Source organism: Melitaea cinxia, chromosome 21, assembly GCF_905220565.1.
Source record: "Melitaea cinxia chromosome 21, ilMelCinx1.1, whole genome shotgun sequence".
Lineage (NCBI taxonomy): Eukaryota > Metazoa > Arthropoda > Insecta > Lepidoptera > Nymphalidae > Melitaea > Melitaea cinxia.
Genome location: NC_059414.1, coordinates 8,986,654 through 9,058,742, shown reverse-complemented (window position 1 = coordinate 9,058,742; position 72,089 = coordinate 8,986,654). Strand labels below are relative to the sequence as shown.

Below are 72,089 nucleotides of genomic sequence, written 5' to 3'. Positions count from 1 at the left end.
CGTTGTTCAGTACAAAAATATAAATAAATAAAATGTTAAAATATATAATACTTATTAAATATCTATATCTATATCCATAAAATGTTGAAGTGAAGTAAAAGATCAGCGCTGAATATCCTTGCTGATGGCTGTATTAACTTTTAATTGAAGAATACTATTTGGGAACAGTATCATATTTTAACTATAAATAATATGTTTGATAATTGGTGGGTGTAGTGTTCGGGTGGTATGTATTGTGTGTTTCCAGACACTCGGGCCAGCATTTTTATCTTAACTGAGGGCCAATCTAAGATGCCCAGGATGCAAGTTAGATCGGATTGACACGTGTTATTGATTGACTCACTGAACGCATCAAGTGCCTCCGCAATGGCTACGTGTTCTGGCCTATAAGCTGTACCTAGAGCCAAGTCCTTTAGCTGTACTTCTAGCCACATTTGTTCAAGAGTCGAGACTAGATGTTACATCATCTTTGTTCTTAATCCTTTTCTGATATAAAAACCAACCACCCAGCATAAACCAACTTCCACCTGTTCTACCTTCTCAGGCCATATGAATAAAGTTATAGGGATTTTCGGATACAAGCATGAGCCTGGCTGTATTTATACATATCATTGATGTACAATCTGTTGTGGTTTAATTACAAAATAGTTTTGTAAATTTAATTTCTACTAAAAACTATTATTACACTTTTATTTTTAAATAAATAGGTTGTTATCGGTCTTTCAACTTTTTAAAATGTGATTTGGCTGGCTTTCTGCAAAGTTATTATGCCCTACTTGGTTTACTGCCAGGCCATGCACGTATGTAGTTTAAGTGTCCTTCAGTTGAAAGTGCAAGCTGGAGTGCTATTCGTTAAGCCAAACAGCAAATGTCAAATATAGTCTTAAAATATCTATAGTAAATTGCATAATGAGTACCTATATATAATTAACTATGACCGTAATATACGTAAAAGTAATTAATAATGTAGATATTTATTAGTAAAATTGAAAATTGCAGAATAGGAAGTTTGAACTTCAGTAGATATAAATAGTATTACAATCGATATTACAAGTACCCACTTGTAATATCCATTGGAATTTGTTTTCAACAAATTTGTTTCCAACAAATTATCATAAGAAGAAACAGTTATTTCATCTACAATTTTCCGATCCTGTTCATAATTGTGTGAAATCTATTTTTTACAGTAAATAAGTATATACTTAATACAGAATACGGAAAAAAGGAATATTTTCAAAATGAATTATAATAATAAAGTCCTTTTGTTACTATTGACTGAATATAAGTAAGCCGTTTGTTTTGTTTAATTTGACCTAACCTTTAGATGAGGCAAAAATTAATTACTAGGTCTTCCCTGAAAAGCCCTAGTGAGAGCAACACCGCTGAAGTATGCAGCCACTCAACTCTTAGAGGCCACAGATGGAGGACCAAATTGACAACGTCGCATTTTTTATTTTTTTTTTGCTTACAAATTTCAACAATAATAATTTTTATCTAAATTCTAATATAACAATACAGTCTATAAATGTGTTATAAGCAATATAATATAAGTCTATTATATATTGTGCTTGGAAATATAGTTACACCATACGTCTAAATAATTAAGAAATATTAATGGTTCAATTTATGTCCAGAATACGTTAATTAATTTTTTTTTATTTCTACAATCGACTACATCTAACCTGATTGTAAATAAAAATATTAAATAAGCATAAAGCCAATATGTAAATACATATGTCATATTTTAAATGACATATTGACTAGAGTCTAGTCAAATAGGGGTGTCGAACTCAATTTTGCAGAGGGCCATATATTAAATTTAGAATGTGTAGGTGGCCAGATTCAAATAAAAAAATAATAATAATGTAGTGTACGCATTTCTTCCAAACTTCCGTAGAGGAATCGAGTGAAGTCATGTTTCTTCTTTCTGTGACACATTACGATCGCGTGCCGTATTGATTTGACATTCCTGGCACTAGAAAATCTATACTCTAAAGTATGTACATAAGACAAATGTTACACAACCCCGTCTTAATGATAGAAATGAGTTTTAATAAGTTAACTTACGATGAGATTTAATAATATTATGTCTGCAAAATAAAAACGTTAAACATCATTGTATATAGTAACATTAGTTAAAGTACTACCATCTACTAGTTACTATTATCTAGAACAAATATCGGAAAGATAAGATCTAAAGCAAAGTTCAGAACCCGCATTTTAACGGTCTTTACCCTCAATATAGTCCAGATTTAATCAGTGATGTCCTCTTTACCCGTCAGCACAGTGTAATTTATATATATTTTTACTGTTCGTAAATTACATGTAATTTTGAAAGCTTTAATTATATGGTTGAACTTCATTTCTTTATACGAGTCGTATCGTGAACTTCTATAGCCTATGATATACAAACATACATGAAGCCATATATACTGTTAGTATTTTTTCTGAGTCACTATAGAAAAAGAACATAACTATATTGCTGTGAACAGCGAATTAAATATATTAATTATTTTGAAACCGTGATTTAAATAATTGAACTTATGTTTTACTGAGAAAAAAAAAACTTGCACTGTTGACTGTTTTATAGTTATTTGGTAAAAAGTAAAAGGTTACACAGTATACAAATGCATTTGCGTGCATTCAAATACTTTTCAGACTAATTGCATGTCGTAGAATTTTACGATCGAAAGTGGCCACATTAAGCAAAATTTAATTTTTTCGTCAAAAGAAAAGTCATAGCAACGTTTTCTTTGAAATTTAGCAGATACGTTTACACGTGTTCGTTTTAACATTACGTTCACTGTAATTTGTAATGGCTGGTCATCTGTGTCGCAGGACGATTGGCCGTTGGCAGACGGGGACTTGGAGTTGGAGACCGAGTCTTGGCAAATGCAGTGTGGGATGTTTTCCGGTCCGTTGGACCGACGATCTGCGTAAGATTGCCGGTATGGGCTGGAGAGGATTGCGGAAAACTGGGGTGTCTGGCGCGAACTTTCAGGAGGGGGGGGGGCTATGTCCAACAGTGGACTGCAATAGAACTGACTGACTGATATTGAGTCAGTCTCCCATTTAGTTAATTAGGAATTATTACAAATATAACTCAATACTACGAATAGAACAAAAGGTTAATAAAATTTCTCATAGCCCTATTGATCAAGCCATTGGTAATTTTATTCTTCTTTGGTGATTGTAGAGTTGGGATCAAGATCAAAATTTTTTTCTTTCAATTGAAGGTATTTGTTCTTTTACATCTCCATACTATACCTTAAGTACGCAAAGACATCAGTCCTGGTTTTATTATTTTGACTAACGTATTTTTCGTTTTTTCTTTTCTTTTGAGACTTTCTTTTTTATAGGGAAAGGTATCTTTACTCAGCAGTCGGGGAAAATGAAGGCTGTTTAGTACAAATATATAGTTCAAATATATAGCATAAAGCTTATTAACTATTCTAATACTAAATAATCAAATAGATACGTAATAAAATAATGTTTTCCTTTAAATGTGTGTGTAATGTAATTTAAGACGTAATGTGTTATCTTACAATGTGATTTAGGGGACACATCAGCTTAAGTTTCTTTGATTGCGATGGAAACGTAAGTAATCTCTTACAACGATAATGTTTACGAGTAGAAATACGGAACAATTATATAATTAGTCTCGTGTCTATTAATCATGTTGTTTAAATATGTATTAGTATCTTTATATAATACTATATTTCGATTATATTATACATAATAATATTGAGGTATAAAATGTGTACAATGTTAAGCATTTAGAATACATATTTTAATGAGTCCCTCAAACAAAAAACACTAAAATATGTATAACATTTTTACGGTTAATTAATTTTTTCTTGTTTAAAATCTTGGGTAATGACGATGAACTTAATTACAATAAAAATTTTGTAATGTAATGTTATTTCAAAACATTATTATTATAATTATTTTCTAACAAATGGGGCAATCGAGCAGACGAAGCCATCTGATGTTTAACAGCTACCGTTGCCCATTGACATCTGCAACATACGAGAAGTTGCGGGTGCGTTGCCGGCCTTTAGGGAAGAGATGTCCTACACATTCAACTGCAACGTTTGAAAACCCCCAGATTATAGCACTCAGAGAAAACCTCAGGAGGTCATTCCACAGTTTGCATGTACGCAGAAAGATTAATTCACGTTAAGTTCGCGTGATTTTTGTTTCAATTGTACTGTTTTCTTTTATCTATAAGAATAATTTAGATTTCAATGAAACTAAGCAGAAATATAACTTAAACATCAAGATACAATTTAGAATTAATCTAAGTAAAACATTATGCTGTGATTCAAAATACGAAAATTAACTACAACGATAAATTTCAAAGCGGGTATAAACCATTTAGGTAAGGTAAAGTTACAAGAAAATTTTAATAATTCAAATTCTTTTGTGCTCCGAACAAACGTAAAGTAACTTAAAAAGTTCAAAATAAGTCTTTTTATATCATGGCATACAAATCTCGAGTATCGTAAAGCGACTAGTGAAATGCTTTTTCGTTTCGACTTTGGCGTCGATTTTCAACAAGTTGTGTTTGTGTTGTCGTAGATTAAATGTTTTATTTGATATTCGTTGGAATTATTTATTTAGAAAGACATCTGTTCAGCTGTATGTAGAATACGACAGCAAATAAATTAATAAAAATTTTAATTATATTTGTTTTTGTTGTGCCTGATAAAAAAAATAAGTTACCAAATCTTATATATAAAAACTAAAACCAAATTACGATAAAAAAAAATATCAAGATATGAAAGCCTATTGTTTCTATGATTGTGACAATTATTTTTTACTTATCCATGGAATTCATACGGTTTCAACGACAAACAGTGCAAATACAAAGCTTCTTTTGATATTTTTCTTACCCATTTTTACCACTTGACAATTTCAGCATTAGTTGCGGCCTAAATAAAAGGAGCCTTTCTCTTGGTGAAGATACATAGTTACCTGTTTATATTCAATCTTTAAGGCATTCATTTTCAGGTCAAGGTATACTCTCTTTCGTCCGGTAAGTTCCCAGCTCAAAACTGATATTATATAAAATTTTGTTAGGGAATATATATCATTAGTCTTTCCCAGCTAAATTTTGAGTTATGTACTAAAAATAACTCGTATAATAGTATTTCAGTTTTGTGTAATTCTTTAGATATGTACGTCTGTTTGACGTCAGCCCACAAGAGTTTTGCTTACTTTGTCCACAAGGGACATTTCAATTATTATATTATATTGTCAAATATAACGCTGAAGAAATGTTACATTAGAATATTACAATCGTTGACAAATGTTAAAAAAATAATTAAGTACAAAATGTAATGTAAGCTGTGAATTAGTTCATTATTAAATTTGTCGAAATGAAAATAAAGGTCAAATTTTGTTATAAGATTAGAATTTCGTTATAGTAATATTAAATAAAAAATGTAGCTAAATTAAATCGTTCCACGGTGCTATTGAGACTAAAATGAAGATATTAATGAAGGATTTATTTATCATTTTTATCATTAATTGTATTTTAAAATAACGATTTTCAATAACGAAACCAGCAAAATGTGTATCAGAGTACACACCAGCAAAATGTTTGCAGTCGACTATTCATCATCATTTCAGCCTATCGCAGTCCACTGCTGGACGTAGGCCTCCAAAAGTTCGCGGCAAAAACAGCGTGAGCTCATGTGTGTTGCCCATAGTCACCACGTTGGGCGGGTTGGTGACCGCAGGGCCGGCTTTTTCGCACCGAATACGCTGCTGCCCGTCTCCGGCCTGTCTATTTCAAAGCCAGCAGTTGGATGGTTATTCCACCATCGGTCGGTTTTATAAGTTCCAAGGTGATAGTGGAACTGTGTTATCCCTTAGTCACCTCTAACGACACCTATGGGAAGAGAGGGGGCTATATTCTTTATTGCCGTAGCCACACAGTTACAGTTGCAGTTGATTATTACAATAAGCGAATTCGGAAAGAGACTAGACCTTTGTTTACCACCTACTCAATAAAAGTAAACCATTTAATTTTAATTGAACAAAAATTTCGGAATTTACCTATCCAACTACATTTTACTTTATTTCTATTATGAGGCTTAAATCCTACCTGACTATTAGTTTATTATTTTCCTTGGTTACGTACTCGTTCGTGTACAGTCTTCAAGAACTTTTAATATATGTATAATTGTAGACTAGAATTCACTCAAGAATATTTTAGCTTAAATTATACTAATATATTTCCAAATAAGGAGTTTTTCCCCACGCTCACATTACTTTTATGTGTCAGAAGTAATCAACGACACCAATGGAAAAACACCACGCGAAAAAATTTCAAAAAGTGTAGAAAATCCCTAATATTTTTTACATTATTTTATTTCATTACTATGTCGGATTTTTGTAGCATATGTATTTGTCTAATTAGCTATTTATTATAATGATTTTAAGAGTCTCTACGCCAAGTCATTAGTCAAATAGACACATACGATAAAACTCTTTAAGTGCTACTTGTTGATAAAGCAAGCCTAAAAAAGTAGGGAAAAAAATCTATAGCTACGTCATTTCTAGATTATACCGATGACCTAGAATCAGTACATATATGAACGTATCGTTTCACTTGTAAAATACAAAATAATATTTGGATTGAAATTCAGAAATTGGTAGTTGTTTAGAAGAAACGAAAAAAAAAAAAAACGTATTATATATTTTACGAAGTACGACATATTTTTTTTCAATTTTCGCAACTATTATCTATCGCATTATTTTAAAATCATTAAATAATAAAATAAGAAGTAATAAACGTTTACGCTATTCATTTTTTTGTCTAACATTTGCGTTTAAATTTAAATAGCGGACAACGCGACAAAGCTTTTTTTAAATACAGCTAGAGAAATACTTACATTTTTGATGATTTGTGTTCGGTGTAGATGAAAAATCCGAAAAATACAAAGAAGTTATTTTAATATTCTTCACAGATTATTTTCAAAGTCAATTCACTGATAATGTATCCCGACCTATGCACCTTCACTGCTCAGCGCGAAATGAATGTACTTTATGAATGGGATGCTTACTAGATTTTCCCAACAAGAATATCGGCCAACGATCTATTTTAGGAGAGGGTTTTTCGAACCAAGTTCTTTCTTTAACGGGTACTAATTAAATGTCGCACTTTTCAAATACAACACATCAACACAGTATACCGTACTGGCAGAACAGTTAATATCCTATATTTAAGAAAATAAAGATAGAAGTGAAAACCTTCCGTGACAAGGTTTCTCGATTTGCATGGGAGAGGGCGCGTCAGTATTTTCCTATTAGGAACGAATGGTCTAAAAATACCAAATATAATTTTAAGCGAAACTGAACTTTAATTTAAATGTATTTTAGTTTAGTTTCGTTTGGATGCAAATAAATGATTTCGCATGTAGTATGTGCGGTTAGGGTTGTGTGCGTAGCGGTTTTGACGCATGCGTAGCAGGGTGGGTGGACGCGAACAAAAATCAATTCGGTACGTGGCAGTTACGTAATATCATAGACAACATTTGCGTTGGCGACTATACCATTGTATTGGGGTTAATCTTGTTGAATATAGATAGATATATTTAAAACCATTCTAGAATGTTCTTGTACATGTCTCAAGAGAAAAAACGTTTAATGATTAGGTACTAGGCGTTCAATATTTTAGAGTAGTTGAAATAGAGCGTTTGTGTTATAAGAAAATGATTAAGCCTATTTCCGTTAGTATTTACCATAAAATCACCAAAACTTTTGAAATAAGTAATGTTAACAGAAGCGATGTATGGGATAGTTATTGTACAATATTTTTATAAGAAAAAATATTTATAATAAAATAGTCAAATAAAATTAAAATATCCGTTCGTTATAAACAGCCATTTTTTCGAAAAATAATCGTAAATAATGACTATATTCAACAACTGGCATTTCGTATCACCATTTTTATTATAACGTTAATACCATTCATATCACAATATTAAAAATTATATATTTGTAGTCGAGTGAAAAGCCAATAAGCTGAATTCTTGTTTGGGAATTTTTAATTTCACTGTAATTTTATTAAGTTTTGCTTATAGCCGACCAATTTGTAAAACCTTTAAGTTTTTATTTATAACGAATCAAAAGATTAGGTTATTTACGGCCGGAATAACAGACCTGACAACATAGCTACAACCTTCTTTATTTGTTTGTGAACCTTTTTTTTTCATTATACCACTATGTGTGATTAAAATGTTGTCAAAAGAAACGTAGAGATAACGCTTAGACACTGGTAAATAAACAGGACCAACATATCGGTTGTCCAATTTCAAAACACACTAAGGGATAAATTTTTCGAAATCGATTTTTTACATTTTTCGTTCCAATGGAGTCGTGTGAACATATATATAGGTGTATAAAAAAAAATTTGTAATTAGGCAGCCGATATATACAGTTCAAAACGTTGACCATTTTATGCCAGTGGGCTCTTCTAAATTGTTGCGAAGTTGGTGATAGGTTTCGATGTCAGCTAAATAGAGAAATTAACAGTCACTGAACGATTTGACTTCAAGTAAACCATTAATTAAACTAATTGTACTATCAAATTAATCCTGAAAATTGTCGGAGCTTTGATTTTTTCGCTTCAACTTAGACCTGTGGATTAGAAGCTGTTTCTTCTTGTAATTTGGTTATTATAATTCAAAAAATCTGTTTAGCTCGCAGTATCAAAGACATTAAAATATTATATTACTTTGCTAAGTGCTATCATTATCATGCTCGGTTAAATAATTAGCTATATTAGCCGAGTATCTAATAAAAATGTGAACATGAATTTTATAGTCTTAATTTATACCCGAGCTCAAAATTATGACGTAGTAATGTATAAAATACGTAGCCTTGTTAATTAAATGAGCATCTCTATATGTATTATAGAATATATTTGATGTTGTAGTTGAACGATATATAAATACTCCTCTCCATTACAATTTGGTTTCAATTGAATTTCTTCAGTAAATTCCGAGAAAATTGACTGTGACTGAAGGACTGATGAAATACACAATCAGATTCTATAAATATTTGTTTTAGTCTTTAAAACTCAACGCTCAATAGCTAGTACTTTTTCGTGATTGTTTTTTAAATTATATTATAAAGAAGAGAAAGAAGGATATTTTTAGAGAGAATTATTTGTATATAAATGTTGTGCCGAGCAAATAATAAGAGAAGTGGGAGTCCTGAATCATAAAAGTATATCGATTATGACTTAATTTTTGTAATTCGTTTTCCTATGAAAAATTAATTATGGTTTGACAGTTAGTTAGTTATTAAACCTTTTTATATACTTTTTATGTTATTGTTCTATATAAACTATGGCTCTATCAGGTTTCCACTGCTAATTTTGTCAATGACAAGTGTTACACTTTTCAATAAGATAGGCTTTAAGTGAATCGAGACGTTTTTTCTACACATGTAACGGTTGCCATAAGACAGATAGAAGAATAAAAATTGAAATTTCAAAAAAAAATCCAAAAATTCTTTACGAGGAAAACTATTTATATTTTAATTAATTAATTAATTTATTTATTTACACTTTCGCACACTAATACAAGGTTTTAACAGCATAGCCATAATTTTAGTGTAAGACAAAATAACAACAAGACATTTATAGGAAAAAACAGTACACGAGAACAGAATAGTAATTATAATACTTAGTACAAAGTGGGACACACAAAGTTGTGAAAATTAAAATGAAAAATAGATGTGCATACAATAATTATTACTTTAAAGAAGTTTTAAGGTAAATGAAAGTTAAAACGATTCTGTTTCAATGAAAATCCGTCCAACAATTTGTCCTCTCAGGCATTCTCAAGCCGTTGTGATTCCTTTGTGAAAAATATTGCCTGTTGGAACTTTTACTACCTGTATACGAGTGTAACTATACGATTATAGCGTAAATTATAACTAAATATAAAAAAAGAAAAATAAAACCCTTGTCATGTTGTAATCGAGTTTTTTTTATTTCGTCGGTTATACATTTATTTTGAGTAGGTACTTGCTAGTATTAAAGTTGTAAGTAAGGAACGAAACAATTTTTTTTCTCTTTGCTATTTTATTAATACTTTCTAGTTATTTATATTTTTATTAGGGCGTCGTTCCGATAGGAGACCGCTGAGTGAAAAAACATTATCATTATTGATCTTCTTCTCATTTGTATTTTTTTATCGACACGTTGAACCTTTACAGATATTATTATAACACGCTTTTATTTACCGATTTTGTAAAATATAACGTGAGTCGAAAGGTAGAGTATACAGTTTTATTAACTTTCACAAAATCTACTTAATCAAATGAAACATAAATGCACTAAAGAAGACACGTATCATATATTCATGTACACAACATATAATATAAACAGTAAATTAAGGAATACACGTGGCTTGACATGAGATTGTGTATTTATATACTTTCGTAAAAAGTTGAATATTCCTACCTTAATTGGCATCAGTAATAAATAGAACTGAAATGAGTTATAAATATAATTCAAACCACCAGTATTGAATTCACTTCTCACACTTCAGTTCAGCCTATCGCAGTCCACTGCTGGGCATAGGCCTCCATAAGTTCGCGCCAAAAATGGCGTGAGCTTATGTGTTTTGCCCATAGTCACCACGCTGCGCAGGCGGGTTGCTGACCGCAGGGCTGGATTGACGCACCGAAGACGCCGCTGCCCGTCTTCGGCCTGTGTATTTAAAAGCCAGCAGTTGGATTGGTTGGTTATCCCGCCATCGGTCGGCTTTTTAAGTTCCAAGGTGTGTAGTGGAACTGTGCTAACCCTTAGTCGCCTCGTACGACACCCACGGGAAGAAAGGGGCTAGTTATATTCTTTATGCCGTAACCACGCAGCAATTACAGCACGCATGAATTACATTACATGTTTACATTGGAATAATTCTTTGTTCGTTCTCTGAGTAGAATGAATATGTGGGCGATGTCCACAGTATTACATTTAAAAGGTACTGTTTTACTAGCTCTAATTCCTTTTCAACTCAAATATTGTACATTTTTTAAGTAAATTTAATTATAATATTTTCAAGACAAATATTAAAAAATATTTTAAATATAAATAGTACGTATAAAGATTTACAAGAAGGCCTTAATTATAAAAACATAAAAAATGCGTAATATTATTTATATGGGTGTATATGAGTTTGTATGTAAAGCTGTATTTTTAAATGAAAAAAGTAATATATAAGCTCTTTATATTCACCTAAAACGGGATGATGAGAAATAATATGTTACCTTTTTCAATAATCTTATTTGATTTTTATGTTTGTATCGATAACAGATCTTTCGAAATAAGTCAAATATTGAAAATATTTACGGCCTAAGTTGTAAGTCAATATTAATATTAATGTGACCTCTATCGAACTCGTGGGGTTAAGGTCATATACTGTTGAATGTGATTATTGCTGCTTTATATATATGTATTATTACAGCTCCGCGATTTCGTCTGCGTTGACATTCAAGGCTACGGTTTCGAGAATCTAACCTACAAGAGATATTTTTTATTTTATGTGGCAAATACAGTAATATGGCAATAATATGCAAAACAGTCCAGAAATACATTAAACTAAGTAAAATTGAGTTATTGATGCAATATTCTTTGTTTGGAACCTGAGTTTTTAAGTAAGTCAATTGTGTCTAATACGCTAACAATGGTGACGATGCAATTGGTAGGTTCGTCGCCTCAGCGATAGATTCCACGGCGGCAACCATTCTGGAGCATAGCTTGAAGGTGTCGATGGATACATAAATGCGAAACTACGGTCGCAAGAGCTGTGCTTGGAATGTTGAAGGTCGATGCGGGGTCAATGGAGAAGCAACGAACCACGATCTAATAGCGTATTTCTATATATATCGATAAAGAGTAGTATGGTATTTCATGTGTGTATATGATAATAACGTAGTGCATGCAAATGTTATATATATTTGAGATATATACGATTTATATATACGTCGATGAAAAAAAAAAACAAACAAACAAACAAACAAACATGTAATATGTATTGTATATATTATATATTTAATAATTTATAACAGCAACAAGCTGATAGTGTCGGACCATCCTAGCAATTCTAGACTGTTTTAGAACTGCTGGCCTGAAGTTAAACTATTGTAAAAAAATGCACGCCGATAATATAAGAAATATTTTATGTAGTACAAATGTAATGTACAAAATAACAAACATTGAGAATAAGACTCAAAGACTAAAAGTCTATGACGTTTGTATTTCCTAATAAGTATTAGAATTTAAAATATTCAACTTGTAGAAGCAATAAAGCGAACACACTTATATCAAAATGTTATGCTATAAGCATATATAGAAAAAATATTTTGTGGTAAAATAAAAATGTAACGTGTAGGTAAAAATGAAATTAACTGTAGAAAATGAAGCAACAAAGAAATGATTAGTGTTATTCTATGTATAGGTATAAGTATATGGTTTTTATAATATTTTAATTAATAGACCAATTTGGAGGTATTAAAAATAAACCAACTACGAATAAAATTTAGATGTGTTATAATATATCGTGACAAAAAATTGTTACAATTTTTAACCGACTTCAAAAAAGGAGGAGGTTACTGAATTCGACCGTATATACATATTATATATAATAAATTTATGTATGTTCGGGGATAACTTCGTCGTTTATGAACCGATTTTGATAATTCTTTTTTTGTTGGAAAGGAGATATCTTAACGGTGGTATCCATAAGGAAACCAGGATCTAATGACGACATCCCAAAGAAATCGAAGGAAATCCTCGAAAATCGTAGTGATGAGTAATGCGTTTGTTAATTTTTTTCGTCTACTATCGTTGTATTACTTATCGATGTAATTGAAGTCGGTTTTTTTTTGCATTTGCGAGCAAACACAATTATTATACAGAATTTTTATGTCAAGTAGGGTTTTCTAACTTTATTGCGACGAACGGCTTTCGAACCCTACTTTTCAATCGTACGTACTTAATGCTGACTTTCGGAGATCAAGAATTAAAAATAGGACATTCGTATGTTAAAGCTCAGGTTAAAATATAAAAAAAAAATTATCCTTTTCAGTTACCTTATTTATACCCTGCCCGACAGTACAACATTTTGTATGGGTAAGCATATATGTATATTTATTTAATGTTAATTTAGTTAAGTATCTAACACAAACATCTACAAGATTTTTTTTAATTAATGTTAAGTCGTATTGATTTATTACGAGTAGTACAGCACATGAAATAGGTGCGACGTCATAATATCTGTTGAATCTTAAGACCATTTTCATTTATTTGGATCAATTTCATCTAATGGTGCCAGATTAACACGGATTATTTCGTCAATGTCAAGTAGAATAGAAAAGAAGTGAAGTAAAATAATAGATGCTGTCGAGATTAAAATATTAAAATATTATTATCCATAATGTATATTCGTAGTTATTGAAATTATAAATACATTTAGGCACTATATTAGCTGGTTTTAAAAATAATGAATGTCGAAAAAGATCAATATACATTATTTACTAAAGATCAATTTACATTATTTACTATATATCAATATTTCATTTACAGACAGGGTTATCTATAAAAGATCACTAGTAGTAAAATAGTTTGAGTATTTTTTTTTTCTAGTCATTTTTCAATGTTGCAATAAATACACACTGTGCACATAGCTTATATCGAAATAACCATATATCAGACATTATAAATACTAAAACATTACCCTTTTTCGCTTTTATTTCTTAAAATAATCTGTCAAGATCATTTTACTCTCTGAAATATAAAGAAAAACAACAGTTCCTTTTTACTTGTAAATGGAATGTGTATTTTTTTATTAAAATGCTTCGCCCACTTCACGTAGTTCATAAGAAATGTCATGATGGTAATATTATGATGATAATTTATAGCGTAGGTGGTTAAGTGGATCACTTCTGTATGTTAAAGGTCAGGGTATTGACCGCTCATATTACATCAAATAAAGCTTATCTTTATCCTGTTAAAAAATAAATTATAACTTTAACTTAATTTTACGTAAAGGTTATAAAAATGTGAATTTATAAAAAAATGGTAGTAAAAAGAGTGAAAAATAAAACACGACTATTTATAACCAGGAGCATAAATATGATAAATTAGGTGACCTGCGTGACTTCATTCGCGCCGAGTTGTAATTCTTGTCATATTATTGACTTTTTGTTTTTTTCAGCTTTTGTTAGTTACTGTTAGTGTACTTAGTGTAGTGTACTGTAGTTTTTTTACGCTTTGTAACGTGAAAATGACTCCTGATTCCTGCAATTAAAGTATTAAAAAAAAATTGGGTGATATTTTTTTGTTTTCTTCTCTAAAGAATGCAAAAGTAATTATATAATCAGTCTTATAAAACAATATATTTCTTTAGAAGTGTTTTAAAAACGATTATTCAAAACCTTGATGATATGTCACTGACCACTTTTTGACATTGTACATTTATGCCATACAATATTGAAACAATAATATTAGCTTTAATTATTGATGCGACGAGAATTTAGATTTTTCCATATTAGAAGGTCAAACACAGTTGAACGAAATTTATGAGTAGACGAAACAAACTGAATTCTAAAACTATATACTTAGATATTTTGAAAGAGATGCATCAAAAGGCAAAATACATCAAAATTTTACTTTGTAACTAACAGTCCACAGACTTTAAAATAGAGTAGAGACAAGAGAGTATCGATGAAATAAAATCCAATTCAATGCTTTTGGATACGAAATCTAATAGACAGACTCGATTGAAGCACTTTATTTCATTCTTTGAAGCCGTTCTGATAAAATGTATTCCGAATTCAATAAAGTGAATGATTTCAGCCACTACATTGGTGTTTGCTTGCTGATATTTGCAATCATACATGGATACCAGAGTGTGGGACCGAAAATGAAGATGATGTTTACAGTCGAAGATTGTTTATCGATGAATGCGATATGTATGAATACAATTGTGATTATGAAAGTGGTCTGTATGACCGGTTTTTTAATAATATAATGCTTAACGTTAATTGAAATTTGATAGTCATTTTATTGATATAAAAGTAAAATTGTTGTATTAAATATCTCTATTTCTAGTTAGTAATTTAATATTTAACGGTATATTACGTCCGAAATCAGAGTCAATCTAAAATTAAATAAATCAATACAGATCTTAGTTGAAACGTTTTTGTGATTGTGAATTGATTTAAATTTTTTAATAATTTGTAGATTATTACGCCATAAATTATTCGGACTGCTTTAGAGTGCCGGCCACTCCTTGCCCTTCAAAACCTCCGTGTCCATCTAACCCTACATGTCCAGATCATAGATTTCATAGGATGGGACAAACATATCAATTTAGTCAGTTTAGGAGACTGGGCAAGAAATTAAGAAGTACGACCAAAGTGACGTTGCCTATGCATATGTTGAGGGGAAAGCGGCGATATACACCAATAGGAAGGAAGAAAAAAAGAAGGACAGCTAGGACAACTCCAAAAATGTCCACTGTAACTGAAAAAGGGAACAAAATGAGTCTAAAAATAATCAGAACTACAATTTTGAAGAAAAATGAAGTAATGAGAAATAGCAAGAAAGTAAAGATCGTTAAAAAGTTCATGAAAAAACCTAGTAAGCAAAAACGTGATTCGGATGACTTTCTCGAATAATTTTAGAGGCTGTACGCAAACAAAATATTTTATTTGAATATATCAATAAAGTTAAAATGAGTATTGGTTTTCTCAATTTATTTTTATTGTTCAAGAACCTAGTTTATATATAAATTTACTTGGAAGTCAATTTAAAACAATAAATGTCCAGATAATTTTTTAGAGATTTTATAAGAATAGCGCTGCAGTTTGGCACAATGCAAAAGTAACAATGAAATATTTTAATTTAACGATTTGTAAGATATATTGTTGTAATAAATTGAAAAAGTTTATTCTGTTATAACCTTACTAATATAAATTCTTTTCAGTTTATATATGTTTGTTAAAATCAACAAATCAGCACTATATACCGGTAAGGATATTTATTTAAGAAGAAGCGTATTTAATAAATAATATCTTATAAAATACACATAAGATTGTCTGTTCCTATGATAAGCAATTTAATGCTTGTATTATTGGTAACAACCGACTATTATAACTAAATATTTATTTCCATAAATATACTTAATATAAATAATATGTTTTGATCAGTAAATTATATAGACATACTTAATTATTTTTAACTAGCCGCTTGATTATTGCCTTTCCGCTAAAATTTGTAACCACACCGGAACACCAATGTGCGGAATTGAAAAAGACCAAATAAAGAAAAGAATATTCTTAGATGAATGCGACATGTTTGAATATAATTGTGACAACCAGAAAGGTGAACTACAAGCTAAATACGTAACTATTGAATACATAGCTAAAGACAAGTCTAATAATGATCATATTTCAGCGTATTTGAAAACAGAGTATGTACGTTGTACACAAAATGAAAATAACATTACACAAACGACGGATAAAACAACACAAACTATTGCAATTAATAATTATACTACAAAACTATTTTCCATCTCAGAAGCTCCTACGAAGATAAACATTACTAAAGTTAATGCTACAATCCCTTCAACAAATACTGTAACAAAATCTACAACACCTAAATCTACAGTATTGACAAGTAAAATTTCAGAAGTATCAAAAGTAACAGCAACTGAATCAAATACAAAGTGCTCTCGCACTTCAACTTTAAAACCTATAAATATTATTAAAAATTCTATAATGGCTATTAATATAACGTCATCAACGCTTTCCAGTAAAAACTCTCATCTTTCTTCAGAGACTAAAACTACTGTTTTAATTAGTTCGACAAAAACTGAACAAATTCAAATTCCATCCACTACTAACACAACTATTGCGTCAACTGATACTCAAAATAATAACAATACAAGAAATAGTTATTCAACTATAACAAATAATATTAATGTCACACATAGTTCATCTGCATCTCAAGGAGTCTGTGATGACTATCCTAAGCATTGTGACAGGCCAAATACCTGGGAAACCACAGTTAAAGGGGAAACAAGAGACTTTTTCCAAATTTTAAAAGCTCGATTCGGGAATAAAATTAAAATTTTAAGACATACAACTCACTGGCCACAGAATTTAAATATAACCTTACATAATATGAGGATGAATTTAATTGAAGACAATGAGTCGTTTCATTTCGGCACACATAATGAAGGTTGAGATTTTCTACAAAATAGACAGATAAGAATAATGAAAACAATACTAACATATCTTTTGTTTATTAGTGTCTACGTAACGTGTAATTTAATTTTAATATTATAGTTTTTAAAAATATGTTGCAATCTATTATGGAAACCTCGATACATTCTTGCTTTGACATCGTGAGAATTTATGTTGTGTCACCAAAATGCTATTAGATATTTGAGTAATCAGATATTTAGATCAGGAATTCATAGGAGTGGTGGGTGTTTGATGTCACTTACATTATCTTTAATATCTATTTTAAAAATATTTTTATGGATTTATATCTTTTTAATGACGTCTATATGTACTCCTATTTTTGTACTTGTTTAATTACGTAGCATAATTTGTATTTATTTAGCCTTATATTATAAAACATTTATGAAGTATCACAAGTTTAGACCTAGAAATTTAATTTATTGGTCCAAATACATAGAACAAGAGCACTATACATTGAAACAAAAAGTTAAGTATGTCATTAATTTAAGCTTTGTGAGTTTAAATGTGCTATCCAATTATGAACGAGATTCTTCATAGTAAAACAAGTAACCTTCCTTAAAATTGTAATCAGATGTCTGGCATCTTTTTGTATGTAATAGGCAGTATCCGCGCAGGCAACGAGCCATGTGGTCACATGTTGCGTAACCTCGTTAATATTGCATTGAACTTGGCCCCCATACTTGAGAAACCGTTCTGCTCGTACGAATAAACAATGAAGCTCTTAAGCTCTTAAACAATGAAGAATAACTAAGAAATCGTTAAAATGAAATCAACCTTTCTGACTTTATGTTGAATTTAATTTATTTTACAAATTTGAAAAAGCTTAATATTCAAAATAGTTGAAAGTTCAAAGGACCTACCTAAATACATAACAAAATCATAGTAAGACGATATATTTTCATGAGCGATATCCAGGAAACAATATAGGGGTCTTTATAATAGACGGGATAGACGGAAAATTATTTTAAGAGTTTCGTTTGTTTACATAATTTTTGTCACTACGGTGAATTTGCTTCACGAAATAGAATGACAAACAATTGCACCGTGAACACACAGTTTGCAATTCTGGAGGGTTTACTTAAAATCTGTTGATTTCATCATTTTTACACCGTCTAGAAGTGGAGCCATTACTCTGTAAATGTTGAAGAGAAATTATAACGAAGTCATTTGGTGGACTCCTCGGAAGCCAAATCCACAATAAAAAAATGTTTTTGTCTGTTTGCGTATATTCTATAGAATCTACATGAAGCTTAATGAAACTTTAGACATTACAGGTCAGGACAAATTTGACACTACTTTTCACCTCGATAGAGGTGAATGACTCCCGTTAATAGCTAAACTATATGCTGCCGAGTTACCACATGTGAAAATGCGGTGCACAACAATTAAAAAAAAAATATAAGTGATTATTAAAAATAATCCGCACTCAGATGTCGTGTAGAGTCTTAAAAGATCGCAGTTTATTTAATAAAAAAACATTCTGACATACATACGTATAAATTATATGTTTCTAACAAAAGCGCAGTTATTTTAGTTTATTTTAGGTTCTCTTAAGACGATCCAGTAACCTATTTGCATCGCACGTGTAACAATAGCGCTAGAGCTGCGAGAGATTCCAACTTGCAGTACTCACAGCCCTGGAGCTACTGAAAATTCAAGACAAGATAAGATATCTTATGTGGGATGTAAGAATACATAACATTCTTATATATTTCAATAATAATATAATGTGCAGAAATACATTTATTTTCTACATGTACATATTAAAAACTTTTTCGAAAAATTATTTTAAAAAACGTGAATATTTTGTTAAAAAAGTACCTTAAAACTTGTTACAAATCGTTTTTAATAAAAACGTTATATTGATTAATATTACACAAGGTACGTGGGAGGTTTATAGTTCAAGTACTGAGAATCATCTTTACTTTTGTTAATTAGAGATTACCTAATAAGCGTGGGTGAGGCTACAGAGAGTTTCAAAGTATTATAATTAAGTAATATTTTTACATTGTATTATTGTGTTCAAGAAAATAAAGATATATTTATAAACAGCTTATAGTCGTAATTAGGTTCTTAATACTAATGAAACCTTATTTCTAAGAGTCTGTTGTCCGTTTGTGTCTCCTCGCCCTATATAACCTTGTAATTAACAGGGTTATATTTTTAGAAGTGTAAATTAGATGCCGAAAATGTAGTTGATTCATTTCCTAATTTGTCAAAATACGAGTAAAAGTAATTTATATGCGAAACAATCAGATAACTGACGTGAATATTTTCTCGACATTTTCATATTTTTTGACCTGTTGACAAATTTATTAATTAATTTCTAAGTTAGTATGTGTATTTGGCTTTTAATTCTGCCAAAGGAATAAATAATATAATCTGTTGATAATAAATAGTAAGTGAACAAAATAATTGTGTTTGTTCGCAAACGAAAAAAAAACCGACTTCAATTACATCGACAAGTAATACAACGTAGATCGACGAAAAAATAGTCAAGAACTACGCGTTATCAAAGATTACTCAAAAAGAAGTTATCAGATCTCGATAAAATTTATATGTGACCACATGATAAACATCAGCTTTCGATTAAATTAAAAATTATCAAAATCGGTACACCCAGTAAAAAGTTATTATGGATTTTCCAGAGTTTCCCTCGATTTCTCTGGGATCCCATCATCAGATCCTGGTTTCCTTATCACGGTACCAAACTAGGGATATCCCCTTGCCAAAAAAAAAAAAGAATTATCAAAATAGGTACATCCAGTAGAAAGTTATGCGGTATAATACAACGTAGGTCGACGAAAAAAGCGTCAAGTAAAAACGCATTATTAGATATAGCTCGAAAAGTAGTTGTTAGATCTCAAATAAATTTAAATGGTGGTCCCATTCAAAGTCAAAAGTTCTGATATAACATACATAAAAAAAATACAGTCGAATTGAGAACCTCCTCCTTTTTTGGAAGTCGGTTAAAAAAAAGTAAAACAAGTTGTTAAGTTTCTTTTAAATTCGAGCAATCCTATATAGTAAAAGGAAAAAATTACTTTTTAAAATTTGACGAAGCTTTCGCAATTTACTTATTCGACCTGCATTCTGTCCTCGTACGATTTGTCTGTGAGCCACGTGCTCAGTTTGATAACAATTACACGTAAACTTAATACGTAACTTTGTCTTACATCATTGAAATCAACATTTAGTAACATCGTGTTTAAAATTTTATGCAAGATCAAAGTAATATATTTTTTAATTAAGCAAATTAGTAGTAATAAAAATTTAAGTAATTTAGTTTTATGTTTAACATTCCGTTAAAAGGATATATATATATATTCTTTAACAGTGTAGTATAAAACTAGTGTTTGAGAGTGCAGTTTTACTACAGGAATTTAAATAAGGACGAGAGCGTGATATTTTATAGCCTGTTGCCTTTTAAAACAAAGAATAACTTTTTCAATTGATTTGAATATTTCATTTATTCATGTGAAAATTAATGAAAATTGTTACAATATTATAAGCGCGTTGCCGAAATAAAAAAATTCAAAATGTTTGTATATATTGAATTATATACGTCTGTGACCTGAATTTTCAGAATATTTCCTAGGTCTCACTCAACAAGTATTCAAGTTTAATTATTTCAAGTTTTCACTACCGTTTGTTCACAATGCTTTTGCCTTGACCCAGATACACTTAATGTTCCGTATCAAGTTGTATTGTCGACATTGTGTCATTAAATGATTACAAATTGGCCCTATAATTATAATTAAACGCGTATTAATGCATTACCTCGGTAGGTATTTTAATTATTATTAAACGTTTCAATTAATACGTTAATTTGTAGCGTTATATACTTTTGATTCTTTAAATGAATATGCTTCTCTTACACTTTTACCTGAGTGAAGAGGTGCAACTCTTTAGGTTTGTACGATACTGTACCTTAACAGCTTGCTAAGTATTCACTATTGGACTTAAGACTTTTCTCTTATTAAAATAAAATCGTTTGATATTTATGGTACAGAAGCTTATTTTTTTTTAAATAAAATTAGGTTAGTGTAGTCGCTAGAAGGTTATAATGAAAAAGATAGGATGAAGAAAAAAGGAAATTATTGCCTTGTAATGCAACAATAATAATAAATTCATCATTTTTATACATGCATTTTTATTTTTTGCTTAAGTTAATTATTTTTTCTTTTTCTAGTAAAGATAGATTTTATTTTTGTTTATTTTTTATTTCGGCACCTTCTGATGTTCAGAAAAATGTTTTGACAAGCAACTTCATATACGGAAAGTGTTTTCATTAAAACATACGATTACCATTTAAGGAAGTCTTAAATTTATTTTATTCTACCTTCTAGAAAAAAAATGCAACTTACATGTCATGTAAATAGTTTTCAATTACTAATCTTAGGCTGTAACATACTCTATATTAATATCTATTACCTTGAAGATAAAAATTACATCCGATATAGACATTTAGTTCCTATTAATCGAGCTAAACGGAACAAGGAAGCAATAGGTACACATTATATTGGAACTGCCTCAGGCTATGGATTACAGTTCTATTCTAAGTTTGTTTTTATGATATACATAGGTCATAAGGGTCAATTTTCTATAAAATATATGTTCCCGTATGACAAGTGTGCAAGGCAAACTACTGCTTGAACTTTATCACTTGATATTGAGAGCATTCATCAACAGTATTTTTTTTTAATTCATGATATTATTTTAAGACTCATATCATTACCTGCTTTGTTTTTTTAGTTCCTTTTACCGATATCAGGCTACATTTACCGTATTGTATGTTTACTGTTATACCGGTACCTTTTTATGCATGGTTTCTTCTTTCATTGAAATTTTTTATAACATTTGATGATTTTTATTTATTAGATTTGTAAATATAAAGTAATATAATTTGTATACATAATATAATTTGTATAAATAATACAATTTGTATATATAATATAAGTATACATAGTATATGTATATATTTACTGTTCGTTTTTTTGTAAAATTGTAATTGGTAATATCTTATTAATATTTTCATTCTTTCTCGAAATATATTTCTCTATATATTAATTAATATCGCTGTTATTTAACAAATAATATCGCAATGATCTGTCGGCTAAACAGTTTAATGTGATTTGGCTTATGTGGTCGTTAGATTGATTACAATTGTGCGAATGACATAGGCATCAAATGAAAGATTATTAATATCATCCCAAATATATATATATCTCTCTCTGGGCATATATAGTTTATATAGGGCACTTATATCCACTGTTTTCAACCAGTATTGTTTTCCTGTGGCGAATAAGATGACCAGAGCTCCTGGGACGGGTCAGGTTTAAGGCCAGTGACGCGCTTGCAATGCTTTTGTGTTGCAGGCTTCAGTAGCCAACTACAAGGGCCGTACCCTTGTTTGCCACCCTAGTGATATATAAAATACTATTATTAGGTTTTTATAAACAAACACGGTTTTGTAATGTCAAGTTCAACAAAATCTAAATTGTATATGTATTATTTGAATACAAAATTTGATTAATAACAGATATCACTTTTATAACAATAAAAAGGTAACGTAAAAGTATTTTTTTTAATGTATGAAGAATTTTCAATGAAAATTTTTGTGGCATAACTGATACATTATAGTAGATACATTATTAGTAGATACTAAGTGGTAATTTCAGAACGTTTTAATTTACTCTTATGTTCACATTTTAGTTCAGTTTACTTTATCTGTTTTATTTATCTAGTTAGATAAAAATATCTTTTGAATATACTGTCACTGTATTAAAAATAATATTACAACGGTATTTGAACCTAAAGGCGATTAGTTGGTGGCAAAATATTTTATTGGATATATGATACATTTTAGTTTGAATAAATACGAAATAGCTTATGTATATTATTACGATATATTTTGTCTATACATTCCGGAAGTAAGCAGAAGGTTAGTTGTAAAAGGCTTATATATATTGCCGGCGACGTTGCGCGCGCGCAGATAGTGATTGTGTTGACCGTGACTCAAGTGTAATGTAAGTGCGGTTTAGTTTTAATTTATTAACGCTTTTTTTTATTCATTTTTTTCGATATAAAAATCTGAGTGAAGTGGTTTACGATTACAGTGGTGTATTAAAATTATATTATATAGTGATTTATTATAAATATTACTTTTATTTTTTTTTTATAAATTTATTTTTTGTTTGGTGTGTTCATTTAAATTTTTATTTTATTTTTAAAGGATAAAAAAAATAGCTAACATGAGTGGTTTTATTATTTTTGTTGTTATTTGGTGTCATAATTTCATCATTTTTTTAAGTGATAAAAACATTTTACATGTTATATGTATATATGTTGTAAGAAATCGAATGTCCTCTAAAAGAGCTCACATCTTCTTTCGCGGCCGGTGTCCCTCTCACCGGTAACACTGTAAAGGCCAGTAGGGCCGGGCCAACAGTAACAAACATTTCGAAAAATAAATAAATCGAATGATATCTCGAAATCTGTAACAACATGAGCTCTAAAATAACAAAACATTCATCGTTGTTACATGTAATCGATTCTAATATTATTTAATAAGAATTTTTATTGAAAATTGCGATATACGAAAACATATGTGTTGTTGAAATTGAAAAAAACCTAAGTGAATAAACTTTTATTCTCCATTTGCAGATCACCATGAATTACTTAGTCATCATTGCATCTATACTCTGTGTAGTTCAGGCACGACCAGGTCTGATCTATACCCAACCCTTTGGCGTCGCTGGCATCGAATATGCCCACCCTTCGGTTCAAGCAGTTTCATCTCATCCCGCTGTTGAACTAAACGCCGCTAGTGAGGCTTTGTTGCCGCCGGAATTGTTGAAATCTCATGCTTTTTATAGTAACCCAGCAATCGCCGCAAGCTTAGCGAAGGAATCTTGGCTCACGAAGAAAGAAATGCAAGTTATCGAACGCGAGGCCGAAAAAATTCCAAGACAACGCATCTATGATATCGTGAAAAGTGCAGGCTTTTTAGACAGACATTGATATTTAAAAAAAAAAATACCATTTTCAAATATCAATTTAATTAAACTAAAATGGTTTTCAAATATCACTAAATCCAGCTGAATGTAATCAAAATTTGATTTAGCTAGATTGAGTTTTAATGGAAAGTTTGCTTAGTCCCACTGATTTAGCAAATATTTTTGTTACGTTTGTACAGTAAAATTAATTTATAAATTGTTTCAATGCATTATGAATATATTTTATACGAGTATATAAAAAAGTGTGCCTGTACTTATGTACTATGTAGGCACGTAAGAATTTAGACTTCATTGGCTAGCTAACTTCGAGGTGTCGATTTTTTGTGACGGTGTGCGCGCGCATTGTAAAAATTTACTCACATCATTTTTCCCTAACGCATCAAAAGAAGAATAACTTCTAAAACTCTTTTCACATTTGAATTTAAGTATAGCCATTGTTATAATGTTAAATTAGATAATAACTAAAATATTATGTGTAGTTTTGTTACCTGTAGACTTATTTACTGAACTGTGATCTCGAACAATAAGTGCATATGTGTAAGTTATTGTTCAATTAGTTAATAAAAATTATTATTTTTTTAACATTTTGATTTTATTTTCGAGTATGTTTGTTATGTATAATTATTATAATATACACATACAGACGACGAAATTACTTTAGTAATAAAAAAAATTAGACACATGCCAAAAGACGGTTATTAGAAAATTTAATGGTTTTTCAAATATTATTTTTCGTTTTAATGGAAAACATGTGTTTGAAAGTAGTTTGAATATGATTTACTTTTATATATTTTTTTATAGTTTTTGAACGAAAATATTTACTAGCTACTTAATAATATTTTTTAAGTCACAGTCAGCTCCATAAGCGATCTTCTTGAAACTTCTACCTCGTTTGCAGGTCACCCAACATTCGTGGACAGGTTTCTGAACAAAATCTGCAAGGATAAAAAATTTGTTCAGACAATTTATATGTTGTTGATAACATTCAGATAGTTAGCTGTCTGAAAAAAACAACATCCAACAGAAAATAGTTTGAGATATACATTTTTTTGACTACAAATACAACATACAAATATATTTATCACATATTTCTCTTTGCGAAATAAAAAGTTGCAGTCTCTTGGTAGAATTGAAATAGGCCTTTGGGCTGTTTATAGCTCACGATAAAAAAATAGTCTTTTTTAGCTGTATCAGTAGCTTATATGCATTAATGAATAGAATTTAGTTTAAAAAAAAAATTAAAAGTGATTATTATTTTGCATACGACAAAGCCAGCCCTGCGGTCACCAACCCACCTGCTCAGCGTGGTGACTATGGGCAAAACACATGAGTTTACGCCATTTTTTGGCATGAACTTGTGGAGTCGTATGTCGAGCAGTGGACTGTAATAGGCTGAAATGATGATGATGATGATGATAATTATTTTTAAAAGTGAAGCAACCACCGATTATATTCTAGATTTCCTCTGTTGTTTCACCCGCATTTGGTGTCGTTTTATGTAAGATTAATTAATGTATATCATAGGCATTAAAACGAATTTATTGAAATAAATATGACAATTTGAAATCATTCGTGGCTATCTTTATCAGCTAGTAAAAAAAGCTGATTAAGATAATTTTAACAAGTGGTTATTAAGCTGATCGTCTATCTTCTAATATATAAAAATATCGTTTGTTTGAGGTCGTACTCCTCTGAAACGGTTGATCAATTTGAACGAATTTTTTGTGTTACAGGTCAGGGTAAAAGTTTCTTCGTCTTTTATAAAGTAAGATTTTACAAAAAATATTTACATTAATTATACTATATATATGTGTAATTTTGTTCGATAACTTGCCGTCATCTTTTAGGTAGTGACAAGATTTTTTCGCTGTAGGAATATTGGGAGTTCTCGTTAAAAAGCTGCGACAAGTAGTTTTGACAGTCTTTTATTGATGTTAACTTTACAATACCGAACTTTACATAACCGAAACAGATGGAAATCTGAGGGTGCAAAATCGGTTCTATATGGTGTATGCATTAAAGCTTCCTAGTCAAACTCTCAATTTTTGTTGTGTGGCTAAAGACGTATGTGGTCGGGCGTTGTTCTTTTTGTTGATCCATTCCGGCCACTTATTCTTAATTTCTTGTTTAATTCTCACCAGTTGTTGACAGTAGAAAATCGAGCCGATGTTTGCTTGGCGGTACAAGTTCATAATGAATGATGTTCTTCCAATTGCACCATAGACTCAACATCACCTTATCGCGAGTATCGCGAGAAACTATTTTATGGCTAATTCTCAAATTTTCAGTTATATCGAACTACTTCAATGTCGATCTAGCTCCACTTTTTCAAAAATGTTTGTTTCAAAATTAAATGTCCTCACGTTTATCCGTAAATGGGTGGCCAAAGCTAAATGCAGCTTTGACATCAATATTTCCTGATCGAAAGCGCTTAAACCCCAAATTTTGCTCTACTCTTACTGCCACTGCATAAGGTCCATAAACGTCACAGTTTTTTTTGCAGCTTGAGTCACATTTTACACCGTTTTTAAAGTAAAAATTAAAATGTAGGGAATTTCTTCCTTGGATTTTTAATTTCGGTGGACAGAAAAACAAAAGAAAAGTGGCGGAAGTGCATTTTTAAAATGTCAAGTTTTCATGGTATCAAAATCAGCTAGTTACAAACAATACAACCAAAAAGATTATATTGCAACTTATTAGTAGAAAAAAACGAAAGACTTTCCCCGACGTCGTTGTGGGGCTGCTTTCCAGTTTTTTTTATAATTTATTTAAAATGCAGGCATTTGAAAGTTCGCAAGACAAGACAGCGACTGTCGGGTACTAGTTTTTCATTATTTAGATAAGACGATGAATCATTTTCGTCTTCTATTTTTATACTCTCAATTTACCATAATTGGGTAAACTTAGAAAGGGTGAGTAACTCCCCTTGTTGTGAGTTTGATCCTAGGAAACAGTAACAGGGCTAACGTCGTCGTAGACTTCAATAATAAGGCGTTTCATGACTGTGAGTCATTGTACAGAATTTAATTGGGTTTGACTAACGATGTGTATAATTCGTTTATCTTGAACTTGGATTGAGTCAAAAGAAAGAAATAACTAAAAATATATATATATGTGCAAAATATGTATTTATTATATATATTAATATGTGTACCTCGACCTTACTTACAGAAGATCACAGCAAAATAATACTGTTTTCAAGCAGTATTGTGTTCCTGTTGGTGAGTAAGGCAACCAGAGCTCCTGGGGGGATTGGGGATTGGGTCGGCATCGCGCTTGCGATGCTTCTGGTGTTGCAGGTGTCTATAAGCTACGGTAATCGCTTACCATCAGGTGAACCGTACGCTTGTTTGCCGACCCAGTGACATAAAAAAAAAATTATTATATTATGGTTTAATTTAGATTAATACGACTTATATGACTAATTACGACTTATACGACTAATTATGTCATAACTACATTATTCTAAAAATATACACAATTCCATTTTTTGTAACTCAGAATAAATTATAATATTTAATATTTTTTTTACAAAGTCTTTGTAAATATACGAGTACGTTCCACACGAATATCTAAACAAGTTTTGAATCATTTTGTCGAAGATTTCGAAGGGCGCCAGTGTGGGTGTCTTTCGTCCAACTAACTAGGAGCTCTGTCTGTATACATACGTAAAGAAATATTCTTTATATCCTACGTGTAAGTTGGCTCTCGATAAATTGGTTTTAATATAGTGCGTCACAAAGTAACAGACGTCTAGTCATTCTTATTATAGGAATGTACTTTTTCTCTATATTATTATTAGCTTTAGTAAAAAAGCAATGTTTAATTTTTTAAAAATACATTTAACTAGCTGACCCCGCAAACTTTGTTTTGCCATATATTTTAGTAAGCCCCTTAATCCCCCCCCCCCTTTTAGCTTAGTGGTATGAAAAATAGATGTTGTTCGATTCTCAGACCTACCCAATATGCACACAAAATTTCATGAGAATCGGTCAAGCCGTTTCGGAGGAGTTTAACTACAAACACCGCGACACGAGAATTTTATATATAAGTCAATTGTCAATAAATAAATAATTGTGTTTGCTTGCAAACGAAAAAAAACCGACTTCAATTACATCGACGAGTAATACAACGTAGATCGACGAAAAACTAAAAAATCAAGTAACTACGCGTTATCAAAGATTACTCAAAAAGTAGTGATCAGATCTTAATAAAATTTATATGTGACTACATGACAAACATCAGCTTTCGATTAAATTAAAAATTATCAAAATCGGTACACCCAGTAAAAAGTTATTGCGGATTTTCAAGAGTTTCCCTCGATTTCTCTGGGATCCCATCATCAGATCCTGGTTTCCTTATCATGGTACTAAACTAGGGATATCTTCTTTCCAACAAAAACGAATTATCAAAATCGGTCCACCCAGTAAAAAGTTATTGCGGATTTTCAAGAGTTTCCCTCGATTTTTCTGGGATCCCATCATCAGATCCTGGTTTTCTTATCATGTTACTAAACTAAGGATATCTCCTTTCCAACAGAAAAAGAAATATCAAAATCGGTACATCCAGTAGAAAGTTATGCGGTATAATACAACGTAGGTCGACGAAAAAAGCGTCAAGTAAAAACGCATTATTAGATATAACTCGAAAAGTAGTTGTTAGATCTCAAATGAATTTAAATGGGACCAATCGGCACACACCACCTTTCGATTAAAAAAACATTTGTCGAAATCGGTCCACACGGTCAAAAGTTCTGATGTAACATACATAAAAAAAAAATACAGTCGAATTGAGAACCTCCTCCTTTTTTGGAAGTCGGTTAATAAAATAATAATTATACAGTTTTTTTTTGTTTGTGATAGTCACAAAGTGTTCATTGCTCGCTATGTAACAACTTAAATGTAATTTTTTTAATTTTCATTGGACCTTTTCGTTTTAATTTTTCAATATCATAAAATAACTGAGAGTACGGAATGGATAAATGGTTATATAGGTTAGTATAAATAAATGATTGCTGTGTTTCTGTGGTGAGTAAGGTGACCAGAGCTCCTGGGAGAGAATCGGGGTAAGGTCGGCAACACGCTTGCAATGCTTCTGGTAATCGCTTAAGATCAGGTGAGCCGTACTCTTGTTTGGCGACCTAGTTGTATAAAAAATATTATAAATATTTATCATGTCTTATGTTAATTTATCATAACAGTTGGGATAAATTTTTTATATTATCTCATCTGTTATGCTACGAACAGAGATACATTTTTTCGATTTTGGAATATTTTTATTTTATTAATCGTTGTAGCGTAATATTTTATAGATTGCTTTCGCCAATGAATTGGCTCTCAAATATCATATCATATATTATATTATAATACACTTAGGTTAAGATGTTTGCCTTCCTATTTGGGAAAAATCTCACAATTACTCCACATAAATTGTATATCGCACTGTGAGGATTTATGGGTTAAACTTGAACTGCTAAATACCAATGGTCAAACTGATTATCTGTACATTTGCACCGTTTATATTCCCCCTCCGGTACAGAAACATATCTTGGAACACTTCATTTTAAATACAAATCATATAATTGATAAACTTAGCTCCTTTAACATAATCGTTCTTAGGGATTTTGACTTGGGTGGTCTGTGTTGGAACTAGACGACTGGCCCTGCACTGACTCCGATAACAACGAATAATTTGTTGAATAACATGATTAATGTCACTCAATGCTCTTACACAGTATAATTGTTGTAAAAATAGTAAAAATCGTGTTTTAGACCTAGTAATTAGCTCTCTGGTTATCTCCCAATTGAGCGAAAGCAAGGACCCTCTTTCCGGGATAGAACCATTACACCCTCCTATTGAGTTTTCCGTTAAAATTAACTTTCAGGAAAAGCTCGAATTTTGTATTGGGGCTAGGTTCCGCTTCTACAAAGCTGACTATGACAAAATTACAAGTGCCCTGAATAATATTCTTGGGAGAAGAAATTGTCGAGTTATGATTGCTGTTCTGAGAATTATCATTGCTAAACATGTGCCCAAATCCAAAACACGGTCTAGTAAATATCCGCTATGGTTTTCTGCAGCACTGATAAAAGTCATCAATGAAAAATTTAAATATCGTAAAAATGGCAAGCCTCGTGATTTAATTACTTTTAAGTTGCTCAGGGAGCGTTGCGCGAAGCTTCATAATCTAAACTATAAATTGTATTTGAATAGCCTGAAAACAACTTTGTCTTAAAACCCTAAACTTTTTTGGAGCTTTATCAAGCGCAAAAAGGGTAAGTCAATTTCCTATCCTGCCACGATGTCCTTAGATAGTGAAGTGGCTTCTTACGGACCTGGACAGATATAATATCATAAATAACGAACGGTTCGTTATTAAACAGGTTGGTTATTTTTGTTGGCGTCCTGTCGTGTTGGCGCATTGGCGCGTTGGCACGTTGGCGCATTGGCGTGTTGGCGTGTTGGCCTGTTGGCGTATTGGCGTGTTGGCATGTTGGCGTATTGGCACATTGGCGTGTTGGCGTGTTGGCGCATTGGCGTGTTGGCGTGTTGGCGTGTTGGCGTGTTGGCGTGTTGGCGTATTGGCGTGTTGGTGTGTTGGCGTATTGGCACATTGGCGTGTTGGCGTGTTGGCGCATTGGCGTACTGGCGTGTTGGCGTGTTGGCGTATTGGCATGTTGGCGTGTTGGACTGTTGGCGTGTTGGCATGTTGGCGTGTTGGCGTATTGGTGTATTGGCACATTGGCGTGTTGGCGTGTTGACGCATTGGCGTGTTGGCGTGTTGCCGTGTTGGCGTGTTGGCGTGTTGGCGTATTGGCACATTGGCGTGTTGGCGTGTTGGCGCATTTTCGTGTTGGCATGTTGGTGTATTGGCGTGTTGGCATGTTGGTGTGTTGGACTGTTGGCGTGTTGGCGTATTGGCACATTGGCGTGTTGGCGCATTGGCGTATTGGTGTGTTGGCACATTGGCGTGTTGGCGTGTTGGCGCATTGGCGTATTGGTGTGTTGGCGTATTGGCGTGTTGGCGTGTTGGCGTATTGGCGTGTTGGAGTGTTGGCATGTTGGCGTATTGGCGTGTTAGCCTATTGGCGTGTTGGCGTGTTGGCGTATTGGCACATTGGCGTGTTGGCGCATTGGCGTATTGGCGTGTTGGCGTGTTGGCGTGTTGGCGTGTTGGCCTGTTGGCGCATTGGCATGTTGGCGTGTTGGCGCATTGGCGTATTGGTGTGTTGGCGTGTTGGCGTGTTGGCGTGTTGGCGTGTTGGCGTATTGGCACATTGGCGTGTTGGCGTATTGGCGTGTTGGAGTGTTGGCGTGTTGGAGTGTTGACGTGTTGGCGTATTGGCGTGTTGGCACATTGGCGTATTGGTGTGTTGGCATGTTGGCGTGTTGGACTGTTGGCGTGTTGGCGTATTTGCACATTGGCCTGTTGGCGTGTTGGCCCGTTGGCGTATTGGCATGTTGGCACATTGGCCTGTTGGCGTATTGGCACAATGGCGTGTTGGCGCATTGGCGTATTGGCGTGTTGGCGTGTTGGCGCATTGGCGTATTGGTGTGTTGGCGTATTGGCGTGTTGGCGTGTTGGCGTATTGGTGTGTTGGCGTATTGGCGTGTTGGCGCATTGGCGTATTGGTGTGTTGGCGTATTGGCGTGTTGGCGTGTTGGCGTATTGGCGTGTTGGAGTGTTGGCGTGTTAGCGTATTGGCGTGTTGGCGTGTTGGCGTATTGGCACATTGGCGTGTTGGCGTGTTGGCGCATTGGCGTATTGGCGTGTTGGCACATTGGCGTGTTGGCGTGTTGGCGCATTGGCGTATTGGTGTCTTGGCGTATTGGCGTGTGGGCGTGTTGGCGTATTGGCGTGTTGGAGTTTTGGCGTGTTGGCGTGTTGGCGTTTTGGCGTTTTGGCGTATTGGCGTGTTGGCGTGTTGGCGTATTGGCACATTGGCGTATTGGCGAGTTGGCGTGTTGGCGTGCTTAAGTTAAGCGGACAGTAAAAAAAAATGTGGATATTTCCGATTTTAGTAATTTTCCAATATGCAATGAAACAAAACTAATGAATGAAAACTATTGCTAACGGGCGTCAGATGTAGCCCGGACGACGACCACTGACTACTGCGCTCAGTTAGGCGTTATACACATTATATAATTTATATGTAGAAAGCCGGTAGAGATAACTCTAGAAGAAGTCTCTTCCAGCTAACCTGCGGTAGTTGTTTTTTTTATTTTTTATTTTATTACTGGACTTTCATTTGGACAAAATATCTGTGTTGTTACGGCAATAAAATATATAGCCGCCCCCTATCTTCCCGTGGGTGTCGTAAGAGGCGACTAAGAGATAACATAGTTCCACTACCACTTCGGAACTTAAAAAGCCGACCGGTGGCGGGATAACCAATCAACTGCTGGATTTGGACAGCAGCGTCTTCGGTGCGACAAAGCCAGCCCTGCGGTCACCAATCCGCCTACCCACCGTGGTGACTATGGCAAACACTCATGAGGAGCTTGAACTTGCGGAGGCCTATGTCCAGCAGTAGACTGTATCAAGCCAAAGTGAAGATGATGATGATGATGAACACGGAATCGACTATCTGTTTAAGCGTTATATCAAGTCAGTCAGTCAGTCCACTTCTGGACAAAGGCCTCACTGAGTTCGCGCACGACATCCCGGTTTTCCGCAATATAACAATATATTTATATATAATTACTAGCTGTGCCCGCGGCTTCGCCCGCGTTTAAATCAGTGAGTCACAAAGTTTTCCCGGCAAACTTTCAGTGAAACTCAAAATCTCATCAAAATCGGCTTAGTCGTTCCGTAAACCTTCCTCTTGAATCCCTCTCTCCATTGGTAAAACCGCATGAAAAGCCGTTCAGTAAATTTTGAGGGAATCGATCACATACACTTTTGGGGAGTTATTGTTATAATACACTAACTGTTGCCCGCGACTACGTTCGCGTGGTTATGGAGATATGCATTACTATCAAGATGTTTAAGCAAATTATTTTTTTATTTCAGTCACTTGAAATGCTTATCACGCTGAGTAATTTTTTAAAAGGCACAATTTAGTATAATTTATCAGTTATTTTTATAAAACCTCTCTATACACCACATTTTTAGTTTTATTTTCAGGCTGCAGTATAAATAACCTAGCAGGCGAACTTATAGCTGCTGTATATGTTTCATACAAACTATCAACCCCAATCAAACGCCCTTAGCAGTGGAATATCATAAAATCCGTTCTTAGCGGACTTTTACTAACTATAATCTACCTCCCTGCTAAATTTCATCTTTGTCCATCCTGGATGGATGGACCATCCAGCGGTTTTTGAGTTCTCGTGATGAGTGAGTCAGTGACCTTTCTCTTTTATATATATAGATTACGATGCATTATTTGGACTCCTTTTCACCATCTATAAAGCATACATTTTAAATTTCGTCTCTTACTTTAAAAACATAGGCCTTTCATACAAACTTCCGACCCCCGTTTTATCCCTTTAGGTGTCGAGTTTCGTAAAATCAGTTCTTAGCGAATGTCTACGCCCTATAAGGAACCTACTTGCTTAATTTCAAGTTTGTAGCTGTTATAGTTCCGGAGATTGCGTGATGAGTGAGTCAACCTACCATCCCCCGTTTTAACCCCAAAAGGGAGTTGATTTCTAAAGATACGTTATTTGGACACCTTATCACTATCTATAGAGCATACATTTTAAATTTCAAGTCTCTTACTTCTCAAACATAGGACTTTGATACAAACTTGCAACCCCCGTTTTACCCCCTTAGGGGTCGTTTTTCGTAAAATCCGTTCTTAGTGGATGCCTACGTCTTATAAGGAGCCTACCTGCTAAATTTCAAGTTTTTAGGTGTTATAGTTTTGGAGATTTCATGATGAGTGACCTTTCGCGTTTATATATATTATAGAAGATATAGATATCTAATACCTAAAGGTTAATTCATTATTAAAATTTTCAGCGCTTAATTTGTTGTTCAAGCGTAGGTGTTCCAAAGGTCGGTTACGTTAATTTAATTTTAAATCGACTTGTAACTCGATTAGCCCGTTGGCGATTTTTTGTAGAGGCCCTGCTTTCTGCTCCGCAGGTTGCGGGTTCGTTTCGCACCTGAGTCTAGGTGTAATATTTATATTTATCATTATGTACTATGTATTATTTTTATGTCCGTTTATCAAATAAAAATAGGTATAACAGTCGGCTGTTTTCTATAACCCAAGCATTAATTTGCTTTTAAGTCTTAATCTTAAAGAGGTAAAAGATATTTATTATTCATCATTTCAGCCTATCATATATATTTATTATTATTTATTAGTAAATAGAAACTTTTCAGTGTTATCTATATATATATATATATATATATATATATATATATATATATATATATATATAAATTAGTGTTTGTCTGTATGTCCTTTATAGAATCGTAAACATCTCTTTTTTGGGTTATGGTATTCGCAAGTATAACACCATCCCAGAAACAATTTTAACATTTTTTGAGAATAAATTTAAAGTTTGTATCAAAAATAAATATATAGTTAAAGCTTATTATTCGGACAGGATTACATCATTACATAGTATAAAACAAAGTCACTTCCCGCTGTCTGATGATTTTGATGCTAGTTTCTTTAGTAAATAAAGTGATTCCAGAGGAAGGTTTATGTGTATAATACATGCACAATATAGTAGAGGAACACTGATAGTTTTTGACACCGCGCGAAACCGGGGCGGGTCGCTAGTAAATGATTAAGATGTGTGGAATTAGTGACGCTGTATTTCATGTAATAAATGTGAGTTTTTTTTAAATGTGAGACATTACCAAATCTGTATGTAATTATACAGATTTGGTAATATCTCACATTTAAATAACTCACATTTTTAATTTCTAAAATGACGATTCAAAGGTGCTTTAAGTCTATTTGAATAAAGCTAATTTTGATTTTGATTTAATAATATGAACTGACAAGATTCAATAAAATCTTAACGCGTAGGACGATAAAAAACTCTATTTCATTCAAAAGAAAATATAATTTATAATGTAAAAATAGAAACCTACTATACCAATACGTCTTTTTTTTTACAATTAGGTCGAAAAATAAGCGTACGGGTCACCTGATGGTAAGCGATTGCCGAAGTTAATAGACGCCGGAAACATTAGAAGCAGCACAAGCGCGTTGCCGAGTCTACCTGGTGGTAGTATCCCCTCCAGCAGCTTTGGTAACCTTACTCACCACAGGAATACAATACTGCTTGAAAACATTATTATTTAGGTGTATTCTTAATGTATGTAAGGTCGAGTTACTTCCCCAGACTGTCTGCTCCAGATTTTGAGCGGGATATTTTTTGTTTTGTCCCATCTCAGTAAAAGTATAATTTAACTGTAATTTTACACGTTTAAAATATTTACAAAAAGTTTCATGTTAAGTACACATATAATTCCACTTAAATGCGATTACATGCGATTCAGACCATTAAGTCGTGAGACTATACTAAAAATTTAAAACAAAAAAGAGGTAATGTTAATCAAATAATAAAGGAAAACAAAATTTATTCCAATAAATTAATATAGCCATAGTTTGAAAAACCTATAAATAAAATGAGTTGCCAAAACGTATGAATGCCCATAACTGCCGAATGACTGCCCTACATTAGATAATTATTATTTTTCTGTTCAATACAATCAGCCGGGCAAAAGAAAATTTAAAAAAACTCGCTATTTTTACGAAAAATAAAAAGTATGGTAATACGAACTACCCCGTCAGCTATGATAATATATATATATAAAAATGAAAGTAATTTTGTTCTACGCATACACTCTAAATTATAAATAAAATTTCAAGAAGGTAGGATCACGGTAAGTCGGTAACCCGTCCGATTTCCATTGATACATGTCAGTACTTACTCTCTAAGGTTGACGCGACCTAACGTGTCGATATGCTTGTGATTACTTGTTATTTGGTTACAGAATACGCAGTTTTCTATTAGTAAACATTTCAGTTGAATTAAGCAGTTCTAAAAGGGGTAAATTTTTAATAGGTGACATAAAAATCAAATAACGAGTTTAAAACTTAGACAAGCGATTAGACGGAAGTTTCTAGCAGTTATATTTTATAATATCCGTGAAGTAAATTTAACTGTCAAAGGGAAAATGCGCGTATTTCTACTAAATCTTTGCCCTAATTATGTGAATAAACTTGTAAACTTATATCAAATTTGGAGGGATTAGCAAAAACATGCACAAAAGGCACAAAACGTATTTAAGCAGCGCCGTTAAAACTTTGCACACGCCGATGCTCTTCAATTAATAAAAATAAACGAGAATAGAATCTTATACTTAAGTTACATCTGTTTTTATATACCTTTTCTGCTATCGCAGTTGAACTCGTGCATGTCGCAGGAATCGATGAATGTTCTCATTTCGCCACAAGAATCGATCCCGCATATCGGTACTTGATCGTGACGGCATATGTCTGCTATTTTGCACTCCTCTTCTAGCTGTAGTGTTCATATTAAAATTAATTGGACCTCAATAATATTTTTTTTTTTTTATATCGCTAGGTCGGCAAACAAGCGTACGGCTCACCTGGTGGTAAGCGATCACCATAGCTTATAGACGCCTGCAACACCAGAAGCATCGCAAGCGCGTTGCCGACCCAATCCCCAATCCCCCCGGAGCTCGGTCACCTTACTCACCAACAGGAACACACTGTAAGGTCGAGGTACTACCCCAGTCGGGCTGCTCCATATTTTGAGCAGGAAATTCCTGCTGTGCCCTACCTCAGTTATTAGTGTGTATGTCAGCCTGTTCTTAAGAACTAATTAATTAAAATAATAAAATTCTAAAATCAAAACATAAATTGTTTAACATAAAATGTTTGCTCTTATACAGTAAATGCTACTATATACTACTATACTATATACTATACTACTTATACAGTAATATACTACTATCATACCTATATCTTATACAAACAGCTAAAAATGTTTTATAATGACACCTAGCTTCATTATGCGTTAGCGTCAGCTGTTTAACAAGATTTAACTCCCGCATACTTTTCCATAGTACTGTGTGACTACGGTACTAAAGAATATAGCCACCCCCTCTCTTCCCGTGGGTGTCGTAAGAGGCGACTAAGGGATAACACAGTTCCACTACTACCTTGGAACTTAAAAAAGCCGACCGGTGGCGGGATAACCATCCACCACACACAAAGCTAGCCCTGCGGTCACCAACCCGCCTGCCCAGCGTGGTGACTATGGGCAAAACACATGAGTTCACGCCATTTTTGGGGTAAACTTGTGGAGGCCTATGTCCAGCAGTGGACTGTGATAGGCTGTAATGATGAAGATGATGATGTAATGATGATACTTTTCCATACCACGGGACTTACTTCGTTCCTTAAGGTGTAAACGCCCATAAAAATTAAAATCGTTTCAAAGAATGTTACAAATTTTACGGCTTTTATAGCTGTACCTTTTTCTATCATACTCGTTCATAAAGGTTGTCTTAATGTCAAATACAATTTATTTTAAACTAGCTGTGCCCGTGACTTCGTTCGCGTGGAATTTAACGAAAAAGCTTTTTTTTTAGTTCGCAGAGTTATAAAATTAGTAAATTTCTAAAATAAAAGTAGCCTAAGTTACTCCTTATTAGGACGGATATTAGATATTAGGACCTTATTCGGAACAAACAGACAGACAGACAAAAATTGTAAAAAATGTTATTTTGGTATATGTACCGTGTATACATGCATTCAGTAAAAAGCGGTTATTTTAATATTACACCAGACACTCCAATTTTATTTATTTGTAAATGCATAGATATACAGAAAATTAAGTATAAATTTGTTATGAATTAAAGATTAAGTCTTAAGTTGCCAAGATACTATTTTGATAACCAATAAAGTTTAAGTTTTTATTATTAATAGCATTTGCAAGTAACTCGGTCTTAACTAATAATCAAATATTTTGTTGAGACTATTTGTATAATGAATCTGGGTCATTTATGTACCCAACCATTTAAATACACTAAACAAATTTAAAAATATGATAAACTGGTAAATATAATAATCTGATAATAATTCTATGCGAAAAAAAGTGAATATGGGAATTTCAATTTCGCAAGGAAAAATAACAAAAACTCTTATGTTCATTAATATTTACAAAATATGTACACAACTAATATGGCCCTATAAAAACTGGTAAACTAATAATCAAACAAAGTGGATCGATTTTTCATAACTCGATAAGGTTATATTACTTGTAGGTCGTAGAATTATCACACAAGTAGGGAAACAGTCGTAAACATTTTTGTAAAATTTAATAACAATGTGTAGGAAATACAAAAATTTTTAATTAAAATTTTAATAATAATTAAAAAATTAATTTTAATAAAAAATTTTAATTAATTATACTGTAAACAATTTACAAGGGTTTTTTATAATTGGTTTCGTTTTTTTCACTCCACATTTCAGTTTAATTTAAATGTACAACGCCGTGTTATGAGATATAAAAGGGTAAATTTGAGATGAAATACTTGTTTTATAATAAATACTTAGCTAATGAACATAATATTAATTTTTAAATGTTAAACGTACGATATTAAAATTTTAAGGCGTAGAAAGGGAATGCATTTTTTAATATTTTATATATTTATGTTACGATAAAAAAAAGAAAAGAAAAACTTACCTTTGCACCGTCAATGTGAGTATAAGCGAGTTTTAATTTTAAAATAAAATTTAAAATTATAGTTAAAAATATGTCGTCAATAAAAATACGTTTCATTTTACAATTCGTTTAACAATCTGTTATAGAAACTCCGATATTGCTGTGTAGTAGGTACTTTATTTTTGATAGCAATAAACTTTAAATACAATTTTAATTTGAATGCGCTTATTTCTGCTTAGTAGGATTCCAGTATTTGGATCAATCCAGTAATTGGATCCTATAATTCGGCAGATCCGACTTTCAATTAATAAATACTGTATCCGCTACAACTTACCGGATCTAGTGATGATAAGATTTGAGAAAATAAACGATCTTTTGAAAGATAGAATAAAAATGCTTAAATTTGCAAGTACTTTGAGGCTGAGGTAAGAAACTTGATTGATAGTTTCCAGTTCATTAAAATAGCTAAAGATGCATTACGGTGAATCTCTTTTTACAGTATAGAACTTACACTTTAGTTACTCTCAGAATACCAAGAAATATTAAGATTCAAACTATCATATCCGAAATATAAATCTATCCGTACCCGTAAAATGATACAAAAATGTCGGATAATTTCGTAGGGATCTATAGCAGAGGGAATTTTAATAATATATGTTGTGTTGTGTTTTTACATTTATTTGGACAAATAAGCGGTTAAATGAACATTTTTTAGTATCATAAATTGATTTAAATATTTGAATCCATATCCGTATCTGAAGCTTCACATCCGTAACATCTTTGATTGAAACCATACTATACCAAAAAGATAGTGCAACTAGAGCTGAAAAAAAATCTTACAAATTTCCAATTGAATAATAACTCAACACACGGCGTGAAACTCCTGAAAGAAAAAGTAGTGGAGAAGATCAGAATGATTAAAAAAATTACCATTACTGGAGGAGTTAAAATAACAAATCCAGCTCCTGAAATTTCAAATTTTAAATTGCACTGTTCATGAGTAAAACGAATCGTTTTTTGAATAAAGGAAGTTCGACTTTAGAAGCTGAGAAATCTCTTCCACAGCTACATTTATAGCTTTAATTATTTGACGTAGATAAGAAGTTGATTTTATATATTTTTAGCTTCTAATTTGTGAATAATTTGTTTTAAAACAAAGATTCTCATTGTTGTCTTTTTTTAAAATCTGTCTAAAGTACAAAAAATAATTTCATTTACCAGGTACCGTTCTTTATGCTTCATTAACGGGCTAATGTTAGAAAGAAAAAAAGTTATGTTAATATTGTCTGACCAATTCGGTACAGAAAATCCGATCGGATCCGGCCGGATTGACACCCCTAATTCCACTTGAATATACTAAATTCACATTCGTGTATATACGTACGTCACAATAATTTTGTCGTGTTGTTGTACCTTTATTCGTTGATTGATTGGTGGCTTTCAGTTGTGCTCATATAGCAACATTCATTTTTACAATACCAGTCAGTCAGTTCAGCCTATTGCAGTCCACTGCTGGACATAGACCTCCCCAAGTTCGCGCCAGACATCCCGGTTTTCCGTAATCCTCATCCAACCTACACCGGCAATCTTACGTAGTTCTTCGGTCCAACGGGCTGGAGGACGTCCCAAACTGCGTTTGCCAAGATGTGGTCCCCACTCCAGGATCCCTCTGCTCCAACGGCCATCAGTTCTGCGATACAGATGATCAGCCCACTGCCACTTCAACTTGATAATTCTGTGGGCTATGTCGGTTACTTTCATTCTTTTGCGGATAGTGTCATTTCTAATCCTATTTTTGAGAAAAAACCCAAGCATAGCCCGTTCCATTACACGTTGAGCGACTTTAAGCTTGTGGACTAGTCCCTTTGTCAGTGTCAACGTCTCGGCTCCGTATGTTAACACAGGCAGGACGTATTACTCAAAGACTTTTGTCTTCTAGCATTGCGGAATCTTCGAAGTGAAGACTCGACGAAGTCTGCCAAACGTCGCCCAGCCCAACAGAATCCTCCTTTCATCCTCTTTCTCGAAGCTGTTGCAGCCTAGTTGGATAGTATGGCCTAGGTAAATATAATCCTGAACAACTTAGAGAAGGGTACCATCGACCGATACCGGTGTAATGACTTGGTTGTTAAACATAACTTTCGTTTTGTCCAAGTTCATACCGAGACTGACACGTCGGGAGAACTCGTTTAGGCCGGCCAGCATTTGGCCTAGCTTATCCAACATCTCCGCAAAGATGACGATATTGTCTGCGAAACGAAGGTGAGAAATGTATTCGCCGTTGACGTTGATGCCTCGTTCCCCCATTCCAAGGTCTTAAAAATATATATTGGTTAACAGTTTCGGTGATATTACATCTCCCTGTCTTACCCCACGCCGGAGGAATATGGGATTTGTCTCTGGTTCTGGATGTGAATGGTCATCGTAATACATACATCTCAGTACCTCGATATATTGCCAGTCGATATGACATCTCTGCAGAGTCCAGGACAGCCCTGGTCTCGGCAGAGTTTAAGGCTTTCTCGTAGTTCACAAATGCCATACACAGCGCTTGATTATATTCTTCTGTCTTTTGAATAATCTGCCGAACAGTATGAAACCCAACCTGCTCTGGTGATAGGAATTCGTCGAGTCTTCTGGCGAGACGATTCGTAATAACTTCGAAAACACCTCATAGACGTGGCTCAGAAGTGAGATCGGTCTGTAATTCTTCAAAAGAGACTTATCGTCTATCTTAAAGAACAGCACCACCACACTCCCGGACCACGCCTCCGGCGTGGTACCTCGGTGGATGACGGCGTTAAAGAGTTTTGCCAAGGCTTTCAGGGCAGGTTGCCCTGCGGCTTTAAGGAACTCAGTGGTAACTCCGTCATTCCAATGTCATGTAGGACGGAAATTAAATATATATATTTTTGTCAGAGTGGTTAAAAGAGAGCGAAGTCAGATTTTAGTAAAGATTTAGAGCTAAAACTACAAAATGGTGAAAATATAAATATTACGCTAAGAATAAGAAAATTTATTTACAATTTTATATTGTTAATATTTTTTTTTATAAAGAAATGACTTAATAAAATGTATATTGAGTACAGATCTTCTTATATTTAGTAAAGGATATTTGGATTTTGATAGCACAGTGAGGCCACGTTTGCAAAATCGATCACTGCTTACTTTAATCTTAATCAGAGAGAACCGTAGTAAATACATAATAAAGACCCAGATTGTAGACAAAACTCAGCGAATGAAATATCTATAAATAGTGTACACGTGACATTTTCCCGGGCTTAAATTAATTTAAAAAAAGTAGACACTTTTTTAAAGCTATGGAACAAATTATAACAAGGTAATATAAATCTTAAGGGGTAGTAATGGGTAAATCACGATAGTCAATAGTTTTGCCATACAAAGATTTGTACTTACACATTTTACTTTCGTAAAATTATAGGAATAAGAACAATTTCTACGGTGAATCGTAAAATATAAAAAGTATTTAAAAAATATATAAAAAATTACTCATTGTACTCATTTGTAAATTATTGCTTTTTCTGGCATAAAGTACTAGTCAAATATTACGTTTAATTGTGCAATATAGAAACCGTATTGTGAAAACCAATAAATAAAGCACTATTGTGATAATCAGTAATAAGCCTACTGACTAACAAAGGTTTTATTTCTTTTAAGGTGAAGTAAATTATGAAAGTTACTATAGAGCTAACGAACAGAAGGCATTGTAAGACAACGTTAAGTAAAACAAATAAAGGAACACTGTTGTAATTAATTATACTCTATTTTTAATGTTCAAGTTGCAATCCGTTCTAAACTCGGGTTTCTTGAATGAGCGTCCTCTTTTGCAGGTGACCCAGCACTCATGGATAGGCCTTTGTTTGAAATCTGTGAATCAATTAAAAGACATACAGTTACCAAGTATTAGACAAAATAATTAAGTTAAAGATACAATTACTGCACGTACTTACTACTCTTATTATGTTCAAATGTAATAAATCGTTTCATGAAAATAAATATATTTCAATAAAAAGTATCAACACGCCTTTTAAAATTGATGAGCAATATAGTCAAACGCATTCATTGAAGTTCTAAGAAGTTGGAGCCATAGGTAAACCAATAATGCCGAAAATTTCACCGTATGATAGAGAATTATTATATTTAGAAAGAGATAAATTTTTATAAGACCTGGTAAAATATTTGCTATCTGGCAAGTTTTGTGTATTTTCTTTGCTGATGATTTAAAAATAAAATAACTTAATCATGTTTTTACATGGCCAGCCATTCGGAATAATCAACTCTGACTATAGTTTGACTTTCGATAGGAAATGCTGCAGTTTATTAGGAAGGAACTAAACTTCATTAAGCGTTAGTCTTGCGTCGCGAACTTTCCCTAGGGAACTGCTCTTGCCGAGGAATGGAACGAATGTTTTTATAGTACAACTTATAATTTAAAAAGTTTGATTTATTATTCTATTTTTATTAATGTACTCTGTATGAATTAAACAAAAAAGTTATTGTTAGTTCGCAGAGTTATAAAATAAATAAATTTCTTAAACAAAAGCCTAAATTACTCTTTATTACATTAGCTGTCTAGCAGTGAAAGTCCCGTCAAAATTGGTCCAGTCGTTTCAGAGATTAGCCGGAACAACAGACAGACAGACAGACAAAAATTGTAAAAAATGTCATTTTGGTATACGTACCGTGTATACTTTTTACTACATGGTATAAGCCGTTATTTTAATATTACAAACAAACACTCCAATTTTATTTATTTATATAGATACCGTTGAGTATAATATATAGCATTCACATTGCGATCATTACTTTTAAAATGATATATTATTTTTACATTGTTAAAAAAAGTTAGTTGTAGACTTTTAAATTCGTTAGAACTACTCACAGAAGTATAGTACAACACATTGAGTGTGATTACATGTGATTATTTTCTATAGCATAAGCAAAAAAATTGTGGAGTAAGTTTATTTCTGTTTTGTTTCATCCTATCCCGCTTCTAGTAAAATTCTACAATAACTCAGCATATACTATATCTACATTTAATTTAATCGTAACAGCTTCCACGGTTAACGCATAAAATCAGACTGAGAGAATTATTTTTACACCGTAATATGGCCTATTATCCTAAAATAGTTAAAAACACTTGTCAACCTTTTTTACTGTCGCAGTTGAACTCGTGCATGTCACACGTGTCTATAAAAGTCCTCATTTCGCCGCACGAATCAATACCACACATCGGGACCTTATCGTGTACACACAAGTCAGCTATCTTGCATTCTTCCTCGTTCTAGAACATTTTTTATTTTATTTATTTAAGCATATTAACAATATACATATTTTTACATTGTTATAATAAGCACATTAGGTATACAGTAAGGTCCTTAATACATATATCAATAACTAGCATGCATAACATTCAATTTTTTTTTTCAGCTTGCATAACACAAAATAAAACTATTAATTACTTAAAAAAGGATTACAAACTAGAATATAAAAAAGGTTTACGAAAGAAAATATAAAAAAAAAAACTATATTATTTGTGAAAATGAGCAAGAATTTTCTTTTTTTTTTATGTCACTAGGTCGGCAAACAAGCGTACGGCTCACCTGATGGTAAGCGATTACCGTAGCTTATAGACACCTGCAACACCAGAAGCATCGCAAGCGCGTTGTCGACCCAATCCCCAATCCCCCCAGGAGCTCTGGTCACCTTACTCACCAACAGGAGCTGCTTGAAAACAGTATTATTTTGCTTGATCTTCTGTAAGGTCGAGGTACTACCCCAGTCGGGCTGCTCCATATTTTGAGCAGGAAATTCCTGCTGTGCCCTACCTCAGTGAGTTTCTTTTTAAATGCATTATAATGATCACCAAATATGTCAATGCCTGGTAAATCTTTTGCAATTTTGTTTTAACTCAAACACAGTTTAACCACGGGCGCCTGATTTCCCATATGAGTTTTTGATTTTGGAATATAAAAGATGTTATGGATTTTATTTCTTGGGTACCTACGTGGGACTGAAAGAGATATACGCTCAGCCATATATATAGCCATTTTTTATATTATTTCCGGTCTGGGTGTCTGTCCTTGTTGGTCTCCCTATCATACCTCAGAGAGGATGTTAAGCTGTTAGTCCTGGTTGTTATCGTAGACGCCTGATAGCGATCTTTAATCATTGTAGGGAATATATTCATCAACGAGCAGTGTAGCAGCACGGTGTGTTAAGTTTCGGCCTTTCTCCTATACGGAGAAATAGGCCTAGCAGCAGTAGGTTCTAAAATACTTTTTAAGTACATACAGTATCCGGCTATAAATAATGTATATCGATCATTGGAAGGAGACAATCGTCTAATTTGCACTTTGCAGTCCATTATAGTCCAACATCCCAGACCTTCCTTATTTAGTTCGTATTTTAAAATATAATTCAATTAGTGTCTGGCAATAAATAGTGAAATGAGTGAGTGAATAAATACTACCGGTAAAAGGGGTCTGGCAGTATCTATTAATTTCATATTTTTAAAAAATATTCTGTTAATATAAAATAACTAGTTTATTTATTTATCACACATAAAACAAGTCAGCATACAATTATTGATAAATATAGTACATTCATAATTCAAATGTATACCTTCAGTAAATAGTCTTGACGTATCAGATCGCGTTACTCTATGATTGGACTGTACATTTACAAATAAAGAAAATGATATAAGCTTCGTTAAAACAATAACTTTGGTGACGTCATCTGACGATGGTTAATGACTATGTAATGACGAAGGTCACAGTTGTAAGGTATAAAGGTATTTAATTTGAAAAAATGTAATTAAGCTGTCATTTTTTTATTTGCTAAAACAAAATGTTTCTTTGTTGTAATGGAACTAATCAAGATTTATATAAATTATTTTACCTTTATAGTTTCACTATGCGCAGATACAAACGGAAAAAAAATTATTGCATTAAAAACTGAAAAAATAGAAAAAAATTAACGTTATATTAAAACGGTACAGTAAATTAAAGCATATTACTGCATTTTACCTAATATTATTAGCATTGTAACATTTTACACTAGATATATTTTTATTTTTGTTTTAGGTCATAATGCTTGAGTTATTGAAAAAAAATTTTTTTCGAGTTATACTCCGATATCCGATAAGTTATTTTAAAGTCGTAAAATAGTATTGAATTTATTTTTACTACCGAAAGTATATATTATAAAATAAGTTATTCGACTTTATGAGTAGAAATAAAGTAGGCAAAATTCAGTTATTTTACTGAATGTAATATAATAATAATGAATACGAATCTCTCTCACTTTATTGTCTAACATATTTTTTGTGTATAATATTATTTATATACTAATTTGTCATTATTATTACACACTTTCAGAACATGTTGACAATATCAAGAATTAAAAAATAATAATTAAATTTTTAAGGACAAAGTCATTAAACTTTACTACCCCGCTTTATGTGATCAACAGTCGGTTTTATAAGTACGCTTTATCACGCAAGTGTAAGTCGCGTTATTTCTTCCAATTACTTGATAACACAAGCCGATGATTTTGAGTGTTTAGCATCCACTCTATAATCTACGTCCAGCAGTTGACACAAGCCATCGCCATAATAAGCATAATTTTCTTGAAAGACTGATTTATCGTCTTTTAATTACTTAAGAAAATTAATTAAAATCGGTCATACGTTTCGTACGACCGTAGAGGGTTAATCAGTCCAGAACTCTTTGAACTATCAAACGCAGTTCTCTTGGTAGTGGGTTATTATAAGCTCATCATATAAGCGCTGGATGAACAAAAATCGGTCTCTGCTTTCGATCAGTTTCGAAAGCCAAAAAACGGACTGCGTTGGAACACTGATATTTTCTTTTGCAGGAACACCTTTCCCACCTAAATCTATATGAATTGTAATTGCCAGATAAAATGAAAATTTAGGCTGTTTTGACTATCTTCTTAGGGATGTCGATAGTAAAAATTGTAATTTTTCGTATCAATATATGTATGTGTCTGCCGGGAATCGAAACCGGGTAATTCGAAATGGTAAGCATGTGTTCTTCTACGATGCTAAATGGTTAGTTATTACACAAAAATAGGCATATATGCAATTCGGTCTCGAAATATTATTTAAAAATTCAAAATATTTTACCTAAACTTGTAATATTGTTTTGAAACAAATAGTAATAATCGCATTGTAAACACGAGAAGGAATAACAAAATTGAACTCCAAGTTTCCGACTGCGCAAAGTAAACGTCTCTTTTCTGGGTTATGGTATTCGCATGTACAATAAAATCCCACAAACAATTTTGGAATTGTCTCAACACAAATTTAAAGTTTTTATTAAAAATAAATAAATGGATAAAGCTTATTATTCGGTGCAGGATTACATAGTTGATAAAGATATGTGGACTTAGTGACGCTGTATTTTATGCAACATGTATTTTATGCAACATGTTGCTAATTTTGTACTAAAACACCGTTTATATATTATTTTTTAAAAGAGTAACTTGTATGCTCTGTTAGAAGCCTTTATATAAACAAAAAGAAAAAAAAATGTCTTTCAAAATAGTCTGTCTCATTCTTTTTGATACACGTAAAATAGGTGTGAATATATTGTTATGCAAAAATGAAAGTTGTTTTAAGAAGAATCCCTTACGGAGTCTCGATTATATAAATATAACACGAATAAAGTAATAGAACGAAGCCTTCCCGTAAAGGATGACTAATGAAAATTCGTTAATATAAGATTTGTTCTACGATAAAAAGTAATGAACAGGGGACGAACCAGGTTAATTTTAAGTCCATATAATGATAGTAAAACGGCTAAATCTCACATTTTAAGTAAGGTTAGTAAATTTAATGCTTGTAGGGTTAAGGAGTGTAGAGTTAGAAACTTGGCTCCACATGAGATCTCATAACTATTTGACAGTGCAAGCCATATGGCCTCGTCTTGGAAACATTTATGATGACGTACATTTAACTTGATGGATGGATGGAATACATCAATTGCTAAAATATTTTGAACGCATCAGGAATGTGCATCATATCTGGATTATGGCATAAAAACCTTATGAGTTTCGGTAAATAAACATTTCTGTTCAGTCAGACGCGGGTTCGAACCCCGCTGGAGCGGTCAATTTTTTAAATGATATTCAAAAATGTTTAGAATTCCTTATATGTGGGTAACACAAAAATAAAATCGTACGTAATAAACGTATTGTCAAATGCAAAAGTAATTTGTTGTGTCTATAAGAACATTTGAGAAGCATGTGACGGCTATAATAGTGCAATTTACTGTCTGAGAGCCGTATTAACGCCTGTAATTTAATCACGCTGCGCTTAATGTCTATAAATCACGTCGAGATTGTATACGGCTCGAGAACTTTGATCCTTTACGTACTTCTTTTTTTATTTTTTTTACCAGTTTTAGTTGTTAATTGTTTCCGAAATTGGTTTGTGCAGGTTATGTTTTATAAATAAATAAATAATAAATATTTATTTCTGTATCTATAACTATATCTTTTAATATACACATACGCTTGACTGTTTCTACGATAAGCAACTTAATGCTTGTGTATGAAAAAGTATTTGTAATGAGGTTAGTATTAACTTTTTAATGTTTAACGATTCATTTCATATACGGTAAATTTTGCATTGTATTCTTTGAAATTTAAATAATATTAAAACACAAAAATTGCAAGTGTCAAAACTAACACGATGGCAATAAAGCTTATCGATACTATAAGTGATGTTTTCTCAGCTCTCTGCTCTATTTGTTATCCGTACATAGACAAAAAAAGACTCAATGAGGGCGTTTACTTTTGGTATTTTTTTTTTTTACGTTTAATGATTTTTTTAAAAGCTGATTAAATGTAATTATATGAATTTAGGTGCAGTGCTTCTTACCCTAGCCGTCCTCGCTAGCCAGGAACCTATTGAAAGACGAGATTTTACAGGTAGCCTTTTAGATACAGATACGGTAAGAATTTGTGAATTGTCTTAAAGTAGCTGATAATATTTGAATCTAAGGCTAAGGCTCTAAAATAACAACAAATACATACATTTTATCAGGCAAAACCAAAACGTGAAAAAATTGGTATTAAAGCTGAATTGGCCGAACTTAATGAATATTTGGAAGATGTCCCAATTCAGAACATGCAGGCAGTAAAACATCTCGTAAAATTACTTAAATCGATTGACGAGGCAGCTCAGCAACTTGATTGTAATATATACGAAGAGATCGCAGAGCCAAAACTTCCTGAAAAGTTAGAATTACCTCAGACAAAAAGCAGTGACGTTGAGGCTGATACAGAAAATCAAAAAAATGTAAGAATCGTTAAAAGTATTTCAATTATTCCAATAAGATAAAAATTTCCACTCGCGGCTTCGACCGCGTAATTCAGCCATTCTTTTTCTCTCGTTATAATACAGCCAATATTACTGAGTGATAACGTAAAATTCTACTGATAACACATCTTTGAAATTGATCCATTAGAATCCGAAAAAAGTGTTTCATTAAATGAGTAAAATTCGCGTAAACCTTAGAAAACAATATTTGATCCAGTAGTTTTAGAGTACATTTATTACAAACTAAAAGAAAAAAATTTGTCGTCGGTCCCGGCTGTTCTCATAAATACCTTATAATTGCTATCACGTTACTCATAGTAATACATTATATCAGTTAACGAGAGAAAGAGGTCTATGCCCAGCATGTAATTCGTGTTTATTCTTTGCAGGCTGCACAGCAACACTTTTCTGACAATGAGGAAGCGGTGTGAATCATTCTTTTTTTATTGGCACTACTATACATTAGCTTTCAACTTCTTTGAAATTGTGGTTATAAAATAACTTTATTTTATTTGAAAAATATATTTATATTACAGTACATTATTTATACATGATCTTCACTGTTTACACTTGGTTTTTTAAACAATAATAAGTATATGTAGGTACTTTTCAAATTGTTATCGATTTTTCTTTCAGTCACGACGTTCCTTTGATAGTAACCGTTTATTTATACCGCCTATTGAGAACAGTAATACACAAAGTCCATGGTGTTCGGTGGCCATGTCATGTCGGAAAACTATGAATTCTATTTGTGGGTACGAGGATAATTTTGGTTATGGTAAATTTGACGATATGTGCCATATGTTACAAGTTAACTGCTATTTTAAGTACAGTAAGTATTGTTTCATTTTTTTCATTTTTTCAAAACAGCAATTTTGATAAATTAATTAATTCAAATTATTTAAACGTTATGTTAAGTTTATATCAAACAAAATTATAGTGTTATCTTTCACTCTTTTGAACATAATTTTTAAAGTTTTCTATACCTAGTTATCGTTTTTATTTTTCAGATTTTGCACTTGTGCCGTCATGCAAACCATTTTTGTAAATCTGCCACTGATAAAGTACGAAGTAGACAGAGCAAAATTTGTTTTTATATTTTAACTAAAATTTCATTGTAATGATTTTTAGTACACATTACTTTGAATAAATAAAATGATTGTTTTTCATTACTTTAAAAATCAGCTTTAACCAGTACCACGCGATAATTCTTTAGGGTTCGGACATACTCCTTCCTCTTCCTTAACGTGTCTGAAAACTAGAAAGAAAATTTTATTTTAGTATAAAGAAAAGTAAAATTTAATATCCTGAGTTTATTAAATTACATGACAAATTCAAGCTGGAAACACTCTTACAGTGCTTGTAAAATAAAGTAAAAAATATTCTATATTTTTAACTGGAAAAAATTATTATTAATGATTGGTATAATATCAATCATACTTATATCTCAAACGTGAATTTTACAAATGATAATAAAATTAATAATAATAAAAAAAAAACTTTTGGAAAGTTACGAATCACCAAAACTTACTTTTCTAAAATAAAAAAAAAGTAATAAAATCTCATTTTGTGCTTATGTCCTCACCACCCAACCTTTTATGACGGTCGCTGCTTAGACTGTAAGAAATCTTACTTTGTAATCATGCGTGGAAAGCCTACGACCATACTTTTATTACTTACCATATTTTGCAAATTTCTACTGGAAATAAAGTAATATATAAATAAAGTAACTAGGGATATTTTTTTAGAGTTACACAAGTTTAAATCATAATAAAACAAAGAAACATTTTCAATAACAATAAAACGAGCTTTAGTGAATTGTTTAAATATGATTTCGGTCAGGTAGCCGCCATGACTGGCGTGTACAAGGCGCAATCTGAACCACAAATTTTCACAAACTTGTGGCAGCATTTGTAGCCGTATTTTACCAATAATTTTTCGAATGTTGATTTCCAGGTATTCTATTGCCTTTGTTTTATCGACGTGGACAAATGACTTGACATAAATCAAAAGAATATAATCCAATGGGGTTCGATCATACGATCTTGGTGGCCAATGAATTGGACTATTACGTGATATTATTCTTTCAGCAAAAGTATATTTGAGTAAATCAATTGTAGCGCACGCTGTGTAGTACGTGGCTCTATCTTGTTGGATCCACATATCAGCAAGATGATTGTCAGCTAATTGAGGTGCGAAAAATGTCCCTATACCGTTCATCGTTGACAGTTACAATCTGACTATCATCGTTTTTGAAGACATATGGACCAATGAGTCCGTCAGCCCATAAAGCAAAACAAACAGTAATTTTCTGTGGATGTAAGGGTGTTTCGACAAAAGCTTATGGATTATTCTCACTCTAACTGTATACACTGGACTTCAGCGAAGAACAGAATTTTGATTGGAAATTAAATATCAATAAAAAATTTGTGCTTCAGTCCATTCGCCGAATTGGCGACGCATATGATGGTTGTTTTGCTTTGATTCCTGCACAAGTTGAATCTTGGAAGCTTTTAAGGCAAGATTCTTTCGTAAAATCTTCCATAAAGTGGAAGGACACAATCTCAGTTGCTGAGAACGGCGACAAATTGATTAATTTTGACCTTCCTCGATGCTTTCCTGTACAGCGGCTACAGCTTCTTCACTGCGCACTGTTCGGCGTCTCACGGGATGCACATTATCATTAAGAGTAAGCTGTCGCCCTGAACCTCTGAAGGACGATTATGTACGCCATAAAATAGACGAAGTGCCCGATTAATTTTACAAACAGAACCATTATTTTAATAAATAAATCAAGAATTTGCAAGCTTTCCTCTGGTATAAGTCTTTCCATAAAGAATGTCAAAGCAAACTAAACAAAAGGGGTATGGGTGCAAATGGGTGGTCAAATAAAGCAGTGTGCTTTAAAAAACATCCATGTTCTGAATTTTTTTATTGAAAAATTATTCTGTTGATGTCTAGGAAGAGAAACAATATTACAGCACCTACTTTGTAATTAGGTCATGCTCAAGTACCCTAATTAGTACCTTGATTACATTTGTTAGTTTTTGTGATAAAAGAACTAATGCTAATTACCCATATTGTATTCACAGGAGTATTCGTAAAGGTCGCACAGATCCAAAAATGTTCTCGCCTCATTCACTGATTTGCCACAAACAATGATATTATCGTGAAAGCAAATATAAGCATGTTCACATAATTTTTTCAATTCTGTCTGAAAATAAATAAAAATCTTTATAAAAAAAGGTAGTAATCTTCTTAAATAAATTACAATACTGATAGGCTAATATTAATGTATTTTTTAAAAATAATAACACTGGTAAACGCTTGATTTGCCACAAACAATGATATTATCGTGAAAGCAAATATAAGCATGTTCACATAATTTTTTCAATTCTGTCTGAAAACAAATAAAAATCTTTATTAAAAAAGTTAGTAATCTTCTTAAATAAATTACAATTCTGATAGGCTAATATTAATGTATTTTTTTAAAAATAATAACACAGGGAAACGCTTGGGGAGGATCTATAATATCGCCCACGACCAAATTATTTGTCTGTATCATTAAGTAATGTGCTTATATAGAAAACATATTTTTATTTCATTAAAAGTGTTTGATATTTAAGCTTACCAAGTGGGCTTTATCTCCAACTATATGTGAATCAGCGTATATAAACACAACTAAAAAATAAAACAATTTTAGCAACATTATTTAAAGGGATATTAAAGCTTGTTGTGCTTCAAAGTCATCTTGTTATTGAGTGGTAGACATAGTTCAATGCACAAAAGACGGATGTTAAGCAAAGTTTAGTATATAAACAGCCTATTGTGGTAAAACATGTATTTGTCTATTATGTTACATTATATGCCAGCACTGCTGTCACCAACCCGCTTGCCCAGCGTGGTGACTATGGGCAACACATATGAATTCATTTTTGGCGCGAATTTGTTGATGCTTATGTCGATGACGAAGTCGCGGGTACAGCTACATAAATAATAAAAAATTACTGCGCGAATTAAGTGGAAGAATCCGAAACAATTTTGTCTTCTGTACTTCTCACTAATGTTCATCACAATTAGAAAAAAATCCTGCATCGACAAAGTCTAATAAGTACATTCAAAAGAATGTCGCGTTAAAACAAAAAAAAAAGACTAGTTTGGCCAGGCAAGAAATTTTAGTTTGTTTTTGAGTATGTAACCTTTTTTTTGCCAGTGTTTGAAGAAAATATATTTTTCGCTACTTATGTACGCTATGTTTATATGTATTTACCAAAATTAAATAAAATTTGAGCATCATAGTTTTATATCAACACTTGCTGTAAATTTTGTGTAAATTACATCGCATATACCTAGTGTTGATATTCAATGAAAATACAAATACATAGTTATATCTGTTGTCTATAATTTTAAAAGAAAACAGTAATTTTGTATTCTCAAAGCGAAATTAATACATTATTACTAAAGTATTAAGTTTATAGATTTATAATCACTATTATTAATCACTCTTGCATTTCTGTGCCCGCGCTTATAGAGATCGCTTATAGAGATAAGTTCGCCCTTTTCAACTTCCTTTGTAAATATTATTTTTACTTGTTTCTTTTTTTTAAAGTGAAATATAGAATATAAAAGTATACGAGTCATGTCAATATTATTTAAAAGAATATTTATAATGTTTCTTTTTAATAATATTTTATTTTATGATATGTATGGTTAAAAAAAAATTCAAAACGCCTTTTATAACACAAATAATACTTTTATTTTTAAGTTAAGTCATAATACAGTAATAATCATCTTCATAGTATAACATAGTTTAGTATAACATATACTCAGCTATTTTTGTTGATTTAATTATTCATCATAAAAACTATTGGTTGGTCGGCGGGACGCGGTTAAGATTGATTTATCTTCCGGGCAGGTTGTTTGCTTGTAATCTGAAAACATATTGTTTCGTTAAACAATTTTTTAAAATACGTGTAAAGGTGTTATTTTTAAAATACTTTTTGTAAATGTTTTTAACGGAAGTGTCTTTGAGTAAATTATAAATAAACTTTTTTCTGTAGCTAATATACGGCACCATAACTTGTAGCTTGGTAACAAAGATGTCACCAAATAACAAACTCACTTTTTGCTTTTACAACCTAAAAATAAGTAAAAGTCTGTTTCAACTCGTGTAGATAGGACCAGACACTACCACTAGACAAAGATGAAAGTAGACATACATATACATAAATTTTGAAAGCTACGTTTTTGGCTTGAGTACTGATTCTTGATGTTTAATTTTTTTGGTTAAATATTAATCTATAAGACACTGAATCATCTGACTTCGCTACAGCCTGTAATATCCCACTAATGGACATAGGCCTCTTTTCCCACGTAGAAGAAGGATCAGAGCTTAATCCACAACGCTGCTCCAATGCGGGTTGGCGGATATATCCATACTACGAGTAACGATTGCTATCAGGTGTACATGACAACCGGGACCGACCGGGTGGGGAGACCCACGAGTACTGTACAAACACCCAGACCACGGCAAACATCTGTATGGCCAATCTAATATTTGTCATGTGCGGAGATCGAACTCGCAACCGTCTACGCAACAGGTATAATCCATGGCTACCGTTGCGCCAATGCGGCGTCGCCAACGAAATCGTCTGACTTGCTATTAAGGTTAAAGATCGTTATTTTCTCATTTAAAACCATACAGTCATTTGCATGAGAAATAACATTATATGACAGATTTAGTTACAGTCCAGTATCTAGGTGGCAGACCTGGTCTGTGATTTTTTAAATCGTATCTATTATTTTATTATAGACAAAATAAAATTATCTATTCCTGTAATATTCTCAATCTTAAAACATTGTGACGTTTTAGAGGTATTGAAACAAAATAATCGTAGCGAGTACTAAAATTTTCTTGATACCAACTTCTCCTTCGAATGCAGTTATAATCGAACATATCGCAGAGATCCCTGAAGCCCATCACATCACCCGCATGACTGAGCCCACAGATAGGAACGCGATCGTGATTGCAAACCTTTGCCATACTGCACCATTTAGCACCCATCTAAAAAATGTTTAGAAGAGGTAAATGATTGACGAGATTTATGACAAGAGTTCTTCTAATAGTATTAGTAGATTTAATTTTTTTGCAGTAAAATATTTTTTGCTGTTAGTAGTAGGCTATACCACAACATGTCGTATTGATATCAAATTCAAAATGTAGTAGGGGGCAGTAAAAAAAAGGAAAGAAAAAGCTTCGTATAGTTTTAGTACGTATACAATGTTGCTTGAAACATATCTACGCTATTTAGATTTTAAAATTTTTCACAAACATACAAAAATTAAAAATGTCTATAATTTTCGTATAAAAATGAGGTCATAATGAATGTAAAACTTTTAAAAATATATTTCATTCCATTGGATAGAATATACCCCACATTAAAGTAATCTGTAACATTAATAATGTTAATGTTATAAAAATGTCGTACTTTTTTTACCTTCCTCCCCATAGCTATATCTTCATTATCACGGTCTAATGGAGGACCATGAGTTGACACTAAATTTATTATGACACAAGCCAACAGAACAACTGAAAATAAGAAAAAAAATCATTTTGTCGCTCTAAATGTAATTTTTATTAGTGAAAAATTGGGTCATAAGGTATCTAAAAGCATTATATTTATAACATTGTTTCTCAGGAGCTCTGGCTACCTTACTTCACCATACAACACAGAAACACGATACTGTTTAAGAGCTGCATTATTTTGCTGCGATTTTCAGTAAGGTTCGGTGAGGTACTCTAGTCGGGCTGCTCCTCATTATGAGATTAAGATATTTTTTGTCGTGCTCTACTCTTAGTCACGCTATAACATATTTATATAATAATAGGTAAATATTATAATGTGCACCATACCTGACAGTTTGGTCGTCATTTTTGGTCAAATAACTTGCCTTTGTGAAAGATAATGGCTAAATGAAGCTAGCTTGATGTTATGTCCTACGCATTGTTTATTAAACATCTCTATTGTCTATGAACTAAAACAAACTTCCCTTTATCCTGGTATTCTAATATTTCCAATACAAAGTGGACATATATAGTACATAATATGTAGATATTCTTGATGGACTGTTTCAAGTAGTTACCTACTATAGTGGTGGTATTTGGTGACATTTTATTGAAGGCGCTATTTCGAAATCTGAAAAATAAATAGAAAAGTAATATTAGCTGTTTGCCAATCAAAAATTTAAAAAATACTACTCAAATTGATGTTCCTTATTTTGTTTTATTTGGTTTCATTTTATACCATTAAAATATGACAATATTCTAATTATGTGTATCTAATACTATTAAAGGAGCAATTCTTGTACGAGTATATATATACATATAATCTGAATCTCGGAGACAGCAACGATTTTCATGAAATTTAGTATGCAGGGAATTTCGGGGGCGATAAATTGATCTAGCTTGGATTCATTTTTAGAAAAGATATTTTCTTTTTTTTACTGTTTTAGGTAATGGAAAAATGGCTACAATATCGTTAGAATAGGAAATTAAATTTCGCAATTGCCAATAAAGTTGTAATATCTCAGGTGGGAAATCGGCTGGTCAGGAGCGACCGAGAAGACCACGGATCAAATTTCCGTGTCTCCAGATCGATTATCTTTTTTCCAGTTTTTTCTAATTGCCCTCGTGGTTTTTATTTAAATACCCAGTTTATATTTTTTATTATTTTGTCGGTAAAAATCGAAAAATGTTATTCATATTTTATTAATATGTAATTCGTATTTGAATATTATTTCCAAAAAACACGATTTACTAAAAATAGGTACCTGCGTAAATGTACCATGAAAGTATTTTAAGTTAAGACATTCTGTAGCGTCCTGCGGTTGATATCACAATCGATATGAAAGATGATAAGATGTGAAAAGGAGTGTGTTTCAGCTCTGACACTCGATTGGAATATCCTTCTTACAAACGACTACCGTAATAATTAAAAACATATTTACCTCTTTCTTGCAAGGGACGTTACGCGGTATTGCGTCACTCTCAGAGAAGGTTACAGTTTCAGCATTACTTTTCACACTATTTCATTCCCTATATTTTTTACCACGGGCTCTATACCGTTTCTCAAGGACTTAACTCCATATAATAATTTCTCTAACATAAACTTACCGGTACCATATTCACAGTTAAACTCTAATATGTCACACTTGTCGATAAACCGCCTCACTTCCTTTGTATTACGTTCCAGACCGCATCTCCTCTTTCGGTCGTGCGTACAAACCGCTGCTTTTAAACAAGGCGACTGAAAAATATTGTAAACAAAATCAAATATCTAATCTAATAAATAAAAATGAATGTTTATTAGCGCATAACTCGAGAATGGCTCGACGAATTCGGCTATTTTTTTTTTTTTTTTTTGTATACATATTCCTTAAGGCCCACGGAAGGTTTTAATAAAAAAAAATGAAGTCTGTCCGGGCAGCTAGTTATCTATACAAATACATAAAATTGGAGTGTTTGTTTGTAATATTAAAATAACCGCTTTTTACTAAATGCGTATGGATGTATACAGTGTACATATACAAAAATTACCTTTTTTGCAATTTTTGTCTGTCTGTCTGTTTGTTCCGGCTAATCTCTGAAACTGCTGGACCAATTTTGACGGGACTTAACTTAGGCTAGTAACTTAAAGTACTTTTATTTTAGAAATTTATTTATTTTGTAACTCTCCAACTGAACAATAATTTTTTTTTAATTCCACGCGCACAAATTCGCGGGCACAGATTGTTTTTTAAATAAAAATGATAATTGATTTATGTTCAATATAAAATTAAAATGTTTTATGTATTAGAATACAATCCCTACAATAAAAGCACACCGACGTTACATACTCATACATGCTTTTTTAGACCGGCGGCTAGACATTCAAAGAAATGAAAAATAACAGCTTAACAAGTAAAATTGTACGACAAACATTTAATAATTCTGCTTATAAAATAAGTTTTGTGTTATTATCGCACACATATACATGTCGACAAAAGAAACTATTTATCACCAATTTGTTTTATCTGAATTCCTTAAGTCCTTATTATGTTTTCCTTTAGACATTTAGATATATATGTAAGTAATTACTTTATTAAACACAAAATCAAAAGAACTGATTTTGCTACGCTTGTATCTTTTACACGAGTGTAATTAAGGCTAATTCTGCACCAATGCATGTCTAACGTCATCAAATACCATGTAATTATAGAAGAAGAGGTTATTAAACTACAGAGACACTTAATGTTTTTATTAAATAATTTGCGTAGTCAAGATACATTTAAAAAGGAAAACCAGTGCGTCAACAGTGCATGTACAATAGTGAAGGCTAATGTATTAAGGTACGTAATTATAATATAACAGTTACGTACGTAATATCTTCTTTTTTGGTCCTTGTTAGAACAAGTAGAAATTATTAGAATGATTAGAAACAGCTTACTATAATTATAATCACTCATTAAGATAGTGGATTAAGTTATAACTTTTATACAACAAAGCGTTATAAGTGATTTAATTTTTTTTTTAACTTTGATACTTTGTAGGTACATAAAACCTATCAATAAAAGTACATGAAATTTATATTTTTATTATTTCCATTTCTTTTTACTACTTACAATTGCTATGAAAAAAATATTTCTTAAAATTAAGTAGCACATGTGATAACTCAAGGAATAAAGAAAAATGAAATATCAAATATTTTTTCTTGGTACGTAATATTTGTAGGTAAAAGCATATGTACATATACTGTGTGTACTGTTTAATCTTAAAGTATTTTAAAATAAATAGTATTTTTGTAGGTATTATCTGTGTTACCTTTTGTCGATCCGAAACCAAAAGCCCTGCGGTACGTAGTAATTAATAAACTTTTAACCAATTCAGTAAATTTTCGTATGGTAAGTAATAATAAGAGAATAATAAGAATAATACAAGAGTAAAGAGGGCCACCTGTTAAAAAGTTTTTGTTTTAAAGATACAATTTTGCAAACCAGATAAATTTAGAATACTTTAATATTTTTCTAGAATATTACTTATACCTTATAAAACATAGCTTGATCTCTGCGACATTTGTTAAACTGACATTCCTAGGGTTGTTATGATACAGAAAAAAATATCGATAGTAATTTTCGGCGTTTCTTACTTATCGATGCCATAATTATAATGGGTACTTAATAAAATGAAACAAATATTTTAAAACATACATTTATTTATTCCAAAAGAGTACATCCCAAATCAATTTCCGAATCACTTTCAAAATCGCTAGAGCAATCTTTTAAATTTATAATGAACTCTTGGTCGCAAATATTATCAAATCGAACGTCCCGCTCCCAATCTTCTTCCATTAATTTTCTGCATTTGGTAACTACCTTTTTCCAATCTTCTGCAGATAAATTTTCAACCGCAGTGTTTAGTAACTGCAGCATTTTATTTGCCGTAAAAGGTGGTGTTGTGTTAGATCTAGCAGCGTAACCTTAAAAGAAAAACATATTTTAACATCATAAATTATACAGGAGTTAATACATATAGAACATGTCTAACTGAAATTCGAGCAAACAAACCTTTTACTTGGGTCCAGATAAGCTCGATCGGATTATACTGGCACTGATATGGAGGCAGTCTTATGACGTTATGACCCTTTTCTTGGGCTATGTCATCTAAGACATACGTTGGTGTGCTGGGTTTGTGCAGACCAACGAGTCTCAATAATCCGTTTTTAAGCATTGTTTCATTGGCCTCTATTCCTTTTTCTTGAAGCCATGCAATTATTTCTAACTTCCTGTTTGCCGAAGTTGGTGGTTTGTGCTTTTGGACAGAGTGATATGGGGCGTTATCCATAATTATATAATGTGGCTCCTTCAAATTATCTAATAATTTTAAAAACCACTCTTTAAATTTTTCAAAATTCATTTCTTCATGGTATTCATTGGTCTTCGTAGATTTGAATGCCAATAGGCAATTAGGCACAAAACCAGATGATGTCCCAGCATGAGTTATTATTAGTTTTTGACCTTTGCCTTCGGGTACTTTGGTGGTCGATTGTGTCGTATCATCGGTCCAAGCTTTGGATACGGTTGATTGGCGTTAAGCCATGTCTCGTCTAGAAAGACAACTTTGTCCCAATTTGTAATTTTTTTGACTTTCCGGAGAAAATTCACTCGAGCAAGAGCAATGTCGGTTCGTTCCATTATAATTTTTCTTTTGTCACTTTTTTTATAGGAAAATCCAATATTTTTCAAAATCTTCGATAGTGACGGCAAGCTTCCTTTAAACAAGTCTGCGTCTTTTAGGGACACCGCCAGTTTTTTTAATGTAGGTAATTCGCCCCGTGTATAATAACCATATACATGATTGCGAATCGCAACGGCGTCAAAGTCGTCAATTTTTGTGACAGGAGCAGCCTTTCTTCTTTTTTTATTTGGCGTTGAAAGCTTTTTTTCCTCGTCTTCAATCAATACTGCGGTTGAAGATTCGCCATATTTTTCTTTACTGATGCGAATTACTGTCGCAAGTCCAATGCCAAGAGCATCTGCAACTCTGTCACAAACTTTTGCCATGGGTAATAGCGGTCCACCATTTTGGTTTTCTCGCTCAAAATATTCACGCAAGCGAATCACAAGCTCACGACTTTGACTGTTCAAAACAGTTTTCTTCGTTCTCTTGGGCATTATGCCAACAAACCTCCACAAAAACAAATAATAACAACAAAGAAACTAACAAAAATAACTAAAGTTAACAAATTAACAGCAATAGTAACAAAAACAAAGTGATGAGAACGGAAAATACGTACCGTATACAAGGCGTTAGCACTCGTACTGAGGAGAATGGCCGAATGGGTCATATCAAACAATATGGCGGTGCGTTGGCGCCATCTTTTTGAAGAAGAGACGCTGCGACCAAACTTCTCTCGAACCCCAAAGTTGTCGGAAGGAATATTACGAGTAGGTTAGAATTTAGATTTTATTTACTCACTATTGTAAATAATGTTATTTTTTTTTTAAATATTCAATAATGTTATTTTTTTCAATTAAATGATAAATTAATTTTGAATTAAGTTTTATACAAAATATCGATAGTTTATAGTCTGTGGTCACGATGATTAATCGCTCATCATTAATTAGCTCAGCATGCCCATAAAGTATGACATTGACAGGTACGATTGTCTGCACTGTGAAATTCTGAACTTCATAGGCGCGATTTTACTGACAGCTGTCCCAGAGATCAAGCTATGTTTTATAAATTATAGGTACTCGGTATACGTGGACTTTGGTTTGTTTATGACTGACCGTAACGCTAGCTGTCGCGAATTGATCTCTGCTCATAACATGATTATATGTTTTTCCGGATCTCAAAAACAAGATTTTGCCTTATCTGAAGCCAATGAGTATGTATATGTGTGTGCTAGGAAGCAGTGACTGAGAATATAATTAATAAGTCGCCAAACTTTATTTTTTTTACTAAATAATATACAAAAACCATACACGTACATCATATCATGTTACTGAACAAGTCAGATAAGCTTGTTTCTTTATATATTATTTTTTAATGATGCACAAAAACCCATTTTTTTCGTATTTAATGTTTCATATTTCAGAAATGTTTTCAAGCTAAGACTTGTTTACATGACGGAAAAGAGAAATGCGGACAAAATAAAAATGGCGAGTTACGTCAGTTTCTAGATGCTTGTGATATGAAGGAGTACAATTGCTTGAGAGGAACTGGTATGTTGTAACTATGTAATTATATCTCAAAAAAAAGTGCTTATTTTTAATTTGTAAATTAAAAATTTTACGAAAAATTATTTTAATGTATAAAATTGACTTCAATAACACTAAATGATAAATAGATATCATAAGTATAAGTTGTTATTTCTTAACCGACATCTAAAAAAGGAGGAGGTTCTCAATTCGACTTTTTTTTTAATGTATGTGACTTTAGAACTTTTGACAGGGTGGACCGATTTCGACAAAAACATTTTTAATCGAGAGGTGGTGTGTGTTCTTTAACTAAACAGTTTTAACTCTTGAGGATATATATTATTCAAGCTTAGAGTTTTATAAATATCTATAAATGTCTATTATTATTTATACAACCACTCTGGTGCGGTAGTGCGAGTAGTCGCCTAAAAGACCGACGGTTTGCACGTTCGATTCCCGCTCGGGATGGATATTTGTATTTGTACAAATATTTCTTTCCAGTTTGGATGTTTGTAATTGTGAGTCTCCCCGCCGTACCTCGGAGAGCACGTTAAGCCGTCGGTTCCGGTTGTTATCATAAATACTTGATAGCAATCTATACTCTTTGTAGGGAACATATTCAGTGGAGCAGCGTGGTGAAATAAGGTCCAATCCTTCAACTACATGGAGAAAGAGGCCTATACCCAACAGTGGGATGTTACAGGCTGAATGTGATTTATACAAATCATGACAGCATAATTAGACTACCACAAGGTCCACTACCATTCGTACTTTTCTTAAAAAAATAAAATAAACAAATAAATCGATGTGGTAGAATTTGTGCGTGACTTTAGCATCAGGATCAATAGACAGATTTTCTTTTTTAGATTATTCTATAATACATCTGAAACTGTGTCAAGATTTACCTTCTATTCCACCTCCTTCGAAGGAAGAAAAAGAAGATGTTGAAAATAAAGAGAAGTCAGAAGAAGTAGAAGACGAATCACAGGATGAAATACAACCTCGAGAAAATTGAAACCACACATATTTAATTATTTATTAAATCAATATATAAGTGTATTTTAAGTATGTGTTTTACTTAGAAAAAAATTAAAACAGCAGTGATTTGTAATTTAATAAAGATACCCTTAATATGTCACTGTATGTTTCACAATCCACATCATACAAATGGACAAAGACATAGACACAGATTTTTATTTTAAATCCAAGTAAAATTTCATACACAATTTGGACTATGAATAGACAAACATTCATATAATCTGTAACCATTAAATTTAATTCTTTTATTTGTTGTTAAAAGTTTTGTAGTAAAAATATGCAAAAAAAAAAAACGATTTCGTTAATTATTTTTGTAAGTTTATTTATATATTTGCGGAAATTTTCAAATAAGATCGCTCACTGTAGTCCCTTTTTACTTAAGTGTTTGTAGTATTTTTACTGCACGCTTCTCCTTATGTATATTTTAGTATTTAATATGTATACTGTTATCAATTGTTCATAAAATAAGTATAATTTATTAAAAGGTATCACAAAGGACCATAGAACCAGGCAGAGCTGCGATAATCAGTAAGTATTGGTGCTGGAGAGCGAAATATTGCCACGCCGAGGGCGGTATTGTCTGCAGCAGAGATCGTCGACTCAACAAGAGACAAAAATTCCCCAGTGCATGTGATGTGTATAAGCATAATTGTAATTACGAAACTGGCAAGTATCTTACACGTGTTTGTAGCATATCAATGTAATTCATGATTTTTTTTAATTTATGACAGGACCTAGAAATAAGATTTAGCTTATTAACTGTATTATATAGTTATAAGCTTATTATAGAGAATGGGCTCGAGAAATCAACTTGGCGAATGTCGATTATCGACGTCGGCTTCTACACTACACAAGCTGTTATCCGAGAAAAGCTTACGATTGACCTCCGTTTTGACTGATGCAAAATCAAAGACCTAACAGTGTACTAGCAAAGATAAAGTAACACGAAACACAGATCTTAAGCGGGTGTTCGTTAATAATTTTCATTATATTTAAAATATTAATAATTAATACACACAAATGAGTATAACATTCGAATGGTAGCTTAAGGTTCATTATATAAGAACGAATGACTAATAAAACTCGAAAAGAAATAACATGGGTGCCGCGTAACAAATGTCTATAATTGCTAACTAAACGAGTACTTTGATTTCAGATTTCACCGTTACGAATCCCAAGTTTTGTTGGAGATATTAAATTCTTTCGTGCGTTCATTCTGAATTTCATACCGTTTATTACTAAGAGGAAAATACAAATCTTTTATGCAAAATTACATAGTAAAATGAATATTGTCTGTATTTGTTTAGGTAAGATTTATATGTATATTTTTGAACTGGGTTGAAATGTTTATATTTTATCTCGTCGGTCCTGGATAGACGAAAAATCATTAAAAAATTAAAATAATTAAAAAGCGTACAAAATCATAAAAAATATGTAAACAGTACGTGATATACTTGATATGACTCAATCCCATCGACATTGAGTCGTAACAAGTCGAGTCAAGTTGCTAAGTAAGTCGTCAATACATTTTAACGAATCTGAAGTGGCATGATAGACTCTAAGGATATTAATATTTGTATTTGGAACTTAGATTACAGCATTCGGTTCTAACGATATTTTTAGCAGTTTTTTATATTCTACTGTGTCACTAGCATTAATGACAATGTTAAAAAGTCAGATTAAAACGTCAAATAAAAAGTAGGTATAAAATACAAATACTTGGAGATACTGACCTGGCAATTTCAAGAGAACCTCAGAAATCAATATAACATAGCAATAAAACAATCTGAAAAAGTTATGAAGCCATTGATCTGCTTCTGTGACACGAATATAAGAATAAAATTCTGGAAAATGAGAACAAAGAGGTCCGCCTTGAAAAGTAAAATTTTATTATTATATAAATTCTTATTATTTATAAAATTAATTTATAAAAAGTATGATTAGTAATATATTTACTAATGAAAATAAGCGCTACAATTCTTTCCAGTTTTGTCATTACACTACATGATGAGTTCAGCACTTCCTAATGTAAGTTAATTTTCTTTAACTAGTATTTGCTTTAACTTTATATTTAGCTGTTGTTTCAAAGTATCGCTAAGTGGACGAAAGCCTTGAAATATGATTTACGAGCCAAAAACATCTTAATAGTCCTTTAGAAAAGATCGTGACGATGTTACTCTTTTTGTTTTGTGAAATTAAAATATGTAATATTGATGGATCAAATGAGACCAAAATTAAAGTAGTACTAATTATAAATAGTTATAACAGTATTTTTAAACGAACATATATTATCAGACTGAAATACATTAGATATAGCCACGATTATTTTCCGATTTATTAAAAAAAGTAGTGTGCCTTTGATAATTATTTGTGGATAATAATACTATTCTTTTACATATACCTTTTTTTAGATTTGAAACTATTTTCATATCAAATTTTATCAAAATCAGTTATGTGATTCGGTTGAGATATTGTTGCATCTGTCAAACTTTTTATCACATTAAGATATAATACGTATTAATAGATTCATGTTATTTTTAAGCGTCGAGTATTAGACGACAATCCTGAAACGCGCGAGAAGTACGCTCTGTTTTATTGCTACAAGAACTAGAACTTGCACTCCGGGTGGCGATAAGGTTTGTGGATACGACGAGTCACAAACATCTCTTGCGGAATTTGAAGACTTGTGTACTTTGTATAAAGTGAACTGTGAAAAGAGAGGAAGTGAGTTCGTAATTAGTTTATTTTTACTGAGTCATTTTTGTGGATTAGGTCTAGCTTCACATTATGGTTAATTAATCATAAAGATAATAAGGCAACTGATTATACAGGGTGTCCCAGAAAGAATGGATAACCCTGAAGCGCTTAATAGTACGGCTATCAAGCGCTCTAATAAAAATACACAAAACAAAAAATTCCAAGTGGTGCCAAAAATATGAGGTTTTTAAAAAAAAATACATATTTATTGACCTTACTGTACTTTCATGTACACCACGGCCGCAAATTAATGAAATTTGTTGTGTTTTTGGTGTTATCTTTTTCCTCATAGACTATACTATTAGAAATGCAGTAAAGAGTATGAGTATCTATTGTACTTTTTCGGAAAAATCAAAATCAACTTCAATTTTTAGCATAAAATTTGATAAGAAAATAATTTTGACAAAGTTTGAGAGCCTATCGTGAAAAAAAAAAGTATGAAGACCTAAGCGGCCAACTATTTCAAAAATATGCGTAGTTAATACAGATTACAAAATGGTATAATACATGATTTTATCTAAAGACAGAAAATTAATAAAAATCTTATCTTGTCTTAAATGGTGACAATGACAAGGACGTTTTAAAAAGAGACCTTTTTATCGTAGTAAAGATCGTATAATATCGGTATTTACTGCCTGAGTGTGGCCCACGCGACCCATCTTTTGTTTATGAAACAGGGACAGGTAGAGTGTGAGCGAGCGAGAGAAGAGTATAATGTTAATACATTGTACCTTTTGTCTCTCGAGAGGGCACATAATAAAGGCAAGTATTTAGTGCGTCTCTCGACTTGTTCGGTATCGCATGTGTATTCCTTTTGGAGTTCTCTTTGATTTTAAAATCAGTGTTATAACGACGGCTTCTGGCTATTTTATTGGACTCTCAGTTTTAATAAGTGATTTGGAATTTGTTTGGTGATTTTACGACGACTTGGCTTGTATCTAGACTGGTATTGTTTATTAAGATGCCACGTATTCAATATACGGCACAAGAATACGCAAACATGCACTTTATTTATGGTGAATGCAGAAGCAACGCAAGTGCTACTGCAGCCCTTTATAGGGAAAGATATCCTACAGCGCGCCATCCAGATTACCGCCTATTTATCAGAGTCCACATGTGTTATTCGGAAGGCAGAATACCTGGCAGCGGCATTGGTGGTATGAGCGCTGGAAGACTAGCTAATATCAATACACAAGACATTGTGCTTAACGAAATTGAGCAAGACCCGTCCACCTCTACTAGAGTAATAGCACGACGTACTGGAATCTCGAAGACGACCGTGCACCGTGTACTTAAAATAAATAAATTTAATCCCTACCATATTAGACGCGTCCAAGCTCTACAACCGAGAGATTACAATGCAAGGTTGTTTTTTTGTCGACAATTGCTTGCAAAAATAGAACAAGATCCACAATTCTTCGACAACATTCTGTGGAGCGATGAATCCACTCTTAAAAAAGACGGATACTTCAATATACATAATCTTCACAGCTGGCAACTCTCGAACCCGCATCTAATGCGAGAACAGAGATCATAATACCAGTTCAAAATAAATTATTGGACTGGTATATTAAACGGAAAAATCATTGGTCCATTCGAACTGACCGGAAACTTATCTGGACAAAGTTATTTAAATTTTCTACAAAATGACCTGCCAAATTTAATGGAAGACGTGCCTGAGGAAGTGAGACAATCCCACTGGCTACAAAATGATGATTGTCCTGCACATTATGCTGCAAACGTCCGTGTGTATTTAAATGCCACGTATCCAAATAGATGGATTGGTCGTTTGGGTCCCATTTTGTGGCCTCCGCGATCCCCGGACTTAAATCCACTAGATTTTTTTTACTGGGGCTGTCTAAAAGAACAGGTGTACTTCAAGCCTATTTCAAGTTTGGAGGAATTACGCTGTCGTGTGCAGGAAGCCGCTTCAATAATAACTGAACGGCGCTACGCACGACTTCTTAAGAAGCAGCTTCTAAGAGCATTAATTAGACGATGTCGAGCTTGTATCAGAGTCGGTGGCAGACAATTCGAACACCTTTTATAAAATAAAGATTGATTTATGTACAACTTAACGCTTTTATTTTAACAATTTAAGACAACATTATTTTTTTCTTTCTTCAGTCGAGTTTACTCTTTTTGCATCTTAACGTTAAATAAAATCATGTATTATACCATTTTGTAATCTGTATTAACTGCGCATATTTTTGAAATAGTTGGCCGCTTAGGTCTTCATACTTTTTTTTTCACGATAGGCTCTCAAACTTTGTCAAAATTATTTTCTTATCAAATTTTATGCTAAAAATTGAAGTTGATTTTGATTTTTCCGAAAAAGTACAATAGATACTCATACTCTTTACTGCATTTCTAATAGTATAGTCTATGAGGAAAAAGATAACACCAAAAACACAACAAATTTCATTAATTTGCGGCCGTGGTGTACATGAAAGTACAGTAAGGTCAATAAATATGTATTTTTTTTAAAAACCTCATATTTTTGGCACCACTTGGAATTTTTTGTTTTGTGTATTTTTATTAGAGCGCTTGATAGCCGTACTATTAGGCGCTTCAGGGTTATCCATTCTTTCTGGGACACCCTGTATATTGACGCGAGGCAATGCACCGGGCGCAAAATAACGAGGTTAGCTCAAGGAAAGAGAATTAACGCCACAATGTAGCACTGCTTATGGGGTATTGACCATTGGATATTTCTCGCATTATCCCGTTTGTTGCTTACCAAAGGTAATGCTTAAACAGATATCCTACTTAAGGTATTAACCATTGGATATTTCTCACATTACCCGTTTGTTGCTTACCAAAGGTAATGCTTAAACAGATATCCTACTTAAGGTATTAACCATTGAATATTTCTCGCACTACCCGTTTGTTGCTTACCAAAGGTAATGCTTAAACAGATATCCTACTTAAGGTATTAACCATTGAATATTTCTCGCATTACCCGTTTGTTGCTTACCAAAGGTAATGCTTAAACAGATATCCTACTTAAGGTATTAACCATTGGATATTTCTCACATTACCCCGTTTGTTGCTTACCAAAGGTAATGCTTAAACAGATATCCCACTTAAGGTATTAACCATTGGATATTTCTCGCATTACCCCGCTTGTTGCTTACCAAAGGTAATGCTTAAACAGATATCCTACTTAAGGTATTAACCATTGGATATTTCTCACATTACCCCGCTTGTTGCTTACCAAAGGTAATGCTTAAACAGATATCCCACTTAAGGTATTAACCATTGGATATTTCTCGCATTACCCCGCTTGTTGCTTACCAAAGGTAATGCTTAAACAGATATCCTACTTAAGGTATTAACCATTGGATATTTCTCGCATTACCCCGTTTGTTGCTTACCAAAGGTAATGCTTAAACAGATATCCTACTTAAGGTATTGTCCTAGGTATAAATTAATGTTTTTCCGCTTTATAATGGATTGTCTTTATCGAATTATTATAAATATTTTAATTGATTATTTAAATTAAAGTTATCAAAGCAAATAAATATCAATCAACCTTATCATTTTTAATTTAAGAGAAACAAATTACAAATAATTTACTTTTTTACAGTGTATACTCGCATCGATGCACCAATTTGTGAAGGTCAAAAGAAATTTTTATCTGAAAGCCACGACTACGGTCAACTCGGCCGCTAATAATTGTCAATGTTTCCACCAAATATAGTTTGATAAAAAGTTTTGATATTTAAAGAGTAACTTTTTTAGTACATCATTATCCTTTTAAGGTCAAAGGTAATGAAGGAAAAAATAGGGAGACTCATCTCTAATTTTAATTGAATATTCTATTAAAAATATATTAATGATAAAAATGTGTGGATTTAATGTATAGCATTTTATGACAGAGTAAGGAATTACTTATTTTGTAATATAATTGTGTTTGCAGGCAAACGAAGAAAAACCGACTTTAATTATATCGACAAGTAATTATGTAGACAACGTAGGTAGACGAAAAAATAGTCAAGTAAATACGCATTATCAAAGATTACTCCAAAAGTTGTAATCAGCTCTCGATAAAATTTAAATGTGACCACATGATAAACATCGGCTTTCGATGAAATTAAAAATCATTAAAATCGGGACAACCAGTAAAAAGTTATGCGTATTTTCGAGAGTTTCCCTCGATTTCTCTGGGATCCCATCATCAAATCCTTTATTTATCATTCTTATCATTGTACCAAACTAGGGATATCTTCTTTCCAACAAAAAAGAATTATCAAAATTGGTTCATAAACGACGGAGTTATCCCGGAACATACATAAAAAAAATATACGGTCCAATTGAGTAACTTCCTTTTTTTTGAAGTCTGTTAAAAACACAATTTTTAAAGTGTAGCTGTACTGTTTCTTGCCAATTCTTCTCTGTAGAATCTACATTCTCATTCGGTGGTAGCTTCACTTTTAACTAAGTAATTAAATAATTAATTGAAACAAGTTTAATTTTAATTTGTAAAATGACGATTCAAAAATACTTTGAAGCCTACTTGAATAAAGTAATTTTTTATTTGTCTTTAGTAAAAAAAAGTGTGTGAACTTGAGTGTGTGAAGCTAACTTCACGTTGCTAACTTCTTCGTTGACTACCTAAGTTTAGGGTATTAGTATTTTGTGACGGTGTGCGCACGCATCGTAAAAATGTACTCTCATCATTTTTCCCTAACGTGCCAAAAGAATATAACTTCAATAAATAAGTAGTACATACATAGTGTTACATAGATGATGTGTAACGTACTTATTCGTTGTTGATAAGCATGCGCGGCAGGTCGTGCAAAATTTTCCAGTCCTAGCCTTTTCATTACTTTATATTATGTCACATCTCTTTATAAATAAAAAGGTAAAAGGTCAATCTTACTAAGTTTACGTTTTGTGACATTAAAATTTTCGTTAAAGTAATTAAAGATAAACAGATCAAAATTAAGGTTTTTATGTATATAGGTAATTAAATCACTCGAACTATGTAGAGTGTACTAGTCAAGAGATAAAAGTAATTTATAAGAACGTTTACGAAGATTATCGATTATAGACTCGGCCTATATATTATGCACAAATTCGGGTACTTGGATATACTGTGATGAATAATAGTAGAGAACCGAGACGATAATAAGGTACAATAAAAGCCACACATTGTATTAAAGAGGAAAATTTCAGTTTTCTCGTCTCCAGAAACAGTAACATGTCATTAAAAACGTTAAAAAACGAAGAAGGTGTTACTAATCAATAATCATACGGTTAAAAAGCGCTCAAAAATTACAAATATCAAGTAAAATCATTAATTTTGTGTACATTTTCTTTACATTTTCAACATTCATTACGTATTTATAGTTCAAAGGTTATACAACAAAACAACAAACATTACATTTTGATGGCACGTGTAAGGTAAAGTTCACGTTTTACCTTAATCTAGGTATCTAATAATATATATAATGGAACTTGCCTCGTGGATTAAAAATAGGAATGTAGAGCATAGTTTTACAGTTCACTGTAAGTTGCGCCATCTATTAATGAATTGCTGCACTAAGACTTGCTAGTTGAAACAACGAAGACAAGAACGACACAAGATGAAGTACAACCTTCAGCTGCTTAGATGTCGCTACTGTACGTAAAATTAATTTTTAAAACTTGAAGACGCGGTAGCGCAGCGGTCACAAGACTGGCTGTCGTGCTTGCTGTCGCGGGTTCGATCCCCACTCACGACAGACACTTTTGGCTTTATAGATGTTTTTCGTGGTCTGGGCCTGTTTGTACGTGTATTGTGCGTGTTTCCAGATCCCGATACAAGAGAAAATCTTACTGGCGGCCGTTGAGTGTGAATCGCTTATGTATTTATTTATTTATTATTATATTTAAAATTGCCGCTATCGTAAATAAGTTTTTAAATATTTATAGTAAAAGTTATATCTATACTTGTTCTAAAATATTGTAGTGAATTCACCTAACAATAAGTCATAGGGTTTGGAGGTCGCATTAATATTTCATCCTTACTATCCCTACTGATATGAAACTTTGTACACATATTCTTGGAGGTATTAGAAATAACATAGGATAATTTTATAAAAAAAATCAATGCGAGCGAAGACGCGGGTAAAAGCTAGTTTCTTATAATTAGAGAAAAATGAGAAATTTTACATTTACATATTTTCACATTATTTTGTATGTCATGTTCTATATTG

At 32.4% G+C, this 72,089-nt stretch overlaps 5 protein-coding genes and 3 long non-coding RNA genes across 8 annotated transcripts in view; 4 read left to right on the top strand and 4 right to left on the bottom strand.

Moving 5' to 3' along the window:
• LOC123664299 (vesicle-associated membrane protein 2-like) overlaps positions 1-434 on the bottom strand; it is a 6,322-nt gene extending 5,888 nt beyond the window's left edge. Inside the window, exon 1 of the mRNA XM_045598889.1 lies at positions 258-434. Within this exon, the coding sequence (XP_045454845.1) occupies positions 258-434 (177 nt within the window). The remainder of the gene's footprint in view (positions 1-257) is intronic.
• Positions 435-13,669: 13,235 nt separating this feature from the next.
• LOC123664002 lies at positions 13,670-27,032 on the top strand. Its single transcript, XR_006744732.1, has 3 exons — positions 13,670-13,681; positions 15,402-15,404; positions 26,947-27,032. It is a non-coding gene; the product is annotated as an uncharacterized LOC123664002 (long non-coding RNA).
• On the top strand, positions 23,274-24,553 carry LOC123664000. Its single transcript, XM_045598634.1, has 2 exons — positions 23,274-23,324; positions 23,962-24,553. The coding sequence occupies exon 2, from the start codon at positions 23,968-23,970 to the stop codon at positions 24,316-24,318; it is 351 nt and encodes a 116-aa protein (XP_045454590.1). The 5' UTR covers positions 23,274-23,324; positions 23,962-23,967; the 3' UTR covers positions 24,319-24,553.
• A 15,727-nt stretch (positions 27,033-42,759) lies between the features above and the next one.
• On the bottom strand, positions 42,760-46,028 carry LOC123664298. Its single transcript, XM_045598888.1, has 4 exons — positions 46,024-46,028; positions 45,906-45,918; positions 44,154-44,289; positions 42,760-42,872 (listed from the first exon to the last, which is right to left on the bottom strand). The coding sequence occupies exons 1-4, from the start codon at positions 46,026-46,028 to the stop codon at positions 42,760-42,762; spliced, it is 267 nt and encodes an 88-aa protein (XP_045454844.1).
• A 2,727-nt stretch (positions 46,029-48,755) lies between these two features.
• LOC123663999 lies at positions 48,756-50,509 on the top strand. The gene is made up of 6 exons (XM_045598633.1): positions 48,756-48,830; positions 48,897-48,985; positions 49,078-49,332; positions 49,743-49,778; positions 49,990-50,185; positions 50,364-50,509. The coding sequence occupies exons 1-6, from the start codon at positions 48,812-48,814 to the stop codon at positions 50,399-50,401; spliced, it is 633 nt and encodes a 210-aa protein (XP_045454589.1). The 5' UTR covers positions 48,756-48,811; the 3' UTR covers positions 50,402-50,509.
• A 3,581-nt stretch (positions 50,510-54,090) lies between these two features.
• On the bottom strand, positions 54,091-56,285 carry LOC123664296. The gene is made up of 4 exons (XM_045598887.1): positions 56,267-56,285; positions 55,851-55,942; positions 55,279-55,417; positions 54,091-54,284 (listed from the first exon to the last, which is right to left on the bottom strand). Exons 1-4 carry the CDS (start codon positions 56,283-56,285, stop codon positions 54,202-54,204), a joined length of 333 nt encoding a protein of 110 aa, XP_045454843.1. The 3' UTR covers positions 54,091-54,201.
• A 3,300-nt stretch (positions 56,286-59,585) lies between these two features.
• On the bottom strand, positions 59,586-60,115 carry LOC123664128. Its single transcript, XR_006744779.1, has 2 exons — positions 59,956-60,115; positions 59,586-59,867 (listed from the first exon to the last, which is right to left on the bottom strand). It is a non-coding gene; the product is annotated as an uncharacterized LOC123664128 (long non-coding RNA).
• Positions 60,116-61,986: 1,871 nt separating this feature from the next.
• On the top strand, positions 61,987-63,156 carry LOC123663894. The gene is made up of 2 exons (XR_006744716.1): positions 61,987-62,115; positions 62,958-63,156. It is a non-coding gene; the product is annotated as an uncharacterized LOC123663894 (long non-coding RNA).
• The last annotated feature ends 8,933 nt before the right edge of the window (positions 63,157-72,089 follow it).

Coding starts and splice junctions, on each gene's coding strand:
- LOC123664298 (XM_045598888.1), bottom strand. Junction 42,873..44,153: donor CAACTGCGACAGTAAAAAAG/GTTGACAAGTGT, acceptor ATTGATTCACAG/ATTTCAAACAAAGGCCTATC.
- LOC123664296 (XM_045598887.1), bottom strand. Junction 55,418..55,850: donor ATATAGCTATGGGGAGGAAG/GTAAAAAAAGTA, acceptor AACATTTTTTAG/ATGGGTGCTAAATGGTGCAG. Junction 54,285..55,278: donor TAACTGCATTCGAAGGAGAA/GTTGGTATCAAG, acceptor ATATGTTTTCAG/ATTACAAGCAAACAACCTGC.
- LOC123664000 (XM_045598634.1), top strand. CDS start 23,968: ATGAATTACTTAGTCATCATTGCATCTATACTCTGTGTAGTTCAGGCA.
- LOC123663999 (XM_045598633.1), top strand. Junction 48,986..49,077: donor GCCTTTTAGATACAGATACG/GTAAGAATTTGT, acceptor ACATTTTATCAG/GCAAAACCAAAACGTGAAAA. Junction 49,779..49,989: donor TTTCTGACAATGAGGAAGCG/GTGTGAATCATT, acceptor TTTTTCTTTCAG/TCACGACGTTCCTTTGATAG.